Here is a 60,830-nt window from a genome sequence, read left to right on the forward strand (position 1 = left end):
TTCTTTTATTTCCCTTTCTATCTTAAAATTTTTGAAGGTGTTGGGAGGGGCCAAATCAATTCAATTCAATTTATTTTTCTTTGTCAGAATACAAAAGAAATGATATTGTGAAAAAGAAATACAGTAACAAAATCAACAAAAGGAAAAGGTGGCAAAACCATAATGGTTTAAGACGTGCATAAAAAGATCTAATATTGCGGTATATGCATCGATAAATATAGTTAAGCACGGCCACCAAACTTGATACATTAAAACAAGTAGATGAATAAGTTAAGAATCAGTCGCCTCCTCGTTCCTAAAACAACTGGAGCGTCAATTCCTAAAGCAATGAGAACACGACTGAACCCAACAACATCACAAAAACAAACTAATACACACACACATATTGTAATTACATAAGAGACTATCAAAACAAAGACTACTTACAGGTTTTACACAGAAATAAAGTGTTCGCAGCAACGAAATTAAGTAGCTTATAGATTGCAGAACAAATACACAATATGGCAGCTCATTATTAAGATAAAATAGTTAAAAAATCCTTTCAACTTAATAACTTAATTCGGTCACAAGCACATTTTAACGTTTGCGTTTTGTCGCTTCTACCTTTTTCTCTACCTTTGCTATATTGACGTGTATTGTTTTTGCTGTGATGATCAGAAATAAAAACAAGTGAACTGAACAGTTGCAGAACGACAACAAATAAAACCTTAAATTATTATTATTATTGTTACTTGCAACAGTATTTCGATAAAAATGTATTGTTGTCGAACCGGTTTTCATCCATTAGCACTCATAAGTAGTTCAGCACAACTAACCTATGCCAAAACGAACAAAATACGTGTGTAGGCTGAATGGTACCAGAGCGCCTTTTCCACTTTTGCTTTTCTCATTTTTGAATACTTTACCTTTAACAAATAACGTATTTATGACGTCATGACGTAGTACAAATAAGAGTTTAGCCTTTGACCCTAATCCCGCGATAAAAACTTAGCTTTGAATTAGTTTAGGCTTAGACAAATGATACAAAATGCATAAAATGAGCAGAGTGTTGCAGCAACCCCATCTCTGGTAACACTTGATCGAAACAAAATGCAGCATTTTTTTAACTTTAGCAATGATCTTATTTTTGTTTTAGATTGTTAATTAAATAACAGTAGCATCAGTGACATGAAACCATGTAAATTATTTTGTTTTTATAATGTCGGTTATTCATCCGGGTTCTAGTATTAATTTTGATGGAGCAGACTTGCAAAGAAGTGAGGAGGAAGAGATTCACAGAGAAGACATTAAACAGCAGCAAGAGGTATGGGGCTTGGGGGTTAATTGTCCGAATGTTTAGATTGGGTAGCAGTTGAATCATATGACATTTTTGGTCTTTTGCTGCTATTTTTTGTCAAGCAAATTAAATTTTTGTGATAAGTGTTCAGTTTAATTTAGTTCAGTTTAATTCTTTTTGTACAAAAATAACAAGCACAAATATGCAGTAGCCTTCTTACAGCACAACCAATACCGGTATGGCAGCGAAAGACCAAAAGGTCTCCAAAGTCAGCTGCCACCCAAACAGTGCTTGTGCTGTCAGTACTTTTCCAAGAATATCAATTGAACTCACTCTTATAAAATTTTTAGCAATAAATATTATATATATATTTGAAAGAGAAAAGTAGCATCAAACTGAAAGATTGTTGTATGCTGAATGCTGATCACTGATGCAATCTTGAAAGTAGGCTACAGGAAGACTACTACCGTACTAGTTAGTGCCTGTTGTCTCAAAAATCAAAATGCAGACAATGCTTAACTCTAAGTGCATTAAATGATGCTTTACACATCGTTTTAACAAAGTGTATATTAGTCATAAAAAAAATAGTTCAGCAAATATCGATAGTAGTAAATCAAAGTAGCATTGTTTTTATGTGTGTTTGTTATATAAAAAATTGTTTTGATCATCAGCTTCGAGAACTTCTATCAGCTGAACTTCCTGAAGATTTGTTGAATGATTCTTGCGAAGGAAGTTTGAACTCACCTGCTCTGCGAAATCAAAGTCAGCAATCATATGAAAATTCTTGTGGATCTTCAACAGCAGGTTTAAATTTTTAGCAGATTCACATATACCAGAAAGACAAGCAAGCATTGCATTAAAATTATATTGACCAAACTTTTTATTTAATGTCACATAATTCTGTTGCTTAAGAACATGACATTATGATAGCCATAAAACTCCCTTATATATAAAGCAGCAATACGTTTCGATCAACTACTAAAGTTTTTAAGCATCTTGTTTGATTGATAAGTTAGTGTATTAACAGGCCTCGAAATTCACGGCGGACATGTCCGCCGTCACAGCATGTGATGTCCGCGGAAAGTACCATCTAGATCGGTCATATTTGTTCGCCGAAAAAGAACACAGGAACTACCGATACAAATCGTCGTTGCATAGCACGATTGTTGCAAGAATATAATTTCCAGCGCATCTACAAAATGTGAATACTGTATCTATTAGTTAGCTTTCATTGAAGCAGGAAAACTTTTGATTTTTACGTTGCTTCCACGATTGGTGACATTGAATCAGCGTAACAAAGGTGAATTCTTCGCTAAGAATCAGTGGGAGTGCCGGTACTTCTACACTAATCACGCGCAACTTAGTTCAAGTCTTACGTCACAATGTCTGGCTTTGATCTCCAAGTAATAATGATAAGGCAAGGTTGGTTACAAAATTAGATTATGCAAGTAGGCTATTACAGCAAGATGTAGCAAAATTTGTTAAGTTTTGGTATTACAGTAAGAAAGAAAAGACCCAAGGAAAATTCACTTTCGCTCACATGACACGCAAAAATAAACGTACCGTAAAGAAAAAAGCCAAGTGAAACTTTGCGCAGCAGAAAATACTAACGTTAGTGTAGAAGTTTCCCGACTCGTGCCCAGAGCATTGTGACGCAAGAAGCCACACGACCTCGTTCGGTGGAAGCTAATCAGTTATGCGGTGTATTAAGCAGCTACACGGCGTTTTGACTCTTTAAGCGCACGTCATCGTTGGTGTGGTGAAAGCGTTTCAGTGTGACTTTGCTGAAATTTTAAAAAGCCTTCTAAACCGTTTCTATAGTTCTCAAATGGCGAAGAATTATCAAGACAAAGTGATTAAGCATGACGATCAACGCTAAAACTGGTGTGTCTGCCGTGAGTCTTAATTTGTTAGCCGAGATAGCTGCTCAGACCGGACACGTTTGTCCGCCGTCAACAAAAACGAATTTCGAGGCCTGTATTAATATTAATTTTTGTGCAATTTGGTAGCAACATAACAGTAAACTGATACAGCACATAAAGAATCATACTTTAATCAAGTAAAATAATCCAATAAGGATATGGTACACTGCATCTTAACAAGTAAATGACAACACTAACAGGAAACTTACAGCAGTTAACTTACCAAATGCTGCAATATCTAGTAACAGAAAAAAAATCAAACTTTCATAAAGTACCAAGCGGAACAATGTCATGCGGTCTTTGGCCTATGTCCATCTCATGACTTAGGCAGTTTAATTTTTTGAGCATGCTATACTCTGTAGTGAACAATCTGAACAAGTGACCTAGTCAAAGCAACCGTTCTGTGTTTCCTATCATTTTCGCATAAATATCTCATTTTTGCAAAAAAATGACTTAGGCAGTTATTTTATTAGGTTGACGATAATTTTGTCCAGTATTTGTTGGCAAAGATACTTCATGAAAGTAAAATACATTGAATAACTCAGCTTGTGATAAAAATGTGATTTGCTAGGGAGCTGGCAAGGTGGAAGCATTGATGAACAAATTACTCAAAAACTAACACAAAGCGGCGATGCTCCAGAGTACTACAACAATCACATATCCCCACAAAGGCTGAGCTCATTGGTAAATGTTATTCATGTGTTGTTTTTTTCATATTTAAAATGTATGATCTTACTTTCTGTTGCTAGTAGTTATTTATGATCAAATCTTGGTGCTGTTTTGCTGCCGGCAACATGAAAGTCGTTTTTGTGTACACCATCTTTTAAGTGAGAATCCTTTAACAAGGAATAAATAATTTCTTTCAGTGAAAAGTTAGATGATAAAGTTTTGGTGGAGAGTTTGCTTTGTTGAACCATAAACAAACAAACAAAATAACCTTAGCGGGTTTCAAGTATTACACACACAGAGGTATAACATAATTTAAAAAAAAAGCAACTCTTTTTTTTTTCATTTTTATGTATATTGCAGATTTAAGTAATTCCTGATAAGGACACACATACGCGTCTAAAACATTTGAGTTGATTTTTTTATAATTATTTTATAATTGTTGTATTTCTGTGTAATGCCACATGTTAAACCCTCTAAGGTTGCTTTGTTTTGTTTGTCTATGGTTCAAAAAGTTAAATGTATTCAAACGAAATAAATAGAATGTATATTGTATATAATATATCTTTTAACAAAAAATCTGATAAAAATCTGTTGTAGAAAATTTTCTAAATTGATTCCATGCAAAAATCACGCATAGTATATATAGTTATGACCACAATTATTGCATTTACATTTACTAATACTTTGACATTTTCAGAGTGAATATGGTGAAGATCGATACGCAAAAGGATTTGATCGATCGTATACCGATGCAGAAAAATGGCAAATGCAGCAACAATTTCATCACAAACATTCTGGCATGGTATAATTACTTTTGTTCTTTTGCTGCAACGGTTAACTTAAAACTGTGGCACTGTAATAAAATGTATGAAATATGTAAAAAGAAGCTTCTATGTATGATATGTATAAAAAAGAAAACATAAACACTACTCCTTCTATCTTGGTGAAATTGCAAGAAGAATAAACGTAATTTCAATCCAAGAAAAAATTACAAACTCTGTAAGTTTGAAACTCGCTCTACTCGTAAGATACATGCTTAAGTTATAGTGCTTATGTTAAGTTTTAAGTCTGTTATATATATGTATATATATTATGGTAACTCATGCATTGCAAATTAGTTAAATGCCTTTATAAATGTAAGGGCAAGGGGAATTATTCAATGCTAGGTGGCGAAGGTGTGGCAGCCACCAAAGTTTACACACATATTTACATCCACATCCAGATTCCATGGACACCTTTTTTCATAAAGATCATCTAGGCTATTTAAAATTTTAAAGTATTCATTGTTTGTATTAGAAGATATGTATTTGTTACTGTAATTGTCCAACACAGTGGTTGGCTTAGTCGGTTAGTTTTATAAAACTCAGCACTATGTTGTATTATATAGGTCGATTGTACAAAGAAATATTTGCTTGAGTGTTCTTTCTGTAAGCAAGTGGTTTCCAACCTGGAATCCACGGACTCCTTGGCAAAAGTTTAGGGCAGTGGTTCCCAAACTGAGGGTCGCGCCTCCAAAGGTGTCGCTCCAAGGTTTTATGGGGGTCACGATTATCGACGTTGATCTTGCTGTTTAGAAAAAGATAGTTGGTCGGTGGAAGGGGGGTCTCAAGATATGTAAAATCAATTTAAGGGGTTGTCATCCAAAAGAGTTGGGAACCACTGTTTTAGGGGGTCTGTGAGGGCAACAAAAATTGAAAAAAGTTACTGTATTTAAACGCTAGTATTTCATGTCTGACTGACTGACTCTCAATCTAAAGGAGTTAGGGGTCTGTAAGCTTTATACTTTTATAAAAGGAGTTCGTGACCAAACAAAGATTAGGGACCACTGCTGTAGGGTAGCACCAGAAGTTGTGGTGCGTTGATGCTACAAATCTTCAAGTTTTTTATTCAAATTAGTTGCGTCGATAATTGCCATGCTGTGTATTAATTTTAACAGAGGAATAACGGAGTGGGGGACTACGGATATCGTCGGGGCAGCGATCCTGATCACACGGACTTGAACACGAACGTCTACGGCTTTGCCGAACGCCGAGAAGCTGAAGGCAGTGAAGATTTCGATGCAGTGACACATGATGGCAGCTATCCGTATAATAACAGCCGGTTATCCGCTACGTTACCTTCGCACACCCCACCTAGCAGTCATTCTGCCACCACGCCAGCAAAGAATGTACGTTTTGAAGCATTTTCAGCACCGACATCGCCATATAATCATCCTTATGGAATGCCGTATAAACCGATCAACCGATATCAATATCTTCATCCTGAAGAGGTATGCTTTCTTAAGTTTCTATGTTTTTAAGTAAATAGTTCTACAAAGCAGCCATTGGTTGCGATGTCATTGTCTTCTTGCACTAAATCAAAGTACCTGTTTTTGCATGATTTTTAGTTTGCTAAGAAATAAGTTATCATCAGAAATGCAGTATGATAATTTTTATCTTGATCAGTTTGTTTCGTATATCTTCACTCTTTCGCGATGATGCTGTCTTGCCATTCGCTAGTGACAGGGCGGAGCGGAGCATTCTTTTGTTTAAAGGTTTGCTCAGGACCAAAGTTATAACATTTCAGTTTCAATACTCCATTCATGTACTGGTATTTTTTGCTGAGTAACCTTTACTTTGCAGCCTTCTTTGCATCAACCAACCGCCAATACCTCCACGAAGACCGATGACAGCGTCGGATCAGACTACGTAGACGCATCGGACCGAAACACTCCTGGTAAGATTCTACTTCATCAGCGAGTGCTTCTACTTTTCCATCCATCGGCTGGTGACATTGTGTTTTTTAATGACATACGTTTTTTAATGTATAATCTTAGCATTGCGTTTCTTGAGTCTTATTCTGTCTAAGTTTTTTGTGCTAGTATTTTTTGGGCAAATTGCGTTGTAAACTCCGATAAAACGACTTGTTATTTTCTAGACGACCTCGGCAACACTAGAGAGCTAACCCAATTGCGGGTTTTATACGAAGCCCGCGGGAAAAAGATTGATAAGTTATCGCGTGAAATAGAAGCTTTGCAGCAAGATGCCGATCGTGAAAAGCGAATTCTGTCACACCAGCTTGCCATGGCTCAAGGTTCATTGTCTCACTAACTTCTTTGTGACGGCTGTGTATTGCTTCACTGTTTTGTTTGTGCTTGTTTTCAAATTTTGAGTTTTTTTTCCGAGGTAAAGGATAGTTGCAATTTTTCTGTCAAATTTACAAAATATTTCAGCTTTGTTGACCGAGCCAACTTCTCTTCTTTCGACCACATCCCCTTTTGTGCCTCTGTGAGTACTGAGTAGTCATTGAAATGTTGCGTCTTTACGGGATTGCAGATCAGAAGATGGGAATGTCGGTGACTGTGGAAGAGTGTCAAAGAATGCTGCAGGAAAGAGATCACAAAATCAACAAAGAAGAAGGAAACGCAAAATCCCTGGCGATTGAAGTTGAATCTTTAAAATCTGCCAAAGCCGAGGTGAGAGTGAGTTTTTATAGAAAAAACAAAAAACAGAACCATTTCAACTACGTGTTCTAAAGTTGATCTCGTTCAGTAATCGTGATACGACTGTGTTTGAAATATCTTTAAACAAGATTCTTTTATGTGGATTTTTGTGGGAGATGGTATCTCAGCCTAAGCCATCTCAATTTCTCAAACAAAGTAAAGCACCTATTTTGCGTGATCTTCAGTTTGCTAGGTAGTAACTGATTGTTACAAGTACAGTATGTTTAAATACTGCTTTATTAGAACTTCAGCGTCTAGCAAAAAAATTAAAAAGAAAAATGTTGGTTTTTAGTACTGACGTATCAACTCAATGTTTACCGAAAGTAATTTTCATTTTATTGTGGATAGTGTTGGGTTAGTTCAGTCATTAATTGACATCATTAATTGCAAAATATCGGTGTCTAATTTTTAATGCAAAATGTCTTACCGAATGCAAGCAATCAACTGCAGTGTCTGTGCTTGAAATGTTTTGCAACGGGAAATTATTTTACTGCTCAGTTAATCAAGAAAGCTGAAGTGAGTGAGCGGACTATAGAAAATCTTCAGCAAGAGATTGCCATGCTTCAGCGATCGGACACGCTTGAACGAGCTCGACAGCAGCATGAGGCTGTGGTGTCCTCCCTCAATGAGAGACACGAGCAGCAGTTGCTTGAAGTCACCTCCATGTTGGATGAAGTGAGGAGAACTGCGGATGTCAAGGTTATATTGAAATTTGTAGACTGAAGATTTTATTTAAAAAGTGGAATTTTGTTTAGTCGATCTCGCTGTTTTTATTAACGTTGTAGACTTAATGTACAACATAATGAATGCAGGAGCGCACATGTGCGGAAGATCCTTTGTGATTTTAATCTTTTGACAATTTATGCAAAAGCTGGAGCCACCTATAATAATGATACAGTGTTGTACATTTTTGTGACAAATGTTCACTTGAAAAAGAAACTTCATACTTCAAGTCACTCGAGTTATTTTTCTTGTCAGACTGAGGAGTCCGAGCAGTTACGAAGCAAACTAAAAGTTGCTTTAAAAGAATCTGAGGACGTCTTGTTTGAGAAAGCTGAAACGATAAACCGTTTGTCACGCAATCTGGAAGATGCACAGAATCATTGCCAGGTAGATGGTATGGTATAACGTTCAGAAATGTTAGAAACATTATTTTTTGGATTTCCAATGTAAAGTTTTCACTTGAACAATGAAAAGATAGCTGCCCGAGTAAATGCTATTTGATGCAGCTTTTACAATCTTTTTACTGTAATAGCGAACTTGTCGATGAAGCAGCATCGTATCCAGGCTTGCGCAACGTGGTTGAAGATTTAGGTTAAGTTAATGGGAAGGCACGGAAGCCAATCTTTAGTGTCCACCTTCAGGCAAGCCATTAAAGTGCCTCTGACAGGTAAATAAATTCGCTAAATTTACCTAAGATACCAAAAAGATGACACTAACAAACTTCCCTGACCAACAAATCGTAAAAAATATCAACAGGCTACTAAGTTACACGCTTGCAAACTTTCGTTGACATCGGCGAATCTGGCACTCATTCAATTGCGAAAATAAAAACGGCAACACCGCTGTGACGTCACAGTAAGCGGGAAGGATACATTCTTTCTCTGTGATGACTTGGTAAAGTATGGTACGGCTACTGCAAAACGTGAATGTGTGGGGCTCTGTTGGTCTAAAGCATGTGCAAATTAAGAATTACCGAAATGAAAAAGTGAACTTATTATTACTATCAGGTTTCGATCAAATAGGTTGAGTTTACTTTTATCAAACAGCATCTCAATTCAATTGAAATTGCAGTTTCATAGGGTTACAATTTTCATACTTTTTTATTTGTCCTAATCTGGCTATAGCCATTTGCAGTGTAACAACAGTATTTCACAAACAGTATCTTTAATTTATGATTGAGGCAATGCCTACAAATTGCTGTTTATGTGACATTGTCAGTGACAAAGACCGTGTGGTTTCTTTTCCCACAAAACAAGGTACTGAGAAGAAAATGGTCAAAGTTTTCTTCAAGTGTTCGAAAGTGGGATGGGCCATACAAAACTAGTCGTATATGTTCACTTCACTGAAGATGATTTTGTTAATAGGCCTACCACTCAAGTAAAAATGCCTACAGGCATGTGTTGGAGTGTATACTACAAGGTGATGCTCTCGGAAGCAACAATCGGATTGTGATGCCGTCATGCATTGTTTGGCGAATCCGAAACAATTTTCCAGATCCAGATGGCCGTTACACAGAATTTCAATGGCCAACTGAAGACACATTATGAGAGAGAGAGAGAGAACTTTTATTTATTTTTGAATAGTGATGATGAATTAAATATGAATGATGATTCGTACGATGTCTTCATTTTTCACTTCAAGTATATTTTAGGTTTTGTAACAACGTATCCAGTACAGTTTTATTAAACTGCAAAAAACAATAAATCTTCGAAAAAAGCAACCGCTTGTACCAACTCCGACCAAACTGTGATCCACCAATTACATCTAAGAAGCGTTTGTTTCATCCATCGCTAACGACGTCCACTTAGGATGACGTAATACCACCAAAGTCGTCCCAGAGCAGTGAAATATGGAGTTTCGCCTGTGGTGGCGCTGCGGAGCAGTCGTTTTATTAAATTACGCCCTAACCAGTCGAGCTACGAGGTTAAGATTAAAAAGTTCGCTAAGTGTAATTCTGCGCTAGGAAATGCTTTAAAAAGTTACTATACTTGGATCCAACCTGTCAGGGGCACTTTAAGTGTCTTGCCAAAGACACAGCATGCTCTTGAGCGGTGTCGAACTGGCGTCCTTTTGGGCGTCGTATCTGACTCTTACCATTTGGTTATACAGCAAGCAATGTTAAAAGTGACTGATCTATTCATGGTTTGTCTATTTCATTTTCAGGTTTTGATTTTTCTTCACTGATATTTTTATTAGTGCTCAACCTGTTTCTTAGTCACAAGGGCATAAATGGCTCTGACATGCTTCATTATTTTGACATGACAACACTGCGTTTTACGTAAAAAAACAAAATCTCACTCTGATAAAAATATTCCACAGACGTTGCTGGCAGGCTCAGGCGAGTGCGCGTTCCTTCAAAGGCAAGTCAGTGGACTGAACGAAGAAAAAGCGAATTTAACAACGAAGGTTAAAAAATTAGAGGTGCGTTGTTGCTACAGTTATTATCAAAGGAAATTTAAAGATCGGAAAATCGATCTTTCAACTTCATTGTTTACAGAGAACAGTCACAGAATTCGAAAAAAGCCTTGCCATGTACGAAAACGCATTTGAACTCGGTGTCGGATCACGACCTTTGACCTCTGAAAACATGACTGAATCTTACAGCGATCTCATGGGGATACAACGCAAGATAAGTTGGAAAACGCCGAAGGTGATTGACAACATGTTTATGTAAATCAATAAAACTTTTCGTTTGACAAGAAACATTCTAATCAATGGGATTAATTATTAAAGCTTCCATGCCCTGTCGGTTTGCAATAAAACCCATCACAGCACAATTAAGTGTTTCTGTATAGATTGCTGAAAAGTCTGGTAGTCCACCTGAAGATTTAGTCGAAAGATTACGTCATGAACTAGAACGAGCACTTTCCAATAACAAAGAGAAACGCGACCAGGTGAGATGACGTGTCATTTGCTGATTGGATATTACTTGTTCAGTATATTATTGCGTAAGTATTCGTTCTTATAGGTATCGGAGCTTCAGGGGCAAGTCAATGAATTAAACGAAGAGGCGCGACATTGGAGGGAAAGAACTGATGAAGCGGAAAAGAAAGTAAGTGATGTTGAGGTACAAATTGCATACGTACCATTGTGACGCATTGATAGACACGTTTTTTAGCGGTTGTTATTTTCTATTACCTACTGCTCTCAATAATTCTTGTGGTACAGTTTAACATTAATGACGTTTTGTTGCAATGTCGTCTGTTTCTGAAAAAAGCACAGCCTTTTGAATTATACTGCGATGGCGTTTTACTAAACAACATACAAAATAACAAATTTGCAAGCAAAAGTTTACTTTTCTGGAGAAAATATACTTTTGGGAAGTGTTTGTTTAATTTTAGTTACTTCTTGTTCACTTTTATTCCAAGATGAAAATGTCAGACTCTGGAAGACCCCGGAAGCTTTCGAATCCTCGTGGCCGAAATCAGGTTGACGATCTGGAGCGTGAATTTCAACAATCTCTGGACCATCTTCATGATGCGGAGGAAAGAGCAATGAGGCTAGAGGAGAATTGTCGGGATATGAAGCAGCAGATGCTGGAGATGGTGGAACAACATGATGCCAGCAAGCAAGAAGCTGTGGACCGGTGAGATTTCAACAACTTGTTCCACACAGTAACTTTCAATATGCGAGAAACGTCTGCTTGTACGTTGTATAATAGCATTCGCTGGATCACGTACCCCGGCTTGATGATTTCATTTTCAAACATTATGTAATTTTTATTGATTCCAATCCTTCTTTTCAGTACATTTTCTTCCATAGATGCGAACGAGCGTGCATGCAGCTCCATGAGGATGCTAAACAAGCGATCCGGGAAGAGTTAACAGCTGAACACGAACAGAAAGTATACGAGCTTTCTTTGGAGCACGACGGACAACTGCAAGAATTAAAGTAATAAAAAAGATACAAAGATACAGATACAATGCTTTAACACGGAAATAGGTTGCAAATATGTACTGTATAGTTTGTTTTCTTCATTTCTATCTTAAAAGCAACCAATAAAACGGTCGATATTTGTGGAATCCAGTTGTAAAATTGGTTTGACTGGTTGTTGTGCTTACGAAATTACTCGGGTAAAGTGAAGATTTTAATATTTTTTTGTGATTCAGAGATAATTTCGCCACTGTCAGCAATGAGCTGTCAGAAGTAAAGAGAAGCTACGTCCAAATCTGTTCGGAAAAAGACTTTTTGGAAAACAAATTAAAAGAGAAAAATGAAGAGGTAGGTGAAAAAAATTGTGATGTTATTATATAGAAAATAATAAGTTATATTATAAGTTTGTATTTGAATAAGGTACTGAAAAGCCCGCCTTACGGTGGCTCTTTCAATATTGTCAATTGCACAAGTTTCAGAATCTGACTGATGGCATTTACTTGGTAATTAATTTGTTGTTTATTTTTTAGGAAAAGAAAGAATTCTTGTTGCAATCAGAAAAAGACAAAGAAAATCTGAGAATAGAATTAGAAAAAGAATGGGATGCGAAAAAGAAAGAAATTGAAAAAGAATTGCTGAAACGAAATGAAGAGGAAATAAGCACAAAGGTAACATTAAATAAAACTGAATAGTTTATTTTATTTTTTGTATCGTTGACTTTTGAGGTCTAGGCTACCTGTTAAGTGCTACCGTTACCACCGAGATTAACACCTCGTTATCTCGGTGGTAATAGTGCTACCCCCAACACACCATCAGTTTTTATTCTTTAGATTTCCCTTGCAAAGACTGCTTGGATGGAAGAGCACTCTGTTATCCGCGAGGACCGCATAAGAGAAGTCACCAAAGCTAAAGAGAAAGAGTTTATGGAAAAGTAAGATCAAGCTTGACCAACTGTCAGCATGATTCGGTTGAAAATCTTCATTTCATAGAATGTAATCGAAATGCGTCCAACATTTAAGTTTCACCATAGCAATGTTATTTGTTTAATGAACAGCTCTGGCAAACGTTCTGATTTTTGTGCAGGATCGATTCCATGAGGGAAGAATTGAAACGGGAAAGCGACGCTAGCCTTAAGAAAGTTTTAGCAGAAGAAAAGGCCAAATGGCAGCAAGAAAAGGTTATTTATTTGCGTTTCATTTTGTTCATGATTTCGAATTGGCTTTTTAACTTAGACAACAACGCAGCCTGTGTTTGTTAAAAAAAAATTGTTGAAAATGTATCCAGAGCCTACTAAACTGCCAATTTTCAAACTAGGAAAAGGAAATTGAGTCACGTATCAATGATTTGTATGAGGAATTGAATGAAGAAAAGAAGACGGCGGTCACCGCAGCAGCATCCATGGCACAATTGAATTGGATCACGGAGCAGGTAGATTTCGATTTCAATGCTTGGTCTCGATTGGTTCCAAAATCTTTCGTTTCACGGGATTTTCTGTCGGTTTTATAAATTCAACATAACACAAACGTTGATTTTGTGCTGGATCGGTACAACCTTGCCTTTTCCAGCAACATTCAGCGGAGACTGAGTACGAGAGGAGAATCAGTGAAGCGAAACGAGATTGGGAGGAGCAGCACAACCGATTGGTCGATTTGAAAGTCAATGAAGCGTTGCAGTCCATGCAAAACAAGATTGAAGTAAGAAAATTAATCACAATTGTACTCGCAAACCGAAAACGTATCGTGGCTCAAGACAAAGTTCACTAAATTGCAACTAGTATTGTCTTTCGCTGTCAGTAAGCTGAGTTTCCAAACGATCGCTTATGTCAGTGGTCAATATCCCAGCCACCAAATCATTTAACGTCTGCAATCAAAAAAAGGTTGTCCACTCAAACATCAAAATTCGTCGATTTGATCAATGCAAAAATAATGGATTTTGCTGTTTGGCCGGTGGACTAGGTGGTGTTTTCCCAAGCAGCATGAGCATTGTAATAAAAAAATACTTTGACGTCTTTTGCACGATTAGGTATTGAACGAGGAACGAGACCGATTAGTCAGTCAGGAGCTCTCAAGAGCAGAAAGAGAATGGAAGAGAAAGAGGGACGAATCCTTGCGGAGAAAAGATGATGAAATGCAGGATAAATTAAAAGAGTAATGCATTATTTCATAATGTTTTGGGACACAAATGAATTAGCTGTACCGTAGACAAATTATTGTTAACAAAGTATTTTGTTTTTATTGCACTGTAATTTTTTTTTTGAAAAGTTTATTTAATTATTTTTTTCTGGTTGGAATTGGTTGATTTCGCTATAGTTTGATTATTGTTATTCTACCCGAATATTTTGTTGTCAGTTGTCTATTTACACTACAGTGTATTTAATATTTATAAAGCCCTCATTATTTGTATTTCCCTTTTATTTCGAGTAACATTTATCAAAAAGTCTTCTATTAGATGATGTTCTCTGACGTGTCACCTTATTTGCGCAGGATCCAAGAAAAACACGAAAAAGAATTTGAGGATTTCTCGAACCAGCATAAAAAATCCTTGCAAAGTTTTCTTGACAAAGAAAGGTTAAAAACGTCGTCAAAAGAAGTAAACTTTTAGTCTTTTATCAGAACATCGTTTATTACTTTTCCGTACCAATGAAGGTTTACTGTTACTATCGCTATGTTAGTTAAAAGTTCACACACGGCTACCTAAAGATACGGCTTGATTTGTCACATTTTGCAGAAATTTCCAGATTTTGCTAACTTTGGGCAACTGTTTAAATAAATATTTCTAAAAATTGTATTTTTACGCTTTTTTACTTTTTTCCCCAGGTGACACAATAGGTTTTAACATCTTCACATGTTGAAAAACAAAGACAATTTGATTTCGAAGATTTTTTGTCAGACTGTTAATTTTTCAATAACAGTCTGATTCAGCGTTTTCCAACTTACTTTTTTTCATTTGTTACTGCTTCCCCAAGACAACAAAAAGCTTTCATATCATTAGCAAAAAGTAAAACCATCTCAGAAAATGTCATTCAAACACCAGCAGTATCTGTAATCAAAATCTGCAAAATGTGACAAATCAGGCCGCATCTCAAAGTGGCCATGGTTCACATTTCAAATTGGCAATGTGAAAATAACTGAATTGTTCACTTTCTACTTTGTTCCACAGTTTCATTCAATCCTTGGCAGTTGACACTGCTTTTTAGAAGCGTTAATAGACTTGAGTTAGCTTTGGAGTGAGTCTTTGTTAAGAGTATGATAACTTACCTGTTAGCGTTGTCAAACAAAATACGTTTATCAATCTCTACACCGCCATTAAAGCACAGTTTACACAATGTTTGTCATTCAATGTTGTTGCAGAAGCAAAAAGATGCGCTGGAGGAAATGAATCGTCAGTGGGCCGATGAACGTCAGCAGATATTGCACAGCCACCAGGTGGAGCTGAAGAGGCTACAAAGCCTTTATGAATCCAGGTACTTCTGTCGCTGTATTTGTTTATTTTTGAATCAGTCCATTGAACCTACGAGTTTAATTACACGTAACTCATGCTAACAGTATGTTAGTAATTTGCCGTTACTTTTTGAAGACTGGGACTTTTGCAACAAAAACAATGATGTAATGAGCTTTGCGTTTTTTTTGTTGAGTTGAACACAATTTTTTTCATTTTCTTGGAACAACTTCCGGCTCCGGACCGGAGTTGATAATGGCTCCGTCCCGGAGTCGGAGGTATGTGAGGCAACTGTGTGTGTGTGACTGTGGTCAAGTTTATAACCTTGGATAAATCCAAGTTAATGCATCATTGTGGTATTGCTGTGATGCCAGAATACACCATTACACATGCTGGTTGTAACATTAGTCTTAAGTGTATATGTAAGATGAAATGGGTTCAAAGAAGTCAATCAGAAATCTTCAAAACAATGCTATATCGAGTGGGAAGATTTCGAAAACATAGCCAAATTTGAAATCTACCCAAATCTTTACTCCTAAATGAACCCTTCCAAAGGACCCTAAGCATTGCTATAACGCACCTTCTTTAAGAGTGCCTGGTGGGAGTGGTGTACCAGCAACCAGTGCTGTTGAGAGGTTAATTTGGGCCCGGTACCAATGAGACTCTCAGGCCTTAAATTCAGACACTTTTAAGACAAACGCACCATGTCTAAAAAATCGAGGTGTTTTTTTAAAGTTCCCAGGCTCTTTGGAATGGTTACGCGGCTCCTAAAATCATCCCGGGTCCAAAAGTACCATCTGGATCTCCTGTCAACGCTACTGCCAACAACCGCTTGGTTAAACATTAGATATTAACAAAAGCCGGAAGTTCCGGCCAGAGTTGACATTCTCTGCCCGGAGCATTCTGCTTCCAGCCAAAATATTGCCGCCGGCGCATCACTATCATTTTCACAAAGTAAGGTGCCAAATCCAAGCCCAGCTAGTAAAAGTTGTCGTTTTTACACCGTCGTCAAACGTTGTAAAAAGATCAACTTTCGCTTGCTGGAATGCTGGGGTAGTATGTGTTCATTATCGAAAAGCTTCGTCGCGAAGAAGCCACTCTGTCCCTCGGTCGACGGGCACTGGAGCCTAACCATCTTCTCCACCACAAGATCTCTGCTCTCCCAAACGAGCACCCCCGTCGACTGAAATCAAGACACCCATTCGTGCCAGCCGCTCAACTTCTTATCAACAAAGCTGATGTACAAGACATCTCGGCGGCTGCTTGGCCGGACGATAAATGGAGTTCTGAATGGAAGTCAACCGCCACCAGACTCTATTCGTTCATCCCCGACGCTAACACACGTCCCATCGGTCTAACACTATCAAGACAGGCATGGGTGCGCCTCAACCGTCTCCGTACGGGCGTCGGGCTTTTCCGCTCAACCATGCACCAATGGGGAATGACCTCTTCCTCCTCCTGTGTATGTGGTGCCGAGGAACAGACCACATCATCAATAACTGCTCCATCTTCAAGCCACCTAACGGAGTGGAAGGTCTGCGTGTCATGGATGATGAAACCAAAGACTGGCTGCTCTCTAGTAGCCTTCCAGCGTAGTCCGGGAACATCGTGAATCTAGGGTGGTAAAAGGATAAACCCTCGGCCCCAGACGCTCACACGACGATTATCGAAAAGGGCGATGCCCTCCAAACGGGGTTGCTCACGTTTTTATTTGTTGTTTTTAGATGTCAAGACTTCCGAGCGGAGATACAAAGGTTGTCATCAGCTTACGATGCGATGACTCAGCGGAACATGATGAGCAAGGAAGATGGGATGTCAGGAAGGATCCTGGAGATACAGAGGAAGAACAAAGATGATGTGGAGCGACTAAAGTCGAGGATGAAAGGTTGGAAGCTAATAAAAAATTAACATAAAATGAGAAAAATGTTTATTTAAAAATCGGCTAAATACGTTGCTGCAATACAGAACACCAAAGTTGAACATTGGGTGGTGTGAAAATTAAGGTCAAATGTTAATTGCTTTGATCACAAAGTTATTTTCAACTCTTTACCGCACGGCTGTTGATAAACGTCATCATTGTCATATTTGTCTCAAAACTATTTTAATCTTAGAAGAATATCGTCGGTGGAAACGAGAACGTGACGACTTAAAGGCTAAGTTGGAAGAAGCTGAAAACTCAAAATCCAAAAACGGAATTGACCCAAATGCTTTAATAGACTTTAGGGAAATCTACATCAGAACGCTTGGCTCGATTAAAGGTATTTTCTTTCTAGCTGTCGAAACAATGTTGTTTCATTACATTTGTGTCACATATGTCTATATTCACCGTAACTTTGACCCATTCTTAGTACAAATGTGTAGCCTAATATCGTACCAAATTCGTCATCATCTCTTGCTATATTCGTTATAGCGCACGAACTGTGTTCCGAAAGCTAGTGCAAACCGCTCTTACCACAGCGAACTCACAGCATCAGGCTAAAATAGGTCGTCAGTATCTGCAATTCTACATTGTGAAGTAAACGATCATGCTGCAAAAAGCGAAACTGAATCTATAGACCAGTCTCGGTGTCTCAAATCAGGGACGCAGTCACTGGAGTAGAAGGTCTGTAGAGCAATTCTAAAATAAATGTTTCTAATACTAATATAACCCTTTTTATTAGGTTACTTTTTTCCGACGAAATACCCCCCTGAAGTTGTCTCTGGCTTCGATGTGTGTCTAACAGAGTTGTGCTTTGTGATACCATTACCTTCAACATTTTCTTTCACACAGACGGCATGTTGGGTTTTGTGCGTGAAAGTCGCACCCGGAGCGTGAACGCGCTGAAGGTTGAAGCTCAACGCGAAAGAGAACGCGTGCTCGCCAAGCTGAAGGATGTACCTCGTCCTCGCAACGATTCCATTTTGCTTTCTTTTCTCTCAGACTCTCACAGCATGCACGTTAGTGATGTCAGGTACGTTAACTTACTTGCTAACTACATACTGCGTTGTCACAGATCTAGTGATAGCCACCGTTATGACGGTTTAACGATGGGGAATCTAGGAGTTTTTTGAAGCTTCTTAAAAGTGCAACGCACCGTACCCATTGTATTAGTTTGTATGATTTTGGTACGATCACGCATTCCTCAAGGAAACGTAATGTAAAACCACCATGTTATTCTGTGCTGCCAGTCTTTTCTGTGCCGAACCTTTCTCGATTGTATTTGACAAGGAAATAAATAATTATTTTTCTCTCGTAAGAAGGAAGTTTGACAACAGGTTACAATATAAGATAAAAAGAATGATAAGTTTCATTGACTAACAAGTATCTTTCGGTGACTGTGCAAAACTAATAATAATAATCTGTTCGTGCAGGAACCCGCCAGCATTGCTGCAGAATCAGCCAAGCGTGATACGCCCTGAACCAATCAGACCGCAAAAAAATATTCTCAAAACTCCACCTGCAAAATCGTTGTTTGGCGAAAATACCGAGTTCAAGTCCAACGAAAAGCGAAGGACTCGGAATCTTGAGAGCTAAACATTCAAATATTGCACTTTTCTCATTATATTCGGTTGCCAGCATCAAGGAGTGCTGTAGGACAAGGAGGAAAAGAGTTTTTATAGGAACTGGGGTGTATAAACACATGTTCAAACCAATCCATCTATCCGCTATTTCTTTTTGTACTTTTTTTATACTCTATCGCGTACTTTATATATTAGCACATGTTCTGCAAAATCTTTTCTTTTTTCGCGTAGTTGGACGGGAAAATAGTTGGTTTTGCCCTAACGTAATTGCGCCAATATAAATGTAAGTTACGAACCTGAGTTCTCACTTTTACTGTAGATTTGGATTAATTATATTCTAGGCCAACATCAACCTTCATAGGGAAGGCTCGGCTTTTGATCGGCACTGTCACAAGTTACGTAAGTTGGAACAGTTTTCGACAAAAGCCTAAAAAATATGACGTGTCGTAGGCAAGCGGTTCAAAACAGCGCCAAGATCACTCGACACCACCGGGGTCGCGCCAACCTGACATGTGCCTGGATATCCCTGGTCTGAAATACAGTATAACGGATTTTGACAGAAAAGTTTAATTTGAAGACTATTGTAGACAAATGACAAACCAATATCATTTGACCCAAAGAGTGCAAGCATTGATCTTTTGGTGGAAAGTTCAACTTTTTATCGGCCAGTATCATATGATTTCGTAGCTATTTCTTTGCAAAAGTGATCAAACAAAAGCTGACAGCAAGCAAACCGTAGCTACGATTCTGACAAATTTATTAACCTTGGTTTTGATTTGTAAATATAGTCTTGATCAACAACACAAATACTTGAATCGAAAGGTGAGTGACAAATCAAATGATCACAATGCAACACACATAAAAGTACAGGGAACACAAGTAGAAAATTTAGGCAATAGCTTAAAAAGCTGGTGCCGCGATGAAAGATAAACCCAGTCACCCATTACATTAAAAAAAGATTTGATTTGGGAAACGTGAAGTTTATTTCTTTTCAAACGCAAAACTTTTACAAAATATGTCTTCCACATCTTGAAAACACAAAATGTAAATTAACAACGGGTGTCTTGATTATGTTGCAGTACTTGAAAAACACTCGCTACATGAAAAATTCACAATTCAGTAACTCTTTGTAGTTTACCGAATGAAGTGGCAGAACTGAGTCAAGCTAGTGGAGGCATTGGCTATAAAGCCTGAACCACCAATCACATTGCCAGAGGTGGTGGCGGTGGGTAGTGAAGACAGCGGCGCTAGATTAGTAAAGGCGATACTTTGTTACCTGTGTTGCGGTAGCGTTTTGCTATCCGCTGCTTTCACATTCAAAATTGTTATCTTTTTCAAGAAATATTGGTGTTAAACACTGGCGTAGTTACACAAGCTAGAAGGTTCAAAGCGTTGAAAATAATCTGCAATTATTTTTGAAAAATGAATTTGAAACAAAATTCGTGTTCACCGCTACCTCGACCTTACAAGGTTGAGTACAACCTTCAATGTCAGTTTAAGACAAAAAGCTGCACGTAGAAATAGCGGAAGCGCCGGCTACTTGTAGCGGTAACACGTTACTTTTTATCGACTGGTACCGGGAGCGTCGCTCTTTTAGGATATTGTAGCGGTAGCTAGAGCACGCTACTTTCACAGTAGGCTGGTATATGCCTCTGCAAATTGCCTAACCAAGCAAAACTAAGTCACAAGGACATCACATTTTGTTAGGAGAGTGGTATACACAATTGTCTGTTCCAGATGTCGTGCCAAAACCTTGACGGTGAAAAACTAACAAAGCAATGACAGTGTTTAAATAGGAACTCGAACGCACTGGTATACAGCGGGAGAATATTCAATGTTATTAAGTGACTTGCCTTTCGCAAAGGAACACTCGTTCTTTTGTGAGCACGATACAGGAAGAACACCTAATATGAGTGGTTGCCTGGCAGAGTGATAACGTTACTTTACATAGCTGTTAGGTTAACTACCTTCAAATATTAGTCGTTTCGAAAGATTATCTCAGAAACTGCAGCAATAGAGCAGTGGTTGAAAACGGAGCTCGCAAAAGTAATTTGTTTTGTCAGCATCAAACTAGAAAAACTTTGGAGCCAATAAAACGGTTCCAAACCATTCTAAAACATCAAATTTTACATATTTCTCGACAGGCAATGTTGCTTCATCCTACAAAATGTCAATGGTTTGAAGCTGAACTTGTTTGTCCGATTATGTTAATAACAGAAATGTCATGCAATGAAACGGAAGGGTTGTAAGCTTAAAAAATCATCGTGAACTTCGTGGGCTAATACACGCTTCCATACAGTGCCAACCAAGATATCGGAATACATACCGATTACATTGAATCTATGAGAAATACAACTGCATATAAAAGAGGAAACAGCGGGACAATGTGCACTGTGACCAGACTAGCGCCTTACATATCAATACGAAACTTAGTGCATTTGCAAGTCAAAGTTGATCGAATAAAATAACTAGGACGTGCAATCGTGCATGCTCGAGGGGCATCTGCGATATAGTTTTAAGTTAGAACACTAAAGCAGTATCATTTAGTAAACGAATAACTTTAGAGCAGTTGACGTAGAAAGAAATTCTTTATTCCTCCTCTGCAACTGGACTGACTACACGGTCACAAATGAACTCGTAAAACCTCTTGCTGTATTGCGCCGGTTGGATGCTGGAGATTTCAGCACCAGCCTGAAGATAAGGATTGAAAATTTAGAAAGAATCGCCGTAAAGCAATAGTACTACAGTTTAAATAACGAACCACACTGCGTGACAAAAAGTGAAGCTTCATAAATGGCAACAATATTTTCCACATAATTAGTCATCTCACCCCGTGCTTAGCAGTTTTCATGGCATGAGCAGCTTTCTTTTTGGTGTCGTACTGTGTCAAGATATCGATCAAGCCCATGTAGTAAACCTCCGATTTAGGTGAATCTAAAGAAAGCAAAAGTAATCATATTCTGTTTAATGGAGAGGAGAAATAAAGAACTGATGTGCAACTTACTTGAGTCGCATGGCACACGGTAGAAGCTATGGACTGAGTCGTCTTCTGTTGGTGAGTCGCCTCTAGGTGACTCCCCGCCGTTTGGTGAACCCGGTGGGGTGTATGGGGTCACTGAAACAATAATGTCACTGAATGAATTGAGCAACCCGTGTCAAATCTTAGAAAATAATCCAGTTAGCGCGACTCGTACTTTGTAAACATTCGACGTCAGCTCGTTGGAAAAAAACTTATCGCACTCCTAAGTTCCTTGTATTCAATTCCAAAAACAATCTAATTCCTATTAAATTAAAAATATATTTGCATTGATAAATACTTAGTTCCAACACTTTACCGATATCGTCTTCAACAGGACTTCCTTCCAACTGCCCGTTTGTCTCGTCATATAGTCCTTGTACGTGGTCGCCGTAACGATCAGGACGGGTGCAATCATGTATGCCAACGAGAAGACTGTAGTCCATCAATTTCAATGATGCTAAAAACTAAAAGTACACAACAAACATGGCGTCTGATTCTATAAAAATGAATCACACTTTATTACATTTTTTCAAGCAAACCAGATGATACAAAGTAAGAGAAGTAAGTTGTTCTACTAACAGCAAGCGACTTACAAACACATCTCTTTTCAGCTTAGCTAAAAACTCAGCTCGAAATTCTGGGTTCAAATAAATCTTGACGTTGTCTTTCACGAAATCGTTATCTTTAAAAGTTGGAAATTCCTTCATCTTTTCTTTCGGGCTGGCTTCTCGTTGTACCGTCGAACCCTGGAGCAATAAAAACAAATAACGAGTGAACCATATTAGAATAATCCCTGACCATGCCACTTATATTGCTAGCATAAAGGTACATCGATATTGGAAGGAAACATAACCTAGTTTTAAAAGTAAAAGGCATTGTAGTTCTACAGTTAAAGATCATGTTGTTGCAAGTTAGATGGAAATGGCGTTAAGACAAGAAATAGGTTACTCTCAAAGAATTATTATTATGCATATAATGCAGCTAAAAATTACAAACTTTGCAATCAATTGTGGTCAAACAATACCGACAATAGTTTCTAACATAAATACAACAATAATATATCACACCTTTAAGTCATATTTCTTGTGGGATTTGAACTGTGAACTGAAGATATTCCGCATAACGATCAAGTAGTGTTCGGTGGCATTCAATGTCAGTCTATACATTCCAAGGTATTGGGGAAGCAAAGTTTCTCGGTTGTTCTCGACAACAAACTAATCATTTTGTGATTAAAGATAATCATCTCATAACGGTTTCTGCTTTTTCAGTTAGCAGCATTTGTAGAGTAGTATATTTTTTAATACTGATTACTGTATATTCAATTGAACATAAAATCAATTGAACACAAAAGTTAACTACACGACATCACCGTGGTCCCAGGCAAAAAAGTATTAAGGCACGGCATTGCGTTCAGTCGATATACCTTTCCTCAGACAACAAAGCAAAACCTTAATCATCTACCGTAAACTTCTTGTACACAAAAATGTCACAAATAATTTGTTGCAACAGAAAGTAAATATGCAAGCAAGTTCATTAACACCACACTAGTTGAGCTAATGTAATAATTTCTACTACGTGTTATCTACATGCTTTTATGTTTAAAATTAAGGTACTTGTACTGGCAGTGTTTTACAGTGGACTCTCACTTGATGATATTTCGGTAGAAAACCATGAATTTCTACAATGTCTTCACTGGTCAAAGTCTTTATAACAAATCGCCTGTCGCATGAGTGGAGAAACCTCGATCGAGACCGACCTTTGCCCTCCACTCTGATTGGTTGATTAACACATAGAGAATTCTAAAAATAAATAAAACTTCCGTTCAAATCATAAGTGTTGTAAACCGGAAAACATCACATCTACAATGTACAAAAACATGTATATAAAAGCAGCCTTCCTTATTACAGAAGTCGACCAACTGACTGTTGCCAGCCACTCTGTTAATAAAGTTACATTTAGATCATGATACCACGTAGTCTTTGTCGTTAATTCCAAATATTTCTCTCAATCTTTTGAAGACTAAAGGGCAGTATTCTTTCACTTTAAAATGGCTGGGAAGATTTTCTCTAAAAAAATAAAAATTGAACAAATATATATGAAATGTTTCTTGTCACGCCAAAAACATGCACAAGAGGATATAATCTCCAGTTAATATTGCACTAGCATAAAACTTGTTGTGTTAACCCAAACATGCTGTGAGCCACCTTAAACTCAAAAGGTCAAAAAAATATTGATATATTAATATCAAGATGAACACAGTCACTGGTGAAAGTTTAGTCAGTTAATGTTTGTCGCATTTAATGGATTGTCCAAGAAAAACAGAAGTATATGGTCACAACTCACTAAAACAAGATTGGTTGGACAATGGACATCTTTACCAAGATCTGGAAACAATAGGATCACACCTAGATGAAGCACATGACTACAGATGTCATACGTTTTTTTCAACTTTTGTTTGTGTTTTGTACCTGCTTGCAATAATTTCATACATGCTTCAAGCTACAAAGGTTTTCAATACCGGTAGTCATTACCGCACAAAGAAGCGTGAAAATGCAAGGAAACGCAGAACTGCAAAGCTGCATTTATAAGTTAAAATTTGATTAGTTTTAACTTAGTTAAATGTAAATCGTATGTGAATGTTGTTTCAAGCTAGTTAGGGAGTGTGTATTGAGTCATCTGCCACAGGTGAACTTATAGGAATATAGCTGCCTTGTTTTCATCAGAACTATAAAAGTCTGTTTCGGGATTTTAATTTTTCAGGTTGTTTATTGAAGGTAGTTCCTCATCAAAATAAATTTGTTTTTAAAGCCATATTTTTTACCAAGGCATGTTTTAAAAAAATGGCTCACATCTTTAGGATCATACGAAATGGCATAGGAAATGCAAGACTGGAGACCCAATCACAGAAGGAAACTGAAGAGATAGGATGTCAACCAGAACAATTTTTTCAAGAATTTAAATTTATCATCTCAACTCATTACTTACTTCTCACTTGTTCTACAGGACAAGACATTATAGAATTCTTACTTACTTGTTGAAGATGTGATTGTCAACTTTAATTTTGGAATATGCTTTGAAATCATCAGGCATCAACATTAACGGCATTCGTAAGCATGATAATTCTTTGATCTGAAATATAAAATTACATTATTAATATAAAATGTTGTTGAAGTTAGACAACATAGACTGTTGAAGATCAAAGAGAAGATTACATAGGCTACCAGTAGATGCAAAAATTAATAACTCCAATAGCAGTTTTATAACTTTAGTAGCAATTTTACACAAATACTAATGCCAAGTACAAAGCAACATTTAAATTAAAAAACATATATATAAACAAAGCTCAAAATCTCCAGTACAACAATAAAACTATAAACTAACCAAGAAAACTTACAGTATGATTCACTCCCCACATAAATACACTGATGAATGGTTCATTTGCTCGAAATAACTTTTGTTTTTGCTTTTTGAAATTCTTTTTTCTTGACTTCATTTTAAATTGATTCAGTTCCTTAGAACTGACCGCTCCTCCAGTGGCCATAACTACTCTAGGTTATTCAAAACAGTAACACAACAATGCAGGAAAGAATGGTATAATACTGTATGAACATAAACTAAGTCATACTAGTAAAATGGACTTTGTGCAATCTTGACATGAATGTTGAATGTATTGGATGCAACCTAATTCGTATCATGAACAATTCGTACCGTCAGCTCGTACCTTGAAAAGATCTAGAGAAAAAATTTAAAACAGCCGAAGTCGTTGATTGGAGTTTCTGCAAACAAACAAAAACTCTTAGGATCATTACCGGAAATTTTAAAATGTTTGCGGTAACTCCGATCAACCCTAACCCTTTTAAAATGTTTGCGGAAACTGCAATCAGCGACTTCGACAAACTCTTAGGATCATTACCGGAAATTTTAAAATGTTTGCGGAAACTGCAGAAAAATGGAAATTGCGATCAGCGACTTCGGCTTTGTTTTATTTTTTTCTCTCGATCTTTTCAGTTTGTTTGTTTGTGGAAACACCCTAACCCATTTAAAATGTTTAAATTTTAAAATGTTTGCGTAAAAACAGAAACTGCGATTAGCGACTTCGGCTTTGTTCTATTTTTTTCTCTTAATCTTTTCAGTTTGTTTGTTTGCGAAAACTCCGATCAGCGACTTCGACTTTGTTCTATCGGAAACTGCGATCAACGACTTCGGCTTTGTTCTATTTTTTCTCTCGATCTTTTCAGTTTGTTTGTTTGCGGAAACTGCGATCAGCGACTTCGGCTTTGTGCTACTTTTTCTCTCGATCTTTTCAGGGGAAAAATTTTAAAATGCTTGCGGAAACTGCGATCAGCGACTTCGGCTTTTTTTAATTTTTTTTCTCGATCTTTTCAAGGTACGAACTGACGGTACGAATTGTTCATGGTACGAATTAGGTTGCACCCGAATGTATTTAAAATTTGCAACTTTGTATCCTAAAGTATGACATTGAAAACAATTTTCTAATGATTTAAAATTGAACAAATAAAATCCAATTTCAATAACTCCGAAAACTTCCTGACAACCACATGATCAAAACGTTATGGAACTTTGCTACAACAGAGTTTTATCCTTAGCACCTTTGAAAGAGAAAAAAGTGCCTGTGTAGTGACGTCATGACCGGTCAAATAGTGTTTCAGATTCAAAGACCGGCGCCGATCAAATAGCCACTGCCAAAACTTGACAAAGGGATCAGTCTTAGCACCCCCTTTTTCAACTTTTATACTCACAATCTGCTACCTACAACATCTGACAAACTTGCATATTGTTTTATTTTTCTCGTGAAATCTAGGTTTTCCTCTTGATTTTCTCAATAATAAATTTTAAAGTTAAATATCCTCAAAAGAGAAAAAATTTCAGTGACAAGTGGAGCCAGAGATCGTTCATTGTTGTGGAACTTTGGAGTTTGAATAGAGAAGTGTTGCCAAATGCCACCAAGATCAAGTGAATTGCCAACACTTTTTTTGGTTTGGTTAGTTTTGAATTTTTTTTTTCGGATTGACAAAGCTCTTGTGGTTTATTCTTGGCAGTTTCGAATGCTTGTAAAGCGGTTGTAGAAGTTTAAACTACTGACGCATGCTTAGTTACCAAGATTGACAGAGTGAAATTTCCGATACGATAGTTCAATCAATCAATGTTTTATTTGTCAGTAACAGGAACATAGGTACATGTTTGAAAAATATGCAAGTACAGTAATATACACAATGCAAAAGTTACACAATTTCCCATACCGACAGGGAGACGAGATGACAATACGGTCTACTGGTCAATTGTCACCCTACGGAAATGACGATTTTGCCATTTAAAATAAGCTTTAAAAATAAAATAAAACGTTAAAACATTCCCGCGCTTCAACATACGCACCAAAAAAAAAAAAAAACATATTTAAGATAACGTACGCCTAAACACAAGAAGCAAGCAGAGTTTAATCAATTAAGTTTCCGACTGAACATGTTATATTGCATATGAAACTGACAAGTTGGCTTCCATAACATATCGGACAACACTAAAAGGCGGAAATGCGGAAGGCGGAAATAAGCCGGGCATGAAATAGCGTATTGTCCGCAGAAGTAGCGATTTAATGCCGATGTAGAAAACGCGGAACTACGATCTTGGCGTCCATATTGTTTAACATAGCGATAACTTTATCATGAAAGAATGAAATGTTGCAACATGGAAAAAGGCGGAAATGCGATTTTTAACAACAACTCACCACCGAACCTACTTTTATGTTTAAATATCATTGAAAGATATTGTTTAGAAGCAATAGTGAGGTCATTAAATACTTTGACTGTTTTAATTCCACAATTATTGGAGTAAATTTCGAAATTTAATGGAATTTATTGAAATAGGAAAAAGCGGAAATGCGATTTTTAGCCACAACTCAATACCGAGCATTTTCTTATGTTGAAATATCATTGAAAGATATTATTTAGAAGCAATTGTGAGATCATTAAATACTTTGACTATTTTAATTCTAAAGTTATTTCGGCTTATTTCCGCGCTTTCGCATTTCCGCCTTTTAGTGTTACCCTAACATATCACTTACGATGCACTGTACCTTTGCAAAATTAACGTTTTGATCTCTTTTTTGAAACAATAAAATGATAAGTTTTTTAGCCTACTTGGAACCTCTGACCAGACCATTGGTCCCAATACCTGCATGGACTTTTTGCCAAATTCTGTGTTTGATCTATTTATAAAATAGTTGTTGCTTGTTTGATATCTTGTGTTATGCTGATGAATGGATGAAGCATTTGTAAATAAATCACAATACGTAGATGGATCCTGATTCATATGAACTTTGTACATACCGGTATGTTTTTTTATTTCAATGTTATGTAGGCTATGTCTTTTAGTTTCAAGATGTTCATTTTGAAAAATAAAAAATTAGTGTGAGCATAGTAATTTTGCTTTGTAATTGTTCTTATAACCTTTTTTTTGTAATTTTATTAATGGATCCAGTACACTGTCACAGGCCCTTCCCCAACTTGATATACAATATTGCAAATGACAGTAAATCAAAGCGTGATACACATCTTTTAAAGTGTCTGTGCTGACATAATTTGAGTTTTAGCAACGCCCATGAACCTTTTGCTACTTTTCCGCAAATTGTATCTATGTGATATTTCCATGTTAATTTGTTATCTATGTAAACGCCAAGGTATTTTATTTGGTCTTTTTGTTGAATGCTTGTGTTACCAATGTTAATGTTAAAATTTTTTATGTGTTTTTTATTTGTTATTAGCATGTATTCAGTTTTTGAGAAATTTAACGATAATCTATTAAGCTTCAACCAGTTGTAAACTTTTTGCATTTCGGCATTCACATTGTTCTACAAATTTATTTCACATTTGTCGCTCATCGTTGATGAAGTACTATTGCAGGGAATTATTCAATATATTAGGTGCCGCTGAATGTATAGAAATTTTGAAATTCATTTTTCAAGCGCACACCCTGAGAGCCGAACCATCGCAGCTTGATCAGCTTCCATATTTCTTTTTTTTCAGATTAAAGTGGCCTCAAAAAAGGTTTTCATCTGTTTATATGCCAAATTCTTACGCTTCACTGCAATTTAAAGTACCTGGAACTTTGCCAAATCAATACTTTGTCCCCAAGACCTGGGGCATTTTCACAAATTGGAAAGAGATCATTCTTCTAGCAGCCGCAACGCTGACCCTGAGTTAATTAAGAATTGATCTGGCAACACAAAACTTTGTTATGCGAGTGTTGCCAGGTTTAGCAATTTTGTATTTTGAGTCCACCCACTGTGACACTGGAGAAGTGACAAGTTACCACATACAAATTACTTACTTGTTACTTGCAAATGCAACTAAGAAGACCACTGGAAGTAACGTAAGGTACTGCTACTGCATACAATTATCGAGTCAGACAGCTACAACTTGGCATGACATAAAGTGTCTTTCTACTTCTCAAAACTTGTGGCCGTGCTAACTACTGATATATAGCCTAGCCTACTACATGATTTTCCATTCAGGCACGTTTTAAACCTTTCAAGGTTTTTCCACCTTTTCCCGTTCATTAACGTGCTGGTAGGTCTATATCGATTTTTGTAGTTAATATTTTTTTCGTCCCGGACGCATTAATGATGAAAAATAAAATGATTGATGATTGATGAAAACATATTCTACTGCTTTCAAACGGTGTTTAACCAACATCTTTCGAACGTTGCGCAAGCGTTTTCATCACACAGTAGCCTATTCATCAAAAAAAATGTTATTTCTAAAAATGAATCATAAGTTTGAAATAGTATTTCTGAGTTGAAACTGTAAACATTGTTTTCACCAAATCAAGTGGGAAAAACCTAGAACATCAGACAACTTTTATCATAGTTATACAACTTTTATCATAACTTTTATCATAGTTATATCATGCTTTTATACTTGTGATGAAAGGAAAAGCGAGATGTTTAATTTTGCATCTAGTTTTCTTTTTTCAATTTTTCCGTTCGCCTTAGTTGTGTGATGTTCTAGGCGTTACCAATCAAGTGAAAGTGATGCGAGAAACGCCAGTGAAGCGTTGAAAAAGAAGAAATTGCACTATTGCAGTGACAGGAAGAGTTGCCAGATAGCCTTTTTTTAAGCCAAATTCCACAAATCTGGCCTTTTTTAATTGCAGTTGGCTTAAAAAAGTTGATGCAAATAAGGCCAGAAAATCTGGCCTTATTTGGCCCTTTTTATGGCTACAAATTTTGACCGGTTAAAGAACCAATTTTATCAGAAACAGTTATATTTTAATGCAGTGGTTCTCAACCTTTTTGACCCACGGACTATTCTCAAGCTCGCCTATATATCCGCGGACTCAAGCTATATATTAACGAAAAATAGTTTTTTTTTTATTTCTATCCAAGAGAGTTTAATACGGTATCAACGAAGGAAGCAAGCACTGTTTTTCACTCAACACACACTCAATGAGAGCCTTGTCCTTGAACTTGCCTGACAAGTTTATCGAATTCCGGAATTATGGTTGTCAGTGCACATCTGATGTCATCTTCCGGTTGAAGTCTATTGCGATACTTCGTTTTGATCATCGTCAGAGTTGAAAAGCCAGATTCACACAGGTATGTGGTTGGAAATGGCAAAAGAGCTGTTGCAGCTTGCTTGCAAAGATCTGAAAGACTAAGTTCCATCGACTGCAAATTTGCCCAAAATTGAGTCAAAGAAGCCTTTTTAAACTTGTCTTTCCACATCTGTCGGCTTTGCAATTCAAGCAACTGTTCAGCAATGCAGTCCATATCTGAATGAAGTTCTAGCGCTGACACCTGAAAAGGATTCCGAACCCAATTAAAGATCCTGCAATAATCGTTGGAAGGAATATAACGATCCAATTCAGAAAGAAATGTGTTGAAGTGCTCAAGAAAGATGGGAAGAATGACGCCCAAATTGATATCTTTCTCTTCCACAAATAAGTTCAATCCTGGGAAAGCAGCTAATCTCCAACTTTTCATTCGATGCATCCACAGCTTTATTTTACGTTTGAATGCATCAATACTTTCCGAAACATCAAAAAATAGTTTCTCTTTTCCTTGCATAGAACTATTCAGTTGGTTTACATGGCTGAAAACATCGGCCAAAAATAGCAACTTTGCAAACTTTTTAAAAATACTTTGCAAACAATAACAAACAACTTTAACAAACAAACAATAACAAACAACTTTGCAAAAATAGCAACTTAACCGTTAAGGTATAGCCTATTCTCCAAGTATTGAAAATGAGTAAGTATGCAGTAAGTAAGGCATACTGATGATGAATTAAAGTGATAGTGGTTTCTAGTTTTTCTGCTACTACGGTAATTGTTTATTAAACAGATTATGCAAACGAGAGAGAGAAACCTTTTATTTTGTCTTCTACGAAAAATTGTATACAGTACAAATATATTGTACCAAACAAACCGGTCATTATGCTCTGACAGTGTTAAATTATTTTCTGTTATGCTTGATCGTTAAGCCTTAATAGAAGTAAATAAAAAATTTGGCATTTTTTGGCCTTATTTTATAGTGAATTTGGCCTTACTATAGCTTGAGTATCTGGTAACCCTGGTGACAGGACTAGTGGTAAGTGGCACTTGCAGACTGCAGCTTAATGGCAATAGCGATAGGCATACTGGGCAACGATTGTCTCCTACATGTCAGCGGTTGTGAATTGAGCAAACGACAACTGAGCTAGCAACATTTCAGCAAGTGGCTGAAGTTGGTAAATGATGAAAGTAAGCAAGCTATTACTTGGCATGTCACAAGTCAGCAAACTCAGTTTGGCAAGCGATGGATGACCAAGCAAATCCAACTTGAGCATGTTAATCTCATTTGATGACTTGGCAGTAGCTGAAATGTAATTGCTGAGAGGTGCCTCGGTTTGTAATAGCAAACAGCACTGCAGCTATATAATCACATCTTTTTTCGTCTTTCTTGATTTCTAGCATTGACTTCCTCTTGTATGAAAAGTTTCCAAGATTGCCAATTTTTGGCTGTGTGTATGTTGGTTTAACTAGGTTAATCTTTGTCTGCCTTGGGCACACTTCCTTTCAACTTTGCCTGAGAGAGAGAGAGAGATGTCCCAATTTTCTTTTCGCAGCATGTGTCCTAGACTCTGAAGTTGTTTTTTTTTGATGTTTTTCAGTAAATTCTCTGTTTGATTACCGTATTTTACGGACCATAAGACGCACCGGACTATAAGGCGCACTGTCAATAAATTGCTTTGATTAGTTTTTTGTTCATACATAAGGCGCACCGGACCATATATAATAGTATATCGGTACTGGTTTTGAGTGTAGGCAATAAAGCACTACCGCACTTGATCCATACATAAGGCGCATCGGACCATAAGGCGCACGATCAATTTATGAGGAAAAAAAAGAATTCAAAGTGCGCCTTATGGTCCGTAAAATACGGTAATTTGATTTAAAATATATTTTGGTTGGTTTTTCTAGCAGTCCAGGAATATACTCATATACCGTACCTAGCTTATTACTTTACTTGTGTAGGTCATTTTTAGTGTCTACATTTGAGATTTAAGGGTCCTTGGTTCTATGCAGCTCAGAAGTGCTTTTTTGCAACTTAGGCTGATTCAAATTCACAGCGTCTTGGTCAATAATAGTGCTGTTTCATTGTTTCTCACTGCACTTGATGTTCACAATGAGCACAAAATTATTATTATTTTTAATTTTGCATATTTTAAATTGTTGAAGATTGTTTTCTGTGCTTTTTTATTGTAGCTAATTAAGTCCGCCCCATTAGCTTAGTGGTTACGCACCCGGCTCAAGATCGCATTGCACAAGTTCGACTCTCGGGATGTGCGCTTGAGCAACGCATTTCAGGACTGCTCTCCATTCAGCGGCATCTAGTGAATTGAATAATTCCCCGGCAACAACACTTCAACAATCAAAAAACTTCACTCTGCTAATCCCGGTAACCGGCCCAGCTTAAGAGCCTCTACAAATACGTGAAACTACCAGGAATAACTTATCAAGGCTTTGTCAGTCCGATGATAAAGATTCAAAACCAAACCAAGTTCAATTGTTCTAAGTTTTTTTAAGTAGGCTACGTTGGAGTTTAAGAATTTTTCCAAGTGAATTTATACTTAAAGGGGGTATGACTACTTTAGTACTTTTTGCAACCAAAAATGCATATTATCACTAGTCACTAACTGCACAACTGTTAGCTTTACTTCGCTAAATTAAGATGAACTTTGACGCCTGTGTCTTTGTTTCAAGCATGCTATTTTTAGATGTGTTGCAGTGTGATTAACTGATTATTGCCTTTGTCTTTTCTTTCACTTTAGCGAAGTCCAGCTGTGCAAAGATTGAATTTTTGTTGTGCAATGTCTTGTGCGTGAAATCACAACACAGAATTACAGTCGTATATATGTTTTTCTTTTAATGATGCGCATATCTGTCTGGTGACCTTATTTTTTCGCTTTGCTTCATGGTAGACAGTTATGCGAAAGAAACTTAGGATTTGAAAAGTTTTTATATTCCGGCACGTTACTTTGTTCTTGAGTGACTTAAAGGAAATGTTATGATTATCATACAATTACATGGTAACCATAACAGTCATGTGCTATAACATTTTTGTTTGTTTTGTTGCTTAAATTTAATCTGTTAAAACGTTTTAAGCCCATGTAGCCATGGATTTCTCTCCATATAGTTATTTCATTGAACTTCCTGTAACAATACCTAATTTGGTTTGGGCTGCTCTGACAACTCTCTTACTGGTTAGCTTCGTGTCAGCATATCTTGTTGAATCTGAAAATAGTGTTGCAAAGTTTCTGAAGATTCTCGTGGAGTATGGAAAGTACAAAAATGCATACCAAAAGTTGGGTGTTCCTAAAAGGTACATTTTTTCTTTATTTTGGCCTATTCCAGTGCTCTTCAACCGGTGTGCACGGTGCACCCTAGGGTGCACCAAAATATGCATGGGGTGCACCAGTACGAAAAGGTATACACGGGTGCATCACAAACTTGTCACACTAAACAGATACTTTTTATAAAAACTTGGGGATCTGGGGGGCCTCCCCCAGAAAATTTTGAAAAATTACTTTGAATTTGGTGCATTCTGAGAGCATTTTCAACAAAAATGTGGGTATGAATATTCCTGTAAAATGGTGCTGTCAGGTGGCATAGCAAAAGGATAAGATCATGTTTTCTTCGGCATTTTTCGGAAATAAAGCTAAGTCTCTATGTTTTCTTGTTGCTAATTCCTGGCTGAGATGTTTGAATGTTTGGTATTGGCAAAACTCGCTCTTTTAATGCAATTTTGTTTAAAATTAGGCAAGTTTTTTTTAGACTGAAAGCATCATTCCCAAGCAAAAAGAGACTGAAGGCATGATTTTCAATATCGTGATGTCACACGCGTGCCAAAGGGGGGGTTGTAACCCCCAAACCCCCCCTGGCTACGCCACTGGCCATTGATATCCCAGACGTCTTCATGATATCCCAGTATGGTTTTAGTTTAGACTTCATCCATTTTTTTCTCACTATAATAGGCTTTCAGAACACTATGCTACATTGGCATACCTGGGGTGGGGTTGGTGGGTTGGGCCATGTATTTCGTATTACAGTAGCTTAGTCTATAGAACAACATTGTTAATCGCTCTGACAGTGCAATCCAAAACATATTAAATGCCTTAATCTACGTCGTTAACTACTAAAACATTTTTAGGGGGGGGGCCATGGCCCAATGCCCCCCCCCTGCGTACGCTAGTGGATATAATATTATTATTTAGTTAACTATTTTGTCTGTGATGTCTCTATTCAAATATTTTACGAAAACTTTAACTTCTGTATCAACGAGCGAGGGTAGTGTCTTTCAGCAAAACGAAGGCAGTGCCACTTATTCATGCCCATCTTAATTTGTTGCAAGAAAACTTTGAGAAATATTTCAATGCTAAACAGAATGCCACACTGAATGCCAGTTCTTGGATATTACAACCTTTCATTTATGGCGGGCCTACTACAGAAATTGAAGATTTGATTGATCTCCAATCGGATTTTGGTATGAAAGTATTATTTAAAGAGACACCATACACTGACTTTTGGGTGCACCTGTTAAATGTGCCAGAATACAGAAGCATAGCAGAAAGGGCAATTTCCGTACTTATTCAAATGCCAACAACGTATTTATGCGAAAGCGGCTTTTCTTGTTTGTGTGAAATCAAATCTAGAAAGAGAAATTCAATCACACACATCGATCCATTGATGAGGGGAGCAATTGAAAAAGATATCATACCTCGGTTTAAGTTGTTAGTTAATAACGTGCAACAACAAAACAGTCATTAAATAATGATTTTTTATATCGCTTTTACCTCAGTTTACCTTTTAAGTAAACAGGGTGCATGAGTTCGTCACAACAACTTTAAGGGTTTACCAAACCAAAAAAGGTTGAAGAGCACTGGCCTATTCTAAAGAAATCTTTTTAAATTGGTGGTCTTTGTAATCACAAAAAGTTCAATGTAATAACGCAGCAGCAAGTAGGCTACAGTATAAGTTGCAGAAAGCAGCAAGCATTTATCAGTCAATACAAACAAGCCTCCCGAATTCTGGCTGTGCTACAGGCTCATAGCATGGATAGAAGGCAGTGTTTTCAAATTATGTTGGCAGTGTTACCTTAAAATCTATGAGACCTGATGGTACGTTGATGTGTCTACCTTTTTCTAGGCCTTTGTTAGGTTTGGCATGCTATAGATTGTTTTGTTTTTTTTGATTTGATGGTCAGAAATAAAAACAAACTGAACTGCTGCTAGTAAATGTTTATTTCTTTGCTGTAATGCAAAATCCATTGAAATCTTATATACCGTATATACTCGAGTATAGGTCGAGATTTTCACCTCAAAAAGACAGGTTTGACTTATACACGGGACAAGCTGTTGTCTCCAGCTCGGCAGCCTGTAAATTAGCGCATTTTTGCTGCGGCAAAATCATGCGTATGTTGTAGATTATGAAATAGCGTCGGCCGAAGTAAACGTTTTGAATACGTTTATTTGCAGTGATTCAAACTTAAATTTCAAATTTAATGATTTCTTGTCAATTCTAAACTTTATACTCTGGTTAAGCTATATGCATTATGCAAAGCTCATGAAACAAAAGAGCTGTTTTAAGCAATCAATTTTTTTATGTTTGCATGCAGGATAATCATTCTAATTACGTAACATTCCATGATCGTTGAAATCGATGTCAAACTTTATACTTAGCGGCCGCATAAAACAATGATGTCAGGTTGGCTAGGTGATAATAGCGGTAAAAGACGTCTTTAATGCAGGCAGTATCTGTGACCAAGACCAGTAAATATAGGAAAGCCAAGTGCTAATTTTTATGCGTTAATGAAAGGATTTTGATTTTCGTGACTATTCCAGCAGTGTAAGTTACTCTACCCTCTACTTTGAAATTTCCTCACCGTACGGCAGAGCTACTCAACTGGCGGACCGTGGTCCGAATCCGGACCTTCTGGGTGTTGATGATGGACCTTGAGCTTTTACAAAGAATATCCTCATTGCCACGTTTCAGGGCTTCTTTAAACAAATTTCTACTGGGAGGAAGCAGTCTTTCACTGTAATTATCGTAGTTGCTCCCCAACACTTTCTCAGAAATCCAAGTTGAGTTACATTTTGCTAAAAAAGTGGTTTGGTACAGATAATTTAACTTCCGTGGTTGCATGGGAAATAACCTATTCACCGGACCGCTAAAAATATTCAACTTGTCAAACTGGACCTTTGTTAACATTAGTTGAGTAACCTTGCCATGCGGTATGTCAATGCCGATACTTAGATGAACCATCAAATGGTAGTTTCGGGAATAAGTTATTCGACTTATACATGGGTGAAGGAAATATCACCGATTTTAAGCTTAAAAGTAGGGCTTCGACTTTTACACGAGATCGACCTATACTCGAGAGTCAAGCATACTATATATATATACAGTACATCAGTCCATTGTAATATTTATCTTACATTAATAATACCTAAGAGCTAAACTACGTCGCATTGATTTTATACTAAAAACAAAAATAGGACAGTAAAATCTGGTATCAAACTAGAATTACAAACGGAAAAGTAAAAATGGCTATGTTGTTGGGCCAGTTTAACAAATGACCATACTTAGCCAAAATTACAAGAATTCAGTTTTTATTTCAATATTGTAACAAATCTGGCAACCGTGGTATGAATCAGTGCCACATACTCCGCATGGATTAGCATGTTTCTGGTAAGACTTTTTATTATTGCTGTTCTCAAGCAAACAGCCAAATAATTTGTTTTAACTTTAGCTGTCAAAAGAAAATTGAAGAGGGGAAGGCCATGGCCAAATGCCAATCTCAATCAGCCAATCACATAATGAGAGCGAAAGACCAAAACATCTTTAAATAAATGCAGTTACCATTACCCATTCAGGCCTTAAAACTTGTGTTTTTTTCCGACAGCCATCGTGGCCTACCGAGAGCTCCTTCTCGGCGGCCAAATCTACGTGCTTGGAGGCCAAAATAGAAACAACGATAGCACTGTAAGTAAATAGAATTAAACTTGCAACGATGCCAAAATGATCACTTATAGTGATCACATTCTAGCAACACTAAATTGCTTCAACTGCTCGCTGCTCAGTAAATTGTTTCAACTGCATAGGCCACCTTTCATAAAACCTGACCATTTATTTTCCCCTTGGATGTCAACTAACCTACCCAGACAACAAAATCCGTCATTTTTACATTGATTCCACGTTTGCAGTCGTTAAATCAGGGTGAAAATGACGAATTTTGTTGTCTGGGTAGTTCTCCTTTTTAACAACGATTCAATGTCCGACAACATTGAATCTACATAAAAATGACAATATTGCCAGCCCATGTAAATTAGCACTTCGGATTAACACTTTGTTAAATTAAACGTCGGGAATTACAAACAAGACTTATAGCTGGTGATTGCAGCTGGATATTTTCCATACAATAGTAAATGTTCCCGCGCAATACAACAGTGGTGATTATGACGCGCTGACCTAATTCTGCGTCACTCTTTGATACTACATATTTTCGACGGTTAATCCACAATCATTCTAATGCGAAATGAATAATTGGCTAGAGTAGACGAAACCGGCAGCCAAACTTGGCCGACTGAGAACGTAGCACCGGCGGTCATTCAAGCACTACTTAGCGGCCATGGCCGCCGGCTGCTTTAAGGCTTACCTATTGGCTAAAATTGTATAATTCAACTTTAAAGGGAAAAGAATGACATTTTATTATAATCAGTTGACTTCACATCGTGTAATTCTAGTACAATTAAAGAATGCTTACACCATATCATACTTACGCTTTCAAATTAGATTAGTTGCATCACATTTTAAGGGTATCTAAGATGCTGGAGCAATAACATGTAGCTAGAATAAACAATTTATTCGTGTTATATGAAGCAACATTAATCATTAACACTGCCCTTTATTATTAACAAACAAATCAAAAGATGTACCAATATCAATATTTTTCCGGTACTGATACGTGTAATTTCTTACACGTAAAGAGACTTTGGAAAGATTCATGATGTAGTTTATTGGGATATCAAACGTTAAACAGTCAAATAAAAGGTCGAATAGTTCCACTTGTGACATGATAGAGGAAAATTCTTAAACTGACAAATGGTTCACCACTTCCACCACCAAAGAAGCCAAATTCTGAATAATAAACGTTTTCGTCGATTTCAAAATAAATATACACTACTACTAGCAACCAGGGTTGGAAAAAAATCATGATTTTTTTAAAAAATCAAAAAAAATCGTATTTTTTTGATTTAAATAGGATTTTTTTGATTTAAATCAGATTTTTTTGATTTAAAAAAGCGTCGAGTCTACTTGAGGGAAGAGATCATTTTAGTAAGATAGCAGAGTTATTTTTAACCCCTTGATTGATTGAAAGGTTTTGCTTTGCAAGTGTTTAATCATTTTTATTATCATATTGTAGGCTAGCCTGTCTAGTGTCTATTGCACGGTACTACACTGTTAAAAATTTTCGTAATTTTACTGTCAAAAGAGCAGTAGAATATTACTATCTTGTTACAGTACTTGAAATTACTGGCCATTTTGTGGTATATTTACTAGACAAAGACGTTTTTTTACTCCAAATATAGTAGAATCACTGATTGAGCAGTTTTAAATTTTACTTCTTTTCGTAGTAGATGATTTCACTTCTTTTTTGGAAGTGAATTTACTGGTCTGTGAAAGTGTTTTGCAATTTTACTGACAAAAATAGTAAAATTATACTGACTTTTTATAGTTTTTTTTTTAACTTGCATTGGCAGTAATTGTACTATAGGTACGGTAGGCTACATGGGCAGTAACATTTTATTAACACCGTTATTTTAGTCCGATTAGGCTACTATAGGCTACTCCTGTGCAGCAATATATTTAGCACTTCTACAAAACGTCAACCTTTTTTCCGGTCAACATATTTACGGTCACACCAGCACATTCTCGAAACAGTGGGATGCTACGTTATGTCATGCCTTTCTGTTTTGATATCTGATATAGGCTACCTTGGCCAGCAATATAGAGTTCGTGGGTTAATTGAAACTAGAATTGAAACAATCATGACTGGAAGGAAAGTTTGCTAGAGATCCGAACTCACGGGCTTCCAACAAAAATGTTTTAATTGTTTGTAATATTGGTTCCTTAAAAATGCACTGAAAGTACTAGAGAGTCGAACCGAACCCGAGTTTTATAGTCAAACGGTTCGACTCTCTGACTAAAACCCGAGAATTATTATCACTTATCAGTCGTCAGCCAATGGGCTGGCGAATGTTATCCTGGTCCGCGCTCAATTTCCCGCCTTCCCGCTCAGAATTTGCAGAGTCTGATTAGCGTTGCCAGATGGGGAAATAGGATAACAAATTTAAAAAAATTCTGGTGAAATTCAATTTTAGAGGCCTTTGATGCCAAATTTTTTGACTTTGGGACCAGAAAACTTTTTGGTGAAATCTAGTGAAATTTTCCCCCAATCTTTTTTTTTCAAGAAAGTTTTTTTAAACTTTTAAGCGAAAAATCCCCGCTCGTATAGAAAACGTTTTGCAAGAGGTTTGCGCATGCGTGACGGCAGTGTCTTATGTCTTAAAAAGTATTTGTATTTTTAGGCGAAATTGTTTTAATTAGGGTGTTTTACATATCTGGTGAAGTTGTATGCAATCTGGTGAAATTTTATTTACTTTTTGGTGCTAAGCATCTGGCAACACTGAGTCTGACAACTGAGCATGTGCAAGAATGCAAGCATCAAGCATGGTTGCCTGAATGGTGCAGTAACTTAGTTACAGCTGGTTTTGTTGCAGTCATAAGTTTCAGATAGACAGAGGAAGCGTGTTAATAGCAAAAGTAGCATCGTTAAACCTGTATCACTGAACAGGTAACAAGTTTAATCCTACAAATGGTATCTTTGCTGATTTTTTTTATGTTTACCATGGACAAATGAGAACAATAGCGTACCATTGAAATTAATTTATTTCGATGCTTTTAGTAAGTTAACTGCATTAAACTGCTACGAAATTACATAGCTAAGCAATATGCACTGAACAACAATGACTTAGATCAGGCAGGTCGGTCTGTCAGTCAATGCAGTGAGGCTCTGCCCCCTCCCTACAATTTTCTAACCACTGCACCCCTGAGTCAATGTGAAGAACTACCTAACACATCTTCCCAGTATACCAGTATTGTAGCCTACTGAACACACAATGTTGAAGTAGTCGAGCTCTGTTGTAGTAGCTTCTAGCATTCGGACTCTGGATTGGAAGATCCAGTGTTGGAATCGTACTATAAAAAGATTAGGCAGTGGCTATTTGACCGGCGCCGGTCTTTGAATCTGAAACACTATTTGACCGGTCATGACATCACTATACACTACAGGCACCTTTTTCTTTTTCTCTTTCAAAGCAAAAGACGAGAAGCGCGTGTATAAGTTCTAAATTCGACAAGTTCATTCAACTCGATACGTGGTGCGTGCGATACTTCGCCGGCTTCTATTCTAGAGGGAATGAGTTTGATACTACCCGGAAGCGTTCTTTTTTCTTTAACTAAATTTTGACGCGAAGTGCATTTTTGTAGTCAATTTTTAATTTCAGTTGCCTACAGCCCAATTTTTTATGTCTTTTCAAATGTGAGTAACTAATAAAGTTAGAGTTTTTTTAATTTGCTGGAATTTGAGAATTTCTCTGGGTAATTTTCCGTTTGTGGCCGTGCTAACTACTGATATATAGCCTACTACATAATTTTTCATTCAGGCACGTTTTAAACCTTTCAAGGTTTTACCACCTTTTCCCGTTCATTAATGTGCTGGTAGGTCTATATCGAATTTTGTAGTTAGTATCTTTTTCGTCCCGGACGCGTTAATGACAAAAATAAAATGATTGATTGATGTGACCGTGTGTGCCGAACGAAGCATTACACTTTTGCTCTCAACAAGTTAGTTATATACAATGCTTCTTTTAAAAAAATGGTAATGGTATGTAAATGTAATGCAACTCAAATTAAAAATTGACTACAAAATGCACTTTGGGTCAAAATTTAGTTAAAAAAAAAAAGAATGCTTCCGGGTAGTATCGAACTCATTTCCTCTAGACTAGGAGTCGGCGAAGTATCGCACGCGCCACGGATCAAGTTGAATAAAATTGTCGAATTTAGAACTTATATACGCCCTTTTCGTCTTTTGCTTTGTAAGAGAAAAAGAAAAAGGTGCCTGTATAGTGATGTCATGACCGGTCAAATAGTGTTTCAGATTCAAAGACCGGCGCCGGTCAAATAGCCACTGCCAAAAGATTACTAGGCATGGCTGCTGCAACTGTCTTCAAAATGAGAAAATATTAGGTAGCCTACACAGTTTTAAAAAAACAAGCTGTGACCGTAGCTAGAGAGTATATCTGCCATATCTGGTGCTACGCCTTGCCCATGAGTAGCCAGGGAGTAACGACATTAGAGATGCAACTCCATTTTACCTCAGAGTGAAACATCTGCCGTCAGTTGCAGTTTATAGGCCTAGTCAATGCCCAGGACTGTTAGAAAGTGAGAACTAAATAATTGAGTGGTTTATCCAGCTGTGGTGATAAAACTTGTGGTAGGCTGATCTTTCGTGTGTGATCAGCATGAATAATTTGAGCAGAAGGTTCAGGGTGGTAAACGATAGACCCTCAGCCCTGGCCAAAGATCAAGAAGGAAAAATCCCCATTAGGCTACAGGAAGAGAACCAGTACTTATTACCGGTATTATTCGTGACAACGTCTCATAATACATGTTTTAAACCAATTTAGGTTTTTTCATGCTTTCCTGAGCATGTGTTGTATTTCATTTCATTGAATAACTTGATACTTGGATATTATCGTTGTGCATTTATGATGTGCCGGGAGACAACTGGCGGCTGGGAGACAACTTGCCATCTCAGTGGGATTAGTGGAACTGATTACAACATATTTTAAAGAAGATTGCTCAGCGATTTATCAATGCTTTGAGGTAACGTACATCTATTATTATTTACTTGCAAACACAGATTTTTTAATACCCAACCTTCCCATTCCCGGAAGAACATCTGACACATACTTTGCAAATTTATTTATAGCTTATATATAACTTGTGTGATATGAACACCATGCTACTACTGCTAATAAATTCTATTTCATTGCCTTCTTAGCGATAAGAGTGCGGCTATATGAGTGTTTGACAATGTTTGTATTATTTTCAATATCTTAAAAATGTTAAATTCAATTTGTAGGATTCAGCTATCTCCCAGTTTGAAGAAACTCGTGTACCAGCATCCAATAATTGTGTGTTTTGGTAAGTTGTGAATGAGCGTTTGTACAATTTTGACTGATGTACAAGTGAACTTTTGAATTGCTCACCTAAATATGAAGTTGGTAAATGTAAATATGCACTAATTTCAGTCTTCGTAGTTTCATTTGTGCCTCATTGCATCTGCAGGGCCCACTCTTGCCAGTGCAGTGAAGTTTCTCGTATTCATCGAAGGCAACCTTGCAATGGAAACCAAGTCGTTTTTTTGTAGCGCTGGCTTACTTCTTCTGCTCATATTACGTCTTTGCAATGTCATATCCAGATAGTGCAGCTGCAAGTCTGGAGTTTATACAGAGGTATGTAAACCTGTAATGTGTTTAATTGTTTATGTATGAGCTAAGGAATAACAATAATGAAACTCCCTCCTTCACAAAGTGATTCATACCAGTGACAAGCTGGTCTGGCTGGAGTGGGATTCAAATCCACGAAGTTCTTGACAGTGTCTCTCTACTGCAGCTAGTAAGAACTGCACCCATTACCGGAGGGATTGCGTCTTAGACCACTCGGCCATCCAGACTGATTATTAGAGGTGTTAAACTGTTAATACTAGTTATGTACGCAAGTTCCAAGCCACAACTCCAGAGGATGACGATTATTCTAAGGTTTGTGGAAGTGACAACGCATTCTGATCAATTTGAAGGTTTCACTACACGATGGTATTGTGGTGTAGTTACAAACATTGCTAAATATCACGGTCAAATTTGAAAAGATCCACTGATATAACTTGTGTTGTTTCCTCAGATACTTTGCTCGCATTGGGGTCATCCGTCATGACAAGAAAAAGTGAGATGTGCACCCTAAAGTACTCCGACTGTGCAACGAGGTCATGCTTCGGCAGGGATGTTTGTTATGAAGATTGAAGCAAGTCAAGAAATTCACTGTTCAGTCGCTGCTGCTTCATGCTTCGCCGAAATATAGCCTCGGCTGAACTCTGCAGTTAAAAAAGCGAATTCACGTGTTCGTGAAACATCAAACAAATAGCTGTACTTGTAACATCTTGAGAGATATATTGTGAAACATTGTCGCCAGTGAGGTCTGCTGTACACAATAAATTTATATCTGCAAATGCACGTGTGTAATATTTACTTGTAGAGAAAGTCATTTTACTCTCATAATGCCGTTTGTCACAAAAACTATTCGGGAAGTTGTTTTGCTGCCTGTCCAGAGCAGTAATTTTACTGATCAGAAACATTTAAAAAATGACTATCCGGAGCAGTAATTCTACTGATCAGAAACATTTAAAAAATGACTATCTAGACCAGTAATTTTACTGATCAGAAACATTTAAAAAATGACTATCCAGAGCAGTAATTTTACTGATCAGAAACATTTAAAAAATGACTATCCAGAGCAGTATTTTTACTGATCAGAAACATTAAAAATATGACTGTCAACGGAAGTAAAAATACTTCCATTACAGTAAATAAAATTACTACTTAGGAAGTTATTTTGCTGCCTGTCCAAAGGACAGTAAAATTTTTTAACAGTGTACGACAGTTTATCGAACGACAGTTTATCGAAACGACAGTTTATCGAACGACAGTTAATTGAACGACAGTTTATCGAAACGACAGTTAATCGAACAACAGTTTATCGAACGACAATTTATCGAACAACAATTTATCGAACGACAGTTATTCGAAAACCTAACCCCTAACCTTTACCCTAACCACTAACCAGTAACCCCTAACCATTATCCCCTAACCCCTGAGTATTCCATTGCATATGTGCTTCGTCGTTCGATAAACTGTCGTTTCGATAAACAGTCGTTTGATGAACTGTCTGTTAGATCATGAAGCGTAAGCTGTCAACGCGGATCAAACACGATGGGTTGGCAATCAAAAACGCACACTTTTTATTGAGTACGGTAAAAAGCTTGCAGGCTATAGTTTTCGAATAATTTTACCACAGCTTGGCAGACAGGCGGTTCTGGTACACAACATTATACGATCCTAACTTCCGGTAGCAGTATACATTACAACTTATCACTTTCAAAGAATAGAATCCAGTCAGTTTCTGTAATATACAGACATCCAAGCCTAAAAAACAGCAGCACAAAACGACTGCTGCAGCTGCGAAATGCCACAAGAAAGACAGAAAGCCCGCGAAAAATAACTGCAGCCAGCCAAAGCTTATTTATGACGTTACAAAGCCTTACGTAATTCCCTGATACGATGTAACACTGTCGTTTCGATAAACAGTCGTTTCGATGAACTGTCGTTCGATAAATTGTCTTTCGATAAATTGTCGCGTCACGCTATTGCACATATTTTTAAGTAGGTGTGATATGTTGCTTTATACTAAATCATAATGTGCATATCGAGATTGAGGTACGTCTCAGACTGTCATCTCACTACACTAAAATCTTTTCTTACGTTTGAGCACACATTACTTTGCTTTTTTGCTCAACTGATGCATAGCCTACAACCAGACTTTTTGCAAAGAAAGTTTAACTGTGTAATATAATTATGTTACCGACGTACCATACCAAAACAATAAAAGTTCAGATGACACAAAATTGCAGTTTATTTTGCATTGAGAAGTTTGTACATAAATACAAGCTCGCCAGCTTTTGCAGTGCCCAATCGATTTCGAACTTCTGATTGAACCAGACCAAAAGTGGAAAAAACTTGCTCAAAAACTATGTTTAGTGAACAACACTGTTTGTGAACTGCCAAGTAAACTAAGTTGCCTTTCAAAACATGCATAGCCTATAGCCTTAAGTATTTAAATATAACTTTTGTATTACAGAGAAGCAGTGAAACGTTTGTTGATGTATTTATTTTTATTTTAGCAAATAAAAAATCCTTTGATTTTTTTAATTGATTTTTTTGATTTTTATTGTTTGATTTAAATCATGATTTAAATCAATGATTTAAATCATTTGATTTAAATCAGCCAACCCTGCTAGCAACAGCTAATGTACAATTGCGAATAACAATATCGGCTGAAACTCTGCAATCGTCTTCAATATCCTTTTTATTACAACTTCTAATCCCCATAATATACAACTTACAGAGCTCTCAACACAACTGTAGTAACAACCCTAATAACCAAATCACGCGGATAGTTCACTCATTTTAGAACAAAAATGTAGCTTGCCGCCCGAGCTACCCATATTGATTGTGACAATTACTGTACTTTTTTAAACCGATATCGGTGTTTTTATACCCATACTTTGGTGTTGCAAGATTGTGCATTGTTTAACAACAAATGGATTTTGGATGTACAAAACTGTTGGACAAAGTTTTTACGTCACATTCCTTGCGTTCCATCATTGCTTCTTTGATTGTTTTTGTGATGTTATAACAACAAAAAACGGACGCGATATTCAAGTGTTTTGCAAACTTTGCAAAGCGTTTGCTGGTATCATGAGAACATCATCACTGAGGAAGAAAAGTAAACCAAAGGTTACACGTTCGAAAAACACTTCGTGTCAGCGCGTTTTGTTCGTTAGGTTACATTCTTTGTTGCTTCTAAATTGTATGTGTTATACATTGTACCATAATAGCAACAGTAATGAAACGGACATCCTAAACAACTGTTGGCGGCAAATTAATTCCGACTGTTTAAAAAGGCTTCATGTAAACGCAATTTCGTTAACTTTGCATTATGACCTTTGAAATTGTTTTTGTTATGTCATTACAGTGCCAATAAAGAAACGGACATCATAATTAAATGTTCTGCAAATTTAACAAAGTTTAAATCCTTTAATAATTTTGTTACATAAACAAAATCGATTACCAACTGTTTAGAAAAGCTTCATGTCAGCACCCCTCATTCGTTATGTTATATTTCTGTTGTTACGTCATAACAACAACAATAAACAAACGATAAAAATTTAATATTGGTCAGGAGTGAACACTCAGAATATCTTCCACAAGAGCAATAAAACTAAATGAAGCCCCCCATGTTTTTAAATAAGATTACTAAGCCAAGTAATGTTCCACCGAATGTAGCTTCCTAGCCAGGAAATCAGGCCGTAAAAAGGGCTCCTTTTGAATGCTTTTTTTTGCACTTGGCGGAAGGTTTTTGCAAAATAAAAGAATGCCTACTGCAGTGGTTCTCAAACTTTTTTTTGTTGCGACGCCTCTGGAAAAGTTTTCTAGACTTGCGACGTACCAGCAAATAAAAGTAAATGAAGAAACATGATTAAAGTTTTGTTTATTGATACAACAACAAAAAGCAATGCATATTGTTTAATGTGACGTGTGGGCTTGTTTGTTTTCACAAAGTTCATTGAATCTTGGGTGAATTTTTGAAATTGCCACTCGCATTTCTCTTTCACTGTTTATTCGTGATCGATATTTGGTTTTATCACCGCCAAGGCAGAAAATTTTGCTTCACATAAATACGACGTAGCGAATGGGATAATAATTCGCAGTGCTTTCTTTCACCAAACCTGGATAATCGTCATTCATTGAATCCAAAAATTTGCCGGATTTCCTACTATGAAAGAATCACGAATCCATTTGTAATTTGAAAATTTTTCCGGGAAGTATTTTGCAAATTTTGACTCGAGCTTGGACAAATGTAAACAAATATGCTTCGCAAATTTGAAGGAAAAAAAACGCACTTGCGACCTCAACTCTTCACTGTTTTCAAACTGAAATAACATCAAGAAAAATAATTCAGAGTTTCCAATTTTTTTTTGAAGGATAGACATCCAATACTACGTTAGGGTATCAGCAGTGGCACATTTTTTAGTTAATTGTGGTTTAATCGGCTAAGTGCATTGGACAGTGTACACATGTGTCCCAGCGGTCCTCAAAGGGTTGCCTCATTTTTATAATCTTAACCTGAGTTCAGCCAAGAAGCGGAATTATTCTGCGACGCCCTTGGAAAAGTGAAACGACGCACCAAGGCGTCGCGACACACAGTTTGAAAACTACTGGCCTACTGTAACAAATCAAAAAAAAATTACTTATAATAGTTTGTCTATTAAAGCATTTCTTCAACCTTGAATACTATCTGGTCATGACGTAGCCACATAAAGACATAACAAACTATTATCACCACATGTTAATAAATATAAGAATGGTGTCTTGTCATGTTGGTATTTGAGTTGTAAGTTTGTGGTATTGTATTGGTGTTTTACGTTAAATGCAAAATGGACAGGTGTATGTTTAAACGCCAATTTTGCAAGATTGAGTGGCCAGTCAATTCAAACTCAAATGGTGAACAATTTACATTCATAATCTGAAATTTATCGGAACTTTTGAAATAGCGGAGGTGCATCATTTTCAACCAATATTGCCAAGTTTTAATGGTAACTGGTTCACTACCCAGACAGAACAATCCGTCTTTGATTCTACGCCTCCAGACGATGAATCAAAGACGTCTGCAGACGTTGAATCAATGTAAAAATGACGGCTTGTTCAATTTGTTTTGTCTGGGTAGGACATTGAACTTGCGAAGTTAGTTGTACAAAACAAGTAAATTTCGACAGTAGGCCTATTCTTTTTGCATTTGATTTAGATGATTTAAAATTTTTGTTTTGTTCATACGCTGTTTCTGAAACTTTTTGTTTGATTTGCCAACATGGCACTTCTTCGAATACAGTATATCGATATTCGGTTTGATCAAATTCATTTTCTATTTGTAATGTGTTCAAAATAGGTCACTGCCGACAAAGCAACAATGACGTTATGGCGAAAACGAGAGAGAAAAGAAACAAAATTTGCAATTGCACACGATTTTGTGAATCGGTTAACGTAATATTACTGAAAAAACGTTTCGTTTTGCTGAAAAGAATATTTCTGTCCTGTCGCGGCCGACCTGTTACAGGTCAACTGACCACGGCCGACCTCCGATTTACGCTTACCATAGCGTGCCGTGGCTTCTAAACCTTGGACATCTGATGATCTATTTTAGGAAACAGCAACAGAGTAATCTCAAAAATTCTAACTCTAACACCGGTTGATTGCTCATGTTTTTAATACTGTACTCTTGATGAAAACTATTTAATATTGATCAAAAATATACATACTGTAAGCCACCCTCGAATCTAAACCGTACTAAGATGAGGAATAAAAAGTTGATGAGGAGGCACGGTTTACAATCAAGCCGCTAGTTGCTCAGGCTAGTTTTATTGGTTAAAATTTATCCTTAGAACTCTTTTGTAGCCTACACAAAATTTGCGTGATTTTAGTTTCCGCCAACGGTAATATTGGACTTTTGACTCGCACAATGTAAACCGACATTTTTTCATACCTCTGCTTAGGCTTTCGTATAAAAAGCTATTCTAGTAAAAAAGAATTGTGGTGATTTTTCATCAATTTTTGTTTTAGTTACTTCACCCATTACTATATCTTGGCATCTCTGTGGAATGGATATTGCTTTTATACAATCGCTGGTTTGTGTTTTGGTTTCTTCAAATCTAATTGGATAGCAGATTTGTTGCTATTGCATGGATCTCCTAATCCAACAGGTAAATAAACTTTTGCAGTGACACAACGAATCATGGAACACATTGTAGTTTAGGCTACTAGTTTGTTAGCAGGTCGTAAGTCAATATTTCGTTAGAATACTTTCTTTGCATTCGTGGGGATAGTTGGATATTGCTTGTGCTACTATACCGGCTCTAAGTGCACATTGAATTAGTGTTAAATGGGCTAAGTTGTCGGAAAAGACACAATTTTTTGTATCCTTTGTATTTTGTCAAGTAAGATGTATCAAATCTTCCATTTTATTGGTAGATTTTAATGCTAGTCTTTGATAAATTGTGTAATGTATATTTTCAGTAGCGCTATCGCCATTCACAAGCAAATTGTGACGTATTTCATGAAATGTTTTTAAGAAATTACATTTGTCCAATGATTACTAATTCTTTTGCTGTAGGTGATCAATTGTCAATATTGATTGTAATGGCTATGCTAGCCATTCATTCCGTGAAGAGGCTCTATGAGTGCTTGTTCATCAGTGTCTTTTCATCCAAAGGAAGAATGAATTTTGTTCAATATGCATGGGGTTTCACATATTACTTGGCACTGGTAAAGAAATCCTATTTACAAAACAACTTTGCTAAGGCGATTACTTTGGTTTTGTTTACTTGGTTGTAATTATAAAACGTGTTTTGAAAACTACTAAGTTATACTAGTTAACAACTAAGTTACATGTGCCAAGCTGCAGCATGTATCCATCGTTATCTATCTATATGATGTAACGTATCTTGTTCCTTATTACGATACTTGGATCTTGAGAAATCATGTTGTTGAGAAATCACAAGTACCTTACGTAGCATAACTGAGAATTTGTAAGTACACAGAAAAGACATTTTGTGTGTTATGGTCTGATTTTTTATAATGCTATTAGGATTAGAACATGTTCTAAGTTGTTGCATTTATGTAGCAGATTTGGTTGATTTTTTACCATTGAAGTTTAGTTCAAAAGTTGTCTCATTCAGCTTTTTCGAATCAATATCAAGCTTGAGTTGTTACAGCATTACACTGCTTCTATCTTAACACCAAACTTTCCATACATACAAAATCTCCAAATTCAGTCAATGACTTTCATTTTCATATCTAAAATTTCTCTGTGTAAATAGCATTGAATGTGCAACATCATCGCAGACCTGGTTGACTGGATACATTACACTTTTGTCTGTATCCCTGTAGTAAACACATCGCAGTATAAATAAGGTTTGGAAAATATAGGAAGCAAGTAAACGGACCGAGTAAAATGTGTTTAGGCACCCACATTAATTTCGGAATGCCTACCTTTGAACAAGCTCCCTTTTGGCTCATTTGAATTACGACATGGCCTTGGAATTTTGGGATTCCTTTATGCTTCATTTGTACAACACCAGTCTCATGTAATTCTAGCCAATCTAAGGAAAAAGAGTAAGTACAGACGTACAGTTATGAAATGGGATGTTGTTGCATTGAAACAGTTATAAAAAACAAAGTAAAACATTATATTTTTTTTAAAAGATTTATAAAATCTAAGATCTTCTTGAACCACTGCAAAATCTTGTCATCAATTGTATGTTGTTACTGTTCGACTGCAATCACATCAATTTTTTTTTATACAAAATACCATCACTTTTGTCGGCGGTTGTGTGTGATTTCACTTGTTACCTGTTGATATTACACCCATCCCTCTTAATGCTTTTGTAGATGGACGACAAGTTGAAACGGAACGGTACTCCATACCCCACGGAGGACTATTCTACCTCGTATCTTGCCCACATTATTTCAGCGAAGTTTTGATCTACATCTTTACGTTGTTGATCATTAGGCAGCAGTGCTACTCATGGTGGTTAGTTGTCGTGTACAACGTCATTGCACATGCAAACATGGGTATGGCCGCACATGTTTGGTACAAAGACAATTTTAAGAATTATCCGAAAAATAGAAAAGCATTTATTCCGTACTTGCTTTAATTGCTTTTTCAGTTTATCATAGTTTTATGTAAACGCTGGCTTTCGTTTAGGCTAGTTGTCTGTTGGAAAATTTGAATAGAATCAATCATTTATTCTACCATTTGCTGTGATTTATTTTTCCATCATGGCCGGGGTTGATTCTCAATTTCTCATCCAGTCAATCGCCAAGTAATGACTTTTGATTAGCTTCATTGTCTCGAATAGGTGTAAGAAAGCTATTGTACAGTAGGTGCGATAGCCTACTAAGTTCTGAATAGTTTTTGTGAGAACCAAACTGCATCATTTGACACATAGTTTTTCTATCTGCTGTCATGCATCTGTATACCTCAAAGTTTTTCTACTATCGTCACGTTTATGCTGAGCTATCACGTATCAGTATCCCACTGTAAATTTAACGGAAGTAATGTCCTTGCTGCTAATGGTAATGTTGTTTGGAGACAGGAGTGGACGGAATCGCTACCGTTGTTGTCAAAAAATGTCTATAATTTTGTTATGGTAATCGTGAATATTTTCGAGCTGCTGGACGTGTGCACTGTGCAGTAGCTAAAGGTGGTACGCAGATCACCATTGGTTTGTATTTGGAAATTGCATTGCTGTGAAATCAATGTGTTGATAGTTCGACTTGGTACATTGCTTAAAGGCATACTAAATGAATTTTTCAAACGGGAATTAAGCATTAAAATGCGTAAACTGAACACTCAAGAATGCATTTCATAAAAAATTACTGAAAAAAAATTGTTTTCAATGGCGCTGGCAAAGCGCAAAGGCCAGTGTTTCATTTATTTTTTATTTTTTGCAAAATGACCAAGAGGTGGAAAAACTGCTTGAAAATTACGTCACCAGCGGCTAGCAGTAGCATTATCAAAAGTCTTTTCTCGTGTTGGGTTGGAAAGTTCAGACATGTTGCGTTCCAAGAATTTTCACATTGATTCAAGGCCTGGACACGTTGAATCCATGTAAAAAATGCTGATTATCCACGCCTTCTGAATTGCCTAGCTGAAATCGTTTCACATGCCTTTGTGGAATTTGCCTTCAAAAACTTGTTTTTTTACATTGATTGAAGGCCTGAATACGTTGAATCTATGTAAAAGTGGCTGATTTACTGTTTGAAGAACAAGATCTGCCATTTGAAGCTCACGCAGTAAAAACTCTTGCCCGATCAGCTGATTGCTAGTCGCTGGTGACGTAGACTGTATAATCGCACGCTTCGCTGCTCAAGCCCATTTCCGTTTTGAAAGCTCTGACAAAAGCATGCGCACAATGGTGGTCAGACCGCAATGGGGCCAAATTTTTTTCAAAATCGTTTTATGGTAGCATGTTAAACACAAAGAACGTGGAAAATTGCCAAGTCAGGTTTTTCCTTTAGTATGACTTTAATGTGCTATTATTTTTCGTTGTTGGTATGCCCACATTTTCGTGATACTGTACAAAAAAGCCACATAGTGCAATGTCATCAAGCGTTGTCGTCAATTGTGTAAAGAAAGTATTTATGACTTCAATGTTCCTACAATGCAAGCACAAGGATCTTAGCTTTTGCAGAGGTAGCCTATAATGTGCGATATTTCTACGCCAATTTTGTTCTATTTTGCAGCAAATTGTTCATAGCCTACTCCATCAAAGTGAGTGATTTATCAGCACAGTGTTTATGTTGCATTCTTCGCTTTTATGGTGCATTTAACCTCATTTCAAAATCCGCTTTGGTGACACCCTGACATTGCCGCAACTTATTAATATTTAATTTCACAATTAAAATAAGCCTTTTTGTGTGTATAATGCTGATGCTTGTCCAAACAAGATGAGCCTGTCTGCCTACAATTCTAGCCTGTTACTCTTGTATCGATAAAATAATTTAATTTCGGTGAATAGCTTATTCACCCACGTGACTTGGATTGTTTTTTGAATCTTTTTCCTCGGACGGCAAAGCCTTTGATAGTGGCTTTCTGGGAGGCTTTTGACGCAGGGCGGTTACCGAGATTGGCAGAGTAAAGATTTTCGATTGTTGAAGTATTGTTTGTAAGCTTTTCCATTCACTTGGTGCTGCTAAATGGAGAGCGTAGCCGAGTGGTGAGGTTCTCGGCTGCATAGCCGAGTGGTGAGAACCCTGGAACGGTAATCGAAAGGGCGCCGGTTCGACACCGCTCGAGCATGCCGCTGTGTCTGGCAGGACACTTAAAAGGCATGCCTGAAGGTGGACACGAAGATTGGGTTCTTTGCCTTCCCGTCCACTTAATCTAAATCTTCAACCACCGGGTGTAAGCCTGGATACGACAAACAATGGAGAGCAGTCCTGAAATGTGTTGCTCAAGTGCACACCCCGAGAGCCGAACCAACGCTGCTTGATTGAGCGCGTAACCACTGAGCTAGCGGCCGGACGAACTTAGATTCGGTTAAATCAATGAAAAAGCGACTGATTTACTAAGGTATCTATCGGTATGTTCGAATCAAAAGCCAGCGCCAACATTGTGAAAGTTGTAGCTTAGATCTTTTTGTAATCAGTATTGGACACACAGACCACTGATTGGACATCTAACATATTTTTTCACGAGATAGCATGCTACTTTGTCGTGATTTTAAAAAATAGTTGGTCCAGTTTGCAATATTGAAGTTTACTAGGTCGCTATTTATGTAAGTTGCTTTAGTCAAGGATCTATCCATACACACTACACAGGCGTTGCCAATGAGCGAACGATGGTTGGAGGCTGGAGTAGTTTAGATTTCAAACTCTAGGCTAAATATGCTTTATCTTTTTTTTTTAAATAATTCCTTCAAAAACCAAATTTTTAAAGATCAATGAAATCGAACCTCTTGGTGTCACTTTAGAAAACTGTCGAACGTTTCTCTGTTGCCAGTTGCGCTTCGCATTTTCAGCACCTTGTCAAAATCTAGTTTAATATTTAGGCTACATGGTAACAGTAACATTAAAGCAGCACAAAGACTAGGCCTATATGTAATTACAGTATGTAGGTTAACTAAGCTACTACGGTACTCTAACTAACAACTATACTACATACCAGTGTTTTCCAACCGGGGTGCCAATTGCAACGCTCAAGGGTGCCGCGAGATATTGAGACATTGAAATACTGCAGCCTTTTCTATATTTTAACTTTAACCTGTTGAGAGCGGAATTTATTTATTTCTAACTGAATTTCAGTGCGTATTAAGTTTCGCGTCTCGCAGTTATTCCCGGCTCCTTTCTGGAGAGTCGCTTAGTGGCGAAGCCGCTGGCGGTAAGTAGATAATAATCCACGGTACTAAGTCTTTGTTTTCTCGCCCAGGAAAAACAGCGTGAAAGAGATTTTGACTCGTTGCTGTTCCTTCCATAAAAACGTTTGAAACGCATCATTATTGCCAGGTTTCATGATTTTATTTTGCGTTTCACAGCGCACAATTGGGTCTCCAAATTAGCGTATTTAGTAGATATCTTCGACTATTTAAATACGGTAACGTGAATGTCAAAATGGAGGGCAAAATGAAACTCTCTTAACTTCAACAAGACTCATAGTCCAGGGATTGGGCAATCTTGTTTTCGATGGTAATTGCAAGAGCAGAAAGCCTGTCATCTGCCACGGTTAAGCGCAGGATATTCTTGACGAGTTTCATTCTGCTGATGGTCTTTTCAGCACTGGCGACAGTAACTGGTGTGGTCGGTCAGAAGAATTCTGGTGCAAATGCAAAGATTCGGATATATATCCTGAAGGCTGTTCTTGTACGTTAAAAAAATGCTTGCCGTGACAAGTCCTCTCTCTTTCTCCATGTTATAAATAAAACGATTCAATTCCATTAGGCTATTAGTTCGTTGGCATCAATGTCTCCCATTTTTCTTTTAATTTTTTTGCAGTGATTGTCCAGTTCCATTGTCCGCCCCATTAGCTCAGTGGTTACGTGCCGGCTCAAGACCACGCGGTGCAAGTTCGACTCTCGGGGTGTGCGCTTGAGCACCGAATTTCAGAGCTGCTCTCCATTCAGCGGCACCTAATGAATGGAATAATTTCCTGGCAACAACACTTCAATAATGAGAAAACTTCACTCTGCCAATCTCGGTAACCGGCCCTGCGTCAAGAGCCTCTACGAGTATGCGAAACTACCAGGAATAACCAATCAAGGCTTTGTCAGTCCGAAGATAAAGATTCATAACCAACCAACACAACCATTTTCTCTGAGACACTTCTTCAGGCTGCTAGCGTTGTATAGAAATTCAAACAACTTGTACCACTCCACGAGTTGGTAGCCACTATAACAAGTCGAAATTCTGCCACTAAACTTGACTAGAATGAAACCGCCAACCAATCATAAGCTACGGTTTAAGTGACGTAAAAAATGGCGAAAAGAAGATGATAAAAAGCAAATTAAGTGATGGATTTTTTGTCAGCTGGTTGGCTTAGGGGTTAGGGCTAGAAAGTAGTCATTTCATTGACGCGGGTTCGATTCTCACCACTGCTATTGCTCTTTTTCTTCTGTAATTACCAAATAAAGTTCAAAACAAGCATTAACTCTCTGGATGAGTGCTAGAAGGGTCACAATTGGACGGTAGCCTCTTGTAACATGTTATGATTGGTTGGCGGTTGCATTGTAGTCATTCGCAGTGGCAGAATTTCGACTTGTTAAAGTGGCTACCCCACGAGTTGGTCAAAGCGCAAAGAAACAGAAGACATGGCCTGATCAGTGAGAACAAGAAAAAATTGCGATTTGAATTTTTCTTCAGCAGAAAGACGACTCGAATCATCAGCACATTCGTAACCAAACATTGCACATTGTTTTTTGAAAACATCTGCTCAATACCAATAAGCTCCGCTATTTCGCGTGCGTTTGTGACCACGTGGTTAGCCTATATCCTGTATTTCGATAGTTTTTCAAAAACTTCGGCGGAGGGGCCCTCATTCCTTGCGGGCCCCCTCCGATCGGAGGGCGGTTGCTACGCCTAGCCTAGGCTACATTTATTTACGCGCGCTATACTGTAAAATACAACTCATTCTGTGTTATTTCATAAAGTTATTTGAAATACAGAAACCTCATAAAATTGATCCAGTTTTGCTAGGGTGCCGCAAACTATTTATCTCTTTGATAGGGTGCCGCAAGGTTAAAAAGGTTGGGAACCACTGCTACATACGGCAGCGTTTCTGATCGCCATGAACCGTAGATCACCAGTCAAACACGAAGCTTAGGGGAGACTCAGGTAAGTTGGCCAAGTAGGCAAGTTGGCCCACTCTAAATAATTTTTTAACTAAAATAGTTATTGTTACGTATCGTACGCATACTGAGAAAGTGCTGTTGAAACTATCTTATCACCAGGTTGGGAGGCTCTAGCAAGCAGTATAAACATGTGAGCACGATTTTTGTAAGAAAAATTATGATTTTTGAAATTTTTGGATTTTAGAATTTTTTAGATGTCGAGTGATTTTTTTCTTACTATATAAGAAAGGTTATTATTTAGTGAGTGCAGCGCTAGAGTGGTTATTAAGGCTCACTTTGACTGTGAAACCGTTGTTAGAAGCTCGATAGTTTGACATAAATTTTAGTTTTTGCAATGTGGTTGCCATGCAGGGAAGTTGGCCCATTTCGTGGGTGGGTACGTTGGCCACCATGGCCAACTTGCCTTCATGAGGTATTACATAGAATGATAATAATTGACTAATTAATACGATGACTTATTTTTGCAAGATTGAAGTAGCCTATCATCAAGTATCCAAAGTAAGTAAATCGCGGCTTTACATCAGCATTAAGCGATCAATAACAATAATACACTTCCTAACATCGTTTTTATGCCACAAATTATTCCTAACCCATATGGTAATAATAGTAGGCTAAGTAGCCTAATCAAGAAAACCAATCGCGGAAATGTGTATCAACCACTTCTCAAGCGACGGTCTAAAACGTACCTCGTTTCGGAGATACATTAAAAAATGTTCCGATATTGGTACCCATGCAAAAATGGGGTTTGTAGCCTATTGCAAACAAGGTCCCACCTATCAGTATCGTTAAGGTGACCAGATCGTTAGGAATAAAGGCATGCCGTTCCAACTACATGATGTTTGATACAACCTTTGTTATTTTCGAAAGCTTATTTGGTGTAGGCTACTCATGTAAAAAAAGTTTACTGAGGTAAAATACAGCATTATAGCCTAATAGTAGATTTTATTATAAACCATACATGAATGCATACATAGAATAATTTATGTACGGTATGTATGCCTCTATAAAACCAAGAAATAATTAGAAAGAAAATCAAATTGGGGAGAAAGAGAACTTTTCCACTGTTTAATATACCGTAGATGGACATGTTTCCCACGTGGCCAACTTACCTTCCATGGTGGGCCAAATTACCCGCACATGAAGGCAAGATGGTCCATTTTATTTTTTTCGGAAAACTTGAAAAATTATATACCTAAGAATGTTTGTTTGATGCAAGAATATGTCCACTTTTAGAGTGATGAATTCTCTACTCTTCAATAGCATTCGCTTTAACATATGTTTTGTTATCAGCTCACAAATTCAAATTTTCATTTTGCTGGGCCAACTTACCCGAGTCTCCCCTACACGTTATCATGGCCTACAAACTTACGTCGTCGTGGATAAGCCCAGTCAGACTCTTGAGAGGACCGCAAAGCAATACGAAAATATTCTGAAAAAAAATCGTTGTGAGAATTTTATCATCGGCATGAGAAACCTTTCTTGCAAGCTTAATCCTGCCGGTTTCGCAGACAGAGGGTTTGGATCTACAGACGCAGGCCTTGTCAGCAAAATAAAGGGAAATTTATTCTTGTTAAAGTATTGTCTAAAAAAACTATTCCATCCATTAGGTGCCGCTGAATGGAGAGCAATCCCGAAAATAAATACTTTTTTCTAGCGCAAATACCGTGAGCAGAACTAGCGATGCTTGATCTCAGGTTTTTTCAACTGAACCATCAGGGAGGTAGCCTACTGTAAAAACAAAAGCATTCATTGGAACAATTGTGCACGTGTGTGCCCAGAGGACGCTGCATAAATATGCCTGTGACTGCTCACTCAGTCTACACCTTTTCTCACAGCAAAATGGCAAGAACAAGAAACTACGATTTAAGGTCTCAGGATAACCTCAAAACTAGACTTTGTAAACGATCAAGGGGGCAATTGCCCCTATATCCCTCAAAATATTTTTGCATATGAACCGACTGACAGACTTTTAAGCTATTGGCTAATATCAGTAGGCCTATATCGATAGAATGTCTGTCAGGTTTCGCAATGTTGCAAATAAACAGCAATACAAAGTGCATAGGCCTACGTAGCCTAGACCAGTGCTCTTCAACCTTTTTTGGTTTGGTGAACCCTTAAAGTTGTTGTGACGAACTCATGCACCCTGTTTACTTAAAAGGTAAACTGAGGTAAAAGCGATATAAAAAATCATTATTTAATGACTGTTTTGTTGTTGCACGTTATTAACTAACAACTTAAACCGAGGTATGATATCTTTTTCAATTGCTCCCCTCATCAATGGATCGATGTGTGTGATTGAATTTCTCTTTCTAGATTTGATTTCACACAAACAAGAAAAGCCGCTTTCGCATAAATACGTTGTTGGCATTTGAATAAGTACGGAAATTGCCCTTTCTGCTATGCTTCTGTATTCTGGCACATTTAACAGGTGCACCCAAAAGTCAGTGTATGGTGTCTCTTTAAATAATACTTTCATACCAAAATCCGATTGGAGATCAATCAAATCTTCAATTTCTGTAGTAGGCCCGCCATAAATGAAAGGTTGTAATATCCAAGAACTGGCATTCAGTGTGGCATTCTGTTTAGCATTGAAATATTTCTCAAAGTTTTCTTGCAACAAATTAAGATGGGCATGAATAAGTGGCACTGCCTTCGTTTTGCTGAAAGACACTACCCTCGCTCGTTGACACAGAAGTTAAAGTTTTCGTAAAATATTTGAATAGAGACATCACAGACAAAATAGTTAACTAAATAATAATATTATATCCACTAGCGTACGCAGGGGGGGGGGGGGCATTGGGCCATGGCCCCCCCCCTAAAAATGTTTTAGTAGTTAACGACGTAGATTAAGGCATTTAATATGTTTTGGATTGCACTGTCAGAGCGATTAACAATGTTGTTCTATAGACTAAGCTACTGTAATACGAAATACATGGCCCAACCCACCAACCCCACCCCAGGTATGCCAATGTAGCATAGTGTTCTGAAAGCCTATTATAGTGAGAAAAAAATGGATGAAGTCTAAACTAAAACCATACTGGGATATCATGAAGACGTCTGGGATATCAATGGCCAGTGGCGTAGCCAGGGGGGGTTTGGGGGTTACAACCCCCCCTTTGGCACGCGTGTGACATCACGATATTGAAAATCATGCCTTCAGTCTCTTTTTGCTTGGGAATGATGCTTTCAGTCTAAAAAAAACTTGCCTAATTTTAAACAAAATTGCATTAAAAGAGCGAGTTTTGCCAATACCAAACATTCAAACATCTCAGCCAGGAATTAGCAACAAGAAAACATAGAGACTTAGCTTTATTTCCGAAAAATGCCGAAGAAAACATGATCTTATCCTTTTGCTATGCCACCTGACAGCACCATTTTACAGGAATATTCATACCCACATTTTTGTTGAAAATGCTCTCAGAATGCACCAAATTCAAAGTAATTTTTCAAAATTTTCTGGGGGAGGCCCCCCAGATCCCCAAGTTTTTATAAAAAGTATCTGTTTAGTGTGACAAGTTTGTGATGCACCCGTGTATACCTTTTCGTACTGGTGCACCCCATGCATATTTTGGTGCACCGTGCACACCGGTTGAAGAGCACTGGCCTAGACCTCAAACCTGATCCTACTGTTTTGTATGAAAGGTAGGCTAGTTTTATTGACAAACTGAAGCCTGCAATTGAACCAACCACTAACTTATGTATTGTTACAGCTGTTCTATGTACCATAAGGGGCTGTCCATAAAAAAACGTCCGCACTCAAGGGGGGTGCACATTGTCGACTTTTCGTGGTTACAGTGCGAATATGGGGGAGGGGCGGTCATTTTTTGCAATCTTATGAAAACGTCTTAGCCTATATAGACAGCCCCCAACTTAAATAACTGTTTTACTCTCTGCTGCAGCATCCTGTCATTACTGGATCGTTTCTGAGCCGAAGGTTGGCTATCAATTGTTTCAACACATCACTTTTTTCTGCTGCTCTTTTTGCTGGAGAAGATCTCCTTCCCATGCACCTCTTTCCTTCTACCATACCTTCAATAACCAAGTAATGTAGCTGTCCTGCCAATACTCTCAAAATCTGTGCGCCGAATTTCATCTTTTGTTTTGCTAAATCGTTTGCCCATCAGTTTTGCACTTCACTTCTTTTTTTAATTGCTTCATTTGTACCGGCAATGTATTTTTTAAACCTTTTGTCTGTAGCATCAGAGTTGAAAAGAATTACTTTTTTTTGTAAATACCTTTGTTTTGCAGTATGACCAACTTTCACTTCAGTTTCATAATGACATAAGGGAACGTTCAAATATTACGTAACGCTTTTTTTCTGAATTTTTGACCCCCCTCCCCCATGTAACGCCAACGTAACGCTTTTTTCAATCCCCCCCTCCCCCATGTAACGCTTTTTTACTACGAATTCAGCACAAAAGACTACCATTCCGTACTCGAAAGCGTTACGTAACGTTTTGCTTGAACCCCCTCCCCCCCGATGTGACGCTAACGTAACGCTTTGCATAACCCCCCCC

General features: G+C 37.4%; 4 protein-coding genes and 1 long non-coding RNA gene across 6 annotated transcripts; 3 read left to right on the top strand and 2 right to left on the bottom strand.

The window, feature by feature from the left end:
• Positions 1-1,144: 1,144 nt before the first annotated feature.
• Positions 1,145-19,172, top strand: LOC145775522 (centrosomal protein of 152 kDa-like). Of its 2 annotated transcripts, none has more exons than XM_082586817.1 (29): positions 1,145-1,303; positions 1,948-2,080; positions 3,770-3,882; positions 4,565-4,669; positions 5,804-6,136; positions 6,489-6,582; positions 6,784-6,939; positions 7,182-7,321; positions 7,847-8,047; positions 8,327-8,458; positions 10,391-10,492; positions 10,569-10,721; positions 10,867-10,965; positions 11,040-11,123; positions 11,440-11,657; positions 11,834-11,962; positions 12,181-12,292; positions 12,475-12,612; positions 12,775-12,875; positions 13,028-13,121; positions 13,259-13,372; positions 13,510-13,638; positions 13,967-14,091; positions 14,428-14,533; positions 15,295-15,407; positions 17,107-17,267; positions 17,494-17,640; positions 18,153-18,333; positions 18,734-19,172. In XM_082586817.1, the coding sequence occupies exons 1-29, from the start codon at positions 1,199-1,201 to the stop codon at positions 18,894-18,896; spliced, it is 3,981 nt and encodes a 1,326-aa protein (XP_082442943.1). In that variant the 5' UTR covers positions 1,145-1,198; the 3' UTR covers positions 18,897-19,172. The 2 variants fall into 2 exon arrangements, with proteins under 2 accessions (XP_082442943.1, XP_082442944.1); XM_082586818.1 differs by having other exon boundaries at positions 17,497-17,640.
• A 268-nt stretch (positions 19,173-19,440) lies between these two features.
• On the bottom strand, positions 19,441-25,498 carry LOC145775093 (phosphatidylinositol 5-phosphate 4-kinase type-2 alpha-like). Its single transcript, XM_082586290.1, has 10 exons — positions 25,297-25,498; positions 24,934-25,031; positions 23,872-23,968; positions 23,549-23,701; positions 22,970-23,116; positions 22,496-22,648; positions 22,219-22,366; positions 21,888-21,998; positions 21,714-21,817; positions 19,441-21,574 (listed from the first exon to the last, which is right to left on the bottom strand). The coding sequence occupies exons 1-10, from the start codon at positions 25,441-25,443 to the stop codon at positions 21,473-21,475; spliced, it is 1,260 nt and encodes a 419-aa protein (XP_082442416.1). The 5' UTR covers positions 25,444-25,498; the 3' UTR covers positions 19,441-21,472.
• Positions 25,499-30,360: 4,862 nt separating this feature from the next.
• LOC145776122 (protein FAM200A-like) lies at positions 30,361-30,984 on the bottom strand. Its single transcript, XM_082587526.1, has one exon. It carries the CDS (start codon positions 30,982-30,984, stop codon positions 30,361-30,363), a length of 624 nt encoding a protein of 207 aa, XP_082443652.1.
• Positions 30,985-32,280: 1,296 nt separating this feature from the next.
• LOC145775499 (polyprenal reductase-like) lies at positions 32,281-52,874 on the top strand. The gene is made up of 5 exons (XM_082586796.1): positions 32,281-33,780; positions 49,031-49,170; positions 49,581-49,732; positions 50,431-50,581; positions 50,858-52,874. The coding sequence occupies exons 1-5, from the start codon at positions 33,575-33,577 to the stop codon at positions 51,121-51,123; spliced, it is 915 nt and encodes a 304-aa protein (XP_082442922.1). The 5' UTR covers positions 32,281-33,574; the 3' UTR covers positions 51,124-52,874.
• Positions 42,285-43,797, top strand: LOC145775500 (uncharacterized). The gene is made up of 4 exons (XR_014290158.1): positions 42,285-42,404; positions 42,664-42,725; positions 42,870-43,036; positions 43,482-43,797. It is a non-coding gene; the product is annotated as an uncharacterized LOC145775500 (long non-coding RNA).
• Positions 52,875-60,830: the final 7,956 nt, after the last annotated feature.

The sequence above is a fragment of the Aplidium turbinatum genome, chromosome 8 (assembly GCF_918807975.1).
Source record: "Aplidium turbinatum chromosome 8, kaAplTurb1.1, whole genome shotgun sequence".
Taxonomy (NCBI): domain Eukaryota; kingdom Metazoa; phylum Chordata; class Ascidiacea; order Aplousobranchia; family Polyclinidae; genus Aplidium; species Aplidium turbinatum.

Bases quoted from the DNA above. Each gene is read 5' to 3' on its own strand.
- LOC145775522 (XM_082586817.1), top strand. From the start codon at position 1,199: ATGTCGGTTATTCATCCGGGTTCTAGTATTAATTTTGATGGAGCAGAC. The intron at 13,122-13,258 runs GTTATTTATTTG...TTTTCAAACTAG, and splicing joins CCAAATGGCAGCAAGAAAAG to GAAAAGGAAATTGAGTCACG. The intron at 18,334-18,733 runs GTACGTTAACTT...CTGTTCGTGCAG, and splicing joins ATGCACGTTAGTGATGTCAG to GAACCCGCCAGCATTGCTGC.
- LOC145775093 (XM_082586290.1), bottom strand. From the start codon at position 25,443: ATGGCCACTGGAGGAGCGGTCAGTTCTAAGGAACTGAATCAATTTAAA. The intron at 23,702-23,871 runs GTATCATGATCT...ATTTATTTTTAG, and splicing joins TTAACGACAAAGACTACGTG to AATTCTCTATGTGTTAATCA. The intron at 22,649-22,969 runs GTGTGATATATT...TTATTGCTCCAG, and splicing joins ACAAGAAATATGACTTAAAG to GGTTCGACGGTACAACGAGA.
- LOC145776122 (XM_082587526.1), bottom strand. From the start codon at position 30,984: ATGCAAGGAAAAGAGAAACTATTTTTTGATGTTTCGGAAAGTATTGAT.
- LOC145775499 (XM_082586796.1), top strand. From the start codon at position 33,575: ATGGATTTCTCTCCATATAGTTATTTCATTGAACTTCCTGTAACAATA. The intron at 49,171-49,580 runs GTAAATAAACTT...CTTTTGCTGTAG, and splicing joins TGGATCTCCTAATCCAACAG to GTGATCAATTGTCAATATTG. The intron at 49,733-50,430 runs GTAAAGAAATCC...AAATGTGTTTAG, and splicing joins TCACATATTACTTGGCACTG to GCACCCACATTAATTTCGGA.